The sequence below is a fragment of the Nicotiana tabacum genome, chromosome 23 (assembly GCF_000715075.1).
Source record: "Nicotiana tabacum cultivar K326 chromosome 23, ASM71507v2, whole genome shotgun sequence".
In the NCBI taxonomy this organism is placed as follows: domain Eukaryota; kingdom Viridiplantae; phylum Streptophyta; class Magnoliopsida; order Solanales; family Solanaceae; genus Nicotiana; species Nicotiana tabacum.
The window spans coordinates 109,849,281-109,921,369 of NC_134102.1; the positions used below are offsets into that span (position 1 = coordinate 109,849,281).

Sequence of the window (72,089 nt, forward strand, 5' to 3'; positions counted from 1 at the left end):
AAGTGTGAGAAACGGAAGTCGAGTAGTTGCTTAAAGGAGAGGGTTTGACAAAAGTGGGAGAGTAGCAAGGTAGCATATGGGTTACGGGGTAGGATAGCTACACGTCTTGAGGAAAGTTTGGAGTGATTGGGATTCATGGTGGACAGTGACTAGGTCTACGTGCTTAATTTGGAATATCGGCTGCTATATTGAGGAAGATTGGGTGTGACAGGAGAGGGTATCTTAATATGAATAAGGATACAACATGACTTTGGATTGGAATGTATTGTCGCACGTTTAGTTGATGCCAATGGGGAGTGAACGGGCTTGTACAACTGGTGGATGAGCACGGGCTCAGGATGGTTTGTTGGCTTCGTGGTAATTGTACTCAGTGCAGCGTTGTGGGAATATGTCGGCATGTAATTTCCACAGGTGGGTTATCTCCTGTGAGCAGGTTAGCGGTCGCGTGGTGTTGACGAAGCTTCTACGAAGAATTCTACTGACTACCCGGTAAGATATTGAATATGTAAATATGGCTAGTGGCTCGGAGTGTTCATTAAAGGTTAATAGAAGGATTTCAAGGAATTTGGCAGGTTGATTGTGCTGGATCATGTCGATGAAGGAGGAATCTTGGTGGGTTCCAGGTTTATGCAATAGTAGCTTCAAGCTAAGTGGGAGAGTCCCACCGCCTATAGTTGGATTGCATGGTCGTCTATTTGTAAGATGTTTTTGGGGTATCAGCATATTGATGGGTTGTTACGACTAAGGGAAGAGAACATCAGTGGTAATTTGAGCAAGCGATTGAGGAATGTGTACTATAGTTGGCCTTATCGATTCATGCTCAGGCTTTGGGAAGATTCAGGATTTATGCTTCGTGTAGAGGCGAGTTACAAGGAAGATGATTCGGCCAGGTGCTTCCTTGATAGGGTACTCATGTACTAGCGGAGCCTTGGAGTTGATTATATTCGGGACCAAGTCAGAGTGGGTGACTCTCAATAACGGTCCTAGTGGATTCAAAATCTAAGGCGTGGTGCCTAAGGATTTCGAGTCCATAGTATGGTTGAATATCGAGCTTTTGCAGCGGATTATGATAAAGGAGCTTGGAGTGTTTCGTGTTGTCTTCGGTCTACGGGGTATCATGAGAGGAATAGGAGCATGTAACTTTGGATTTATAGAAGAATTTTCAGAATGGGTGTATCAGTTGAAGGCGCGATTATGCGCACAGAGGAGGGTATGAGATGGCTCGTGGGATTTGAGATAGTGGGGTCTCGTGAAATAAGGTCACTCGGGATGAGTGTGAAATTAGGTTCATGATGTAATGATTGGAGCTATTATTATTTTTAAGTCAAGTTAAGAATAAATTGGGAAAGAACGGGTCGGCTAACAATGGTTGAATTGGCATGATGGTGGCAATGATCAGTTCCTTCAGCGTATTGAGTTATGCATGTGATTTGTAGTGGTACGTGTGAGGCTTGACGGCCTCCGTAATTGATTTTATTTGGAGGAATTCAAGTATTATGGCATGTTATGTATAGATGGATCCCATAAGAGTTATGGTGGTCTAGACCACTACTTGAGGTTGGTATTTTTTGTGGATACGAGAATTCAGTCACGTGTTGCAATGGTTCTCTTGAAATGAGTTAAGTAGAAGGTTTCTATATGATGAAATGTTTAACCTATTAGTGGTTCAGGAATTATGATGAAATTATTGTACTCTTGCGCATTGTCGTGATTTAGTGCATCAAGTAGCATGGGATTCGAAAGTTGAGGATTCGAGATTGCGATTCGGTGTTGACAAGGATATCATGAGCTCGGATGAGAAGAAAAAAGTATTTAGATGTTTAAAGTAAGATGGTATTATTTTCGGCGTCAACTAAGGTCGATGTCATATGTAAGAGGCCTTGTGTATTGATTTGTGGATCCTTGATTTGCTTTACAGCTTTAGTGCGGTCAGTGGTATGGATGTGCGGACTTGTTACCTGGTGCGGAAGGTCGTGGGAGCGTATCCCACGGGAAGAAGGTATAAGTGTGACGTGTAGTCGCTTGATTGAGTGAATATTGAAACCAAGTATGAAGATTGTGGAGATATCGCTAATTCGAGAATTTATGCCTGGAGGGCGCTCGGTTCATTTGGTTGTGGACTGTGGAAGTTTGTTCCGGTTATGATGGTTGTTCTTGTGTGTTATGGGAGAAAGGTTTACCCTGGATCCTTGAAAGGTTATTAGCCCAGTGTGGTACGGTCAGAATCGGGTTGAGGTCCGTGGATGGATCTAGATATAAATGTGGGCTCTATATCGGGCCGGATGTGTTCATTTCAACTTAGCACTCCTTGTGAAGGAGTATTCGGATGTTGGATGTTATTTCATCGTCGGCTATTTCATGTAATACTATATTCTATCGTATGGGTTGTGAAACGACTTGATAAATGTCCTATGTGTTGAGGTTCCGCGTAGCGATGGTGTTATGTGAGCGGGATGGCTATCGAGAACTCAGATCATATATCGCACCTTAGTTGTGCTTGAGTTTTATAGCGTATGGCGTTGTTTGTCCTCCCAGGGATGGTATTATGCACTTAGCGTGCTTGTGGCCGATATTCGGGTATTTTGTAATAATGAGCATTCTAGCTCGGTAAGTATCTCCTTATATAGATTTTATGTTCAGGTCGGGTTGCGCGCCGCAACAGTGTGATGTTGAGTACAGTCCCCTATATCTATTTTCATGTGTTTTGTTTTCCATTTTCTAAGGAAGGTTCGTAACACCTTTTCGGTTGTCTAGTTAGTCACGTGGGTTGAGTAGTCCTTTCCAGAGTTCGTTTTCTTTATGTATCACATTCGAGTTGGTAGCTTGTTGGCACATTGTGGCATCACATGAGACCTTTGATCGTGTCTGGGGTGGCTTATTGCTTGAGCAGCTTATAATGGTAGAGACGAGATTATTAGATTTGGGATCAGTGCGATCGGATTATATGCAGTCTATTAAAGAGCAAATACCATTATTTGGTTCATAATGAGGTGATGATTCTAGTCAAGATGGGAGATTCAATGGTTTGATGACTCGGCAGTTGATTATGAATTTTTACACATCTCTTCCGTTGTGGCGGTATTGCAAGAGTTGGAGCAAGACTTATATATGCCATGAGGTGCATTGTGAGCATCGAATTCGTGAAATTTTGGCTAATGTTATCCGGGGATGTTATTATGGTCATGTGAGTTAAGCAATGCATAGTGTAGATTCAGCAAAGGTATGCAGTCATGTATTGATGCGTCGCATAGAGGTTGATATATGGGTGTTTAACGGGCGGTCTGGACACAAAACAAATCAGCCCATCCATTTAACGTTGCGGGCTGTTAGCGGGCTGAGTTAGCGGGCTGTTAGCGGGCTGTACCTTTTCGGGTTTTTTTTGTCCGTCCAGGTTCAGGCTTAGCGGGTTGTTAGCGGGCCGTGGATTTTTTATTTTTATTTTTTAAAGTAAATTTTGTTTTTCTTATTCAATGTTATTGATACTTAAGTGTTTGCAAACTTTTAAGGCTTAGAATTAAACTTTGAAGTTTAAAATTTGAAATTTGAAATTTGAATTTTATAATGTTAAAATTAAAATTTGAAAGTAAGTGGCTACAAAAAATTATTTAATAAGACATATATGTAAGGATCAAGCTCCGAAGACTTTCATTTGATATTTTTATTGAATAATATATAATACTTCAAATTAAGTTGCAAGTTCTTTTTTGATTTTGTTATTTTTGAACTTGCAAATTAAAAGTTTACAACAATTATAAAAAACAAATAGTACATCATATGTTTTGCATCATTTTTGTAAGTTCATCCATGTCAACATGAGGTTCTTGGTTTCCGGCATTGGTTGAATCAGAACCATAAACCATTATATCTCCAATTTCTTGGTCATCCGCTTCATCTACCTCGTCACGTCCTTGATTTTGTCGTTCTGATCTTATCCAATCTCTGAAGCACACTAGAATTTCCAAAGCGTTGCTACCCAATGAATGACGGGTATCTCCTAGTTGCTGCCTTGCTTGGCTAAATGCGCTCTCTGATGCGACTGTTGAAATCGACACATTTAGCACGTCTCGAGACATGGCCGAAAGAACAAGAAATTGATTTGAGTTGCTCCTCCACCAACCCAGTGGTAGAAATTCCTTTGTGCGGGGCTCTGCTGACTTTTGCAAGTAGAATTGAAATTCATCAATATTCCTGCTACTGGTTTGTTGATGCTCCCCTATTGTAGACCAAATCAAATAATCTTCAACACCATCATTATCATCCAAAGCACCGGTCCTAGATGTTGAAACTGAACTTGAAGGAATATTTGCATCTACAACAGAAGAAGCATCAACAATGTTAGCATAATAATTATATAATATTTCTAAATATTTGTATAGATCAGAAATACAAGTATCAATATCAGGAGTTTCAGTTGGTCCAATATCCATATAAGAATATAAAGCAGTGAAATCGGCTTTATGCGCTCCTAGTTGCTGCCTTGCTTGGCTAAATGCGTTCTCTGATGCGACTGTTGAAATCGGCACATTTAGCACGTCTCGAGCCATGGACGAAAGAACAAAAAATTGATTTGAGTTGCTCCTCCACCAACCCAGTGGTAGAAATTCCTTTGTGCAGGGCTCTGCTGACTTTTGCAAGTAGAATTGAAATTCATCAATATTCCTGCTACTGGTTTGTTGATGCTCCCCTATTGTAGACCAAATCAAATAATCTTCAACACCATCATTATCATCCAAAGCACCGGTCCCGGATGATGAAACTGAACTTGAAGGAATATTTGCATCTATAGCAGAAGAAGCATCAACAATGTTAGCATAATAATTATATAATATTTATAAATGTTTGTGTAGATCAGAAATACAAGTGTCAATATCAGGAGTTTCAGTTGGTCCAATATCCATATAAGAATATAAAGCAGTAATTAATTGGCGACAAGTAGCCATTTTGATAGAAGGGTTTAAAATAGCACCAATTAGGTAAATAGGGGGAATTGGGTAAAAATATTTTTTAAACTTATCTAGCATAGATTCAACAACAGAAGTATATCATTCTTTCTTCTTCAAATTATGTAGTAAAAGAGAAATTTCAGCAATATGAACTAAACCATTTGCAATAGTAGGATAATAAGCTCCAGAAAACTCAAGTGTAGCCACATAAAATTTTTGTAAAAACTTTACAACATCTTCAATGACATCCCAAGTTCTAGATGTTAACAAACGGCTAGGATCGGTACAATGAGAATTAGCAACTTCAGTTATAGGCATTCTATATTTATAACAATATTTTAAGAATAAATAAGTATAATTCCACCTAGTAACTATTTCTTCAGGCATGAGTCTTGGTTTTAGTCCATAGTGTAGACATTTTTCTTTAAATGCATTTAATCTAGCACTTCTATTATTTCCTTGAATTACACCAACAACTCTTCTAACTAAAGTGATATCATCTCTAAATAATTCAAGGCCACTCTTCACAATCAAATTATAAATATGACATGCACATCTAACATGAAATATTTCAGGAAGTGGTGGGTGTAGATGCAATTTTAATATTGTAATAGCAGCATTGTTGTTAGAAGCATTATCAAATGACACACACAAAACTTTTTCTGCAAGATTATAAAATATAGCAACTTCATGGATAGTATTACTTATAAATGCACCAGTATGACTTTGATCTTCATCATATTTAAAAGCAATAATACGTTTTTGTATACAAAAATTACCATCTATCCAATGGCACGTAACAGTCAAATAATCATTACCATTTACAGCACGACCAATATCAGAAGTAAGAGAAATTCTACAAGAAAACTAGCGAACAAATAACGTATATATGTATGATATTGTCCAAAAAGCCTAAAGATACCAGCTCTACAAGTACTTCTAGGAATACCTTTAAACAAAGGGTTATAAATTCTTTGAATATAAGTAACAAGATATGGTGAAGCAACAAAACTAAAAGGTAAACAACCTAAAATAATTATTTTAACTAATTCTTCCCGATCTTTCTTAATATCATATTTACCCATTAACCCTCTAGTACCCGGGTTAAGTTTTTGTTGCCCATCTTCCTCATCTACTCCCCAATCAAGAGGGTGGTTGTCTACCATGTGCCTACGAAGTTGACCCGTTCCCCCTCCCTTACCGGTCTCATGTTTATAAATATCCTTACAAATTCTACATCTTACATAATTTTTATCTTCTTCTAGTATGTCAAAAAAATTCCAACACTTACTTCTTAATCTTCGATTCTTCTTAATAGGGAGGGGAGGCCTACTTGTATTACCACGACTTTCACCCCTAATATTTTGAGTTTGACTAGCATTACCAGGTGTAGCTGGTGGTGTTTCAAGATTATCAGGTGATGAAAATGGAATATCATCTAAATTATCATCTAAATCATCATCTATACCATAATTTTCTTGAAGTCCCTCATAATCTACATTTAAATTTTCACGTGAACTTTCAGAAATATGTGTAAAGCTACTAGAAGAACAAGCACCACCTCTTGATCTTTTGGAAGTTTTCTTACTACCACCTCTACTAGTGCACGCTTTTTTGGCTGCTCTAAATATATCCATTATGTAAATTAAATTAATAATTATAAATAATAAAATAAATGTACACCAAAAAAGAGAAAGATATAGAACGAGTGTACCGGGATTCCGGATACCGCACTAAATTTGATATCAAAAACCAAACTTCAATTGATAGATCGATACTTGATAGTTGATACCACACTTCACTTGAATACTTGATATTTGATAATAATAATTTTGTAATGGCTAAACTAAATATTTGATGAAACTTGAAATAATAACTAATTGAGAATTTAAGAACAATAATCAATAATATCAAGAGAGAATTAGAGTAGTAAAAGAGTGAATTGTGAGGGAAAATGAAGAAAAAGGGGGGCTATTTATAGTTTTTAAAAGGTTAAAATTATAATTTATCAAATACTAGGGGCGTGGGGGCTATTTTCTTAAGAGGGTAGGCCTAAATGGCCATTTCTGCAAAAAAAAAAGGTCGTTGGCCAACGGTCATATTTGAATTTGACCGTTGGCAACGGTAAAAAAAACGTTAAAAATTGGGCTGAACCGGGTTGTAGCCCGTTAACAATCCATTAACGGGTTAATAGGCTTAGCGGGTTCCGGTGCACCGGTATCAAAAAATTATTCGTTTGAAACCCGCTCCCCGCCCAACCCGTCCCAGCCCGCCCCCACGCTATAGTACCGGGCTGAACCGGGTTGTAAACGGGTCAGCCTGGCCCGATTAACAGGTATAGGTTGATACAGTGTTCATATGACGGAAACAGGCCTGGCAGGGAATTCCGGATGTTGGAATTGGGCTTTAAGGCCTATTTGGCTAAGAAAAAGGGAAAATCTTCATATTACCTCGAGCTAATGTGCTCAACTGAATTGTGATAGCACAAGTAGGTGCACGAGGTGTTAAACCGTGATTTCAGACAACTCCAGAGCAATTCTTAGCACGTTCGAGGACGGACGTATGTTTAAGTGGGAGAGAATATAACGATCCGACCGGTCGTTTTGAGCTCTAGCACGTTGTTCGGCAGTTTGAGGCCATGAGCAGCTTCACTTCAGGTATTTGACTTGTGCGTATGGTCAGAATTGAATTTCGAAAAGTACGGAGTTGATTTGGAGAGAAAATTCTAATTTCGGAAGCCTTAAGTTGGAGGAATTGGCTAAGGTGTAAATTTTGAGTAAACGAAATCAAAATCAGGATTTGAAGGTTCCGGCAGGTTCGTATGATGATTTCGGATTTGGGCGTATGTTCGGATCAGGTTTTGGATGCCCCGTGAGCGTTTCGGCACCTATTGTGGAAGTTAGCATTTTGGAAGAATTCTATAAATTTGGGTTGAAGTGCATTTCAATGTTATCAATGTCCATTTGAAATTCCGGGCCTGGGAATAGCTCCGTATGATGATTCTGGTGTTGGGAGCACGTCCGGAAGTGGATTTGGAGGTCCGTAGGTCATTTTGGGGTCATTTGGCATAAGTTGGAAATTTGGATAATTTTGAGAAGTTTGACCGGAAGTGAACCTTTTGATATCGGGGTCGGATTCCGATTCTGAAAGTTGGAGTAGGTCTGTAATGTCAATTATGACTTATGTACAAAATTTGAGGTCAATCGGACGTGATTTGATAGGTTTCGGCATCGAATGTAGAAGTTGAAATTTGAAATTTCGTTAAGCTTGGAATGGGGTGTGATTCATGAATTCGACGTTGTTTGATGTGATTTGAAGGCTCGACTAAGTTCGTAACGTGTTTTGGGACATGTTGATATATTTGGTTGAGGTCCCGAGGGCCTCGGGTGAATTCCGGAAGGTTAACAGATCGATTTTTGGACTTAAGAATTTCTGAAGCTTAATGCTTCTGGTGTAATCGCACCTGGGCGACTTTGGCCGCAGGTGCGAGATCGCGGGTGCAGCAAATTGCTCCCAGAAGCGAGAAGGGACTAGAGCTGGGGGAGCCACAGAAGCAGACTGGAGAAGCGCACTTGCGTATGCGCAAGCGCCAGGCAGTCACCGCTGGTGCGTAAAATTTGCGCAGATGCGCATAGCAGGTCGCACCTGCGAAGCTCGCAAAAGCGAAGAAACTTCTGCAGGTGCGAGGTCTTGGCTGAGCATTGAGGACCGAAGGAGCGGAATTTGGACCGCACCTGTGGAGCCGCAGGAGCGGCTATTGGACCGCATGTGCGAAGGTCGGGTTGGACAATGTGTTTCTTTAAAACAGGACTTCGCCCATTTTTTCTCCCATTTTCATTTGGATTGGGTGATTTTGAAGAGTTTCAAGGGGAGATTCTCAGCAAGCAACTCAAGGTAAGTGATCCCCACTTAGTATAAGTTAAATACATAGTTTGTATAAAAATTTAAACATGAAAATTAGTAAAAATTGTGGGAGGTTTGGTAGAAAACCTAGAATTTGGTATTTTAGATTTTGACCACGAATTTGGGCATTGAATTGAGAATAAATCATGTATTTGAGTTCATAAGGTTATGGGTAATGATTATCTTCAAAAAATTTCGGAATCCGGGTACGTGGGCCCGAGGGTGATTTTTATCGACTTTTCGATCGGGGTTAGAAATTATTATATATTGGATTATATTGAGTGTTTGAGTATATATTAATGGGTTTGCATAATCATTGGCTAGTTTTAGAGCATTGTGCATCGATTCAAGTTGATTGAATGGCTTGGGAGCCAGTTATAAAACTTCGGAGCGAGGTAAGTCTCCTTTATAACCTTGTAAGAGGGAATAAACCCACATAGGTGAATTAAATAAATGTTTGTACCTAATTGAGGGGGCTACGTACGTACGAGGTGACGAGAGTCCGTACGTAGCTACTATTATGCTATTGTCCGAGTAGTTTAGGACCCGTATCATGCTATACTTGGAATGTTTGTGCCCTTACTTGCTAATATAATCACCTAGTCATGATAGAAATTGATAAAAGAATTGTATAAGGTTAAATTCACTTACTTGAAGGTTTGTATGAGATACTTGACTGTAAATGAGAAACTTGTATTTTCTTGAAAATAATTGTTATTTGTGGATCGGGCCGAGCGCCTCGGTAGTAAATGGATGCATCTATGGTTCGCGCCATTTGACCGTCTGGCAGTACACAGTTTAAATATTTGTTGGATCGGGTCGTACGACCTCGGCATGATTTGCGCATGATTTAATTGATTGATTTGGAAATTATAATAATTGATATTGCCTTCTCGGCCTGAGATAAATTGTTAAATAATGGGAAATCAATTTGGAGAGTTCTTAATTAGAAAAGAACTGCTTACTTACTTCAGAATAATGGGCTTGCAACCGTATTAATTAATCCATGTCTAATTTAATGATATTATTCTATTTACTTATAGCCCATAGTAAGTGTCGAAGTCGACCCCTCGTCATTACTTCTTTGAGGTTAGGCGGGATACTTACTGGGTACGCGTTGATTTACGTACTCATACTATATTTGTTGTACATTTTGTACAGGTACACATATGACTAGTGGCATTGTGGGCGCAGAGGTACGGTTATTACGGGGATTTAGGTGAGCTGCATCTTATATACGATCCGCAGCCAGCAGAGTCTCCTTCAGAGTATTGTATTTTCTTTCTTGTTCAAATTTTTATTCCGGACAGTTATTGTATTTTATTTTAAACTCCTAGAAAATACTCATCCACTTGTGACACCGGGTTCTGGGATAATTATGGGATGTTCAGTATTGAAATTGGAAAATATTGTATTTATTCTGTAAATTCATCTTTTACTAGATAAATTGAAGTAAATTTACGATTTCAAAAATATTAAAATTGAGAATGTAATTAACTATTTAGTGTCTGCTTTCCTGACAGTGGTGTCCGGCGCCATCACGACCTTTAATGCATTTTGGGTCGTGACAGACTACATGGGTCTTATACTTCCTTTCCAAAATCTCAACTTACTTATGGCCCTCAAAATTTGGCTATCTTTACAAATTCTTAAAAATTTCGGCAGAGTTTCCCCTATAACTAGGACTATCCAAAAACTTTAACCTGTCCAGAACAAGCTCCCACATGGGCACCAATGACAATATCACTCATAAACCAATAATACACAATATAATGTACCATATTGACTCCACTCGGCCGTACATATACTATAAGTGCATCAAATGTAAATCTTTAAAAAAATTTACTTGTAACATATATGAATACCATTCAATATCAATAATTGCTACTATACATAGCTCTCGTATCATTATTATACATGCCTGCATTTTCTTTAGTCATGCATACGTCAAGTTGTACCTGAAAAGTATCTTCAAATAAATCAAAAATCTCTCTATGATTGGACTTCCTTAATAAACAATAACTTATTTTCATGCCCCCTTAATTTCTTAGCTTGCTCAAGGCAATATCTCATAGTTTATGAGATCGAAGTTATATTGCCCACTTGGTATCTGCAAAACTTGTTCATTACGACTCGTAGTCTTAGATTTTTTTTTTTCATAAACAGTACTTTCAAATAAATCTGTTGCCTTTCACGATTCTTGTTTCCATACATGATTTTTCCCACTTTGGACTCTTGATATTCTATAATTGATAAAATTATTCTGGCATGTTCTTATGTGCCTTCCAAACACTAATAAGATATTTGTCCTAGATTCATCCATCATATAGCAATTAATACCCCCACTTTCATTCATGATTTTTGGAGTTCCCAAAGATCCCAACTTGATAACTATTATTGCTTACAAGTTTGCTCTATTGAAAAAAAAATATTTATCCCAGTTTCATTCATTTTACGATACTACTTTGCCATCCATTCTTGAATACCACGGTTCAAGTTTTCATTCCTTAGCTTTAACCAACTCCTTAACTCTATTGAGTTCCTTGTGATGGTTCTCTAACAAAAAAATTGAGATTTTATCTACTTATGGGTGCACCATAGGTATACTACCATAGCCCGTAAGCTTCCAACACTCGCGTAACATTGCTATCACGATGGCACTTACACCTTTTAATATTAGTGCCCTTTCTTAAACTCATGCTTTTTACTGGCATACTTCGTTTTTGGTGTACAATAGTCATTTCTCATTCAGGAATGCACATTACATTACCCTTTTCTATTTCATTTCGTGCTAAGTGTGTACATATTAAAATACCCTCTTATTCCACTTAATCTCACGTACAATTCAAAGTACTTCCTTGTTCTCCACCAATACTTGAATTTAATTCAAATCGCACATGTCCCCAAAGTTGTAGGAATACATTTGAGTTGCCCATTAAATCTTTGACTATCAGACATAACTTTTAACATCCCTGATGCAGAACATTGTAACTATTGCTCGTAATGAGTTTGTAATTGTCATACAAGCACTTCATGAAAATTGTACCCTTCTGATCATAAAGGTTACTGATAATACCTCATTCGCCTTGTTTTTAGTAACTATAACCTTTTCCCCTTTTTTTTATAAACCATCACTTTAAAAGTGACATCTGCTTACTCGGACGCTCCCCCACTTAGGAGTAAATGAAATTTGAAACTCTTACCTACCACTCAAAGAGTTAACTGAAATTTCGGATAAATCTTCTCGGACCATTTACATGCTCACCTGCTTTTTCGGGCTATTTATCCCCCAATTAGAAATCTTTATTTTACCGCTTCAATTATTCATCGTACATTGTCTTTTGTTTCATCATTATACTGACATGCTTATTATTCTGGCAATATGATATATTGGTTATACTCGTAGGAACTTTATTTGTTCATTTTCGTATCCAAGTATCACGCCGCTACTAGCTGCAACATATATTGCTAAGGGCCATTATTTTACGCCCTTAAGACATCATTATAGTTAGCACTTCACTCTTTCATGTTCACTCTACCGTTGAAATTTTTTCTAACATTTCACCCTTCAATCCATGATCTAATACAGTTCTAGCAAGTACGACTACATTGCGCCTCTCATGCTTAAATAAGTTGAACGAGTGTGACTCCCTTAGGATAAATCCACATATCATTGTATAAATTTTCACAACATATACCATCTTCACAATGCTTAATGTAAGAAATACACAATGTATCCTTATGCCACCATCATGTCTTCATCATAATGCAAACTCTTTTGGCCATAGCTAATACCACATATTTACATCAACATGTTTCATATAAAAATAATATATACTTGCATATCTTCCCATTCTTCATGGTATCACTGACCTCGTCCATACATATCATGTTAGGAATTTGTGACACGGTATCATGTAGTCGTAGAATTCTTGTAACTTCTCAATCTCCAAATTTGTAATATAACCATTTTCAATTTTGTTTTTTAAGACTTACGCCTGTACACATTATATGTATAACTTTCCAACAACTTTAACTTTGCCCATGAGCCATTTCAATATTTATTCTTCTTGAATCATAAGGATTTGTTCACTCACAAGTTAACTGCTCTTTCAATATCGGGCACATATAGAGTTGCTTTGAGATAATTCTTGGAAATTCTCAAATTTTCATCATTTCAACAGAATAAAATAAGACATACCTCGACTAGAAAAACTCAAGATTATCATTCCACGTTATTTTTTTTTTCCTTCTCTAACAACCTATATTACTTCTTATAACCTCCAAGATTATGCATTTTGTGCATCTCATGCTTACCCATATATGTTCACATACTTTATCCTCGCTTACCTTGGTATGCATAATTTGAGCTTTTATCTGTATTGCATTCATCATCTGGAGGAACTCAAGGTTGTCACACCCATCTTTTACATATGGCATGCTTCGTCTATCCTCAACTCGTACTTACACATGGTACTTTATTTCTTGTGTGCCACTTCTATTACATATGACAATATCATGACGATAACCTACCATGATTAGGGGAAATCCGATGTCAAGTACAATTAAGGGTCATCTCTCTCATCTTGTAACATTCCATTTTCATATGATCAAGAAGTCCTTTTTTTTTTCTTTTTGGAAGGTGTCTTTGGTCATTATTGACACTGTCTTAAACATGCCATACTTCTTATGAATCATACTATGTTCGTCAAAAACTTAACTGATTCACATTCACTTATCAATTAGATCCATATCACCTCTATATATCTTGTCATGATAATTTAAGATGCAACATCTTCATTTACAATATTCTTTTTTTTGTACCTTTGCTAAACTCGTTAATGGTGATTACCATAGTAACAGTTGCTCCAACATCTTGACCAACAATCTTGAATTGAAATCTAGGGTCTAACATAGGTTCCCTTATTCGCATCCTTTAGTAAAATTCTTTATAAGTCAGGACACCATCCTGACAATACTAGCTGACATCATCACCTTATTTTCTTCCATAATTTATCAATATTCGACTGCTAATTCTTATTCACCAAATTCATACGTGTTGACTATATCAGTCCCAATCTATTCTCAACTTATCCTTCCATTTTGAACAAATCTGACATTTTCTGGCTATAAGCCCAAACATCTTGTATTATAACTTGAACCTTGAGCTTTATTCTCGTCACTTCAATATCTTCCTCACGGTTAATCAATACGATCGAGAAGTCGTACTCTCACTTCAGGCACAAACGCACGATATAGAGTATGAAAAAAAAGTGAAACTTCCTAGATGTCATTGTAGCCTCCTCGATATAAGTTAGGCCGGCAACACACCGATAAGAGGGACTCTACTTGACACGGCTCCATAAACTTCCTAGGACTCGACTTAGAACCTAGTGCTCTGATACTAAGTTTGTCACGATCCAAAACCACGTGACCGTCGCCCGGCACACTACCCGACCCGAGCGAACCAAACCATGTGATGCACCAAATCATATGTATGAAAATCAATTTAACTGCGGAAGCTCCTTGAAAATCATATACATTTTCAAGTTAAATGATAAAATATTTTCTAATTCAAAATCACACATGACATTTTTTATGATAATAACAATGAGACTAAGTAAAATAAAAATAATATCATGTATGTCGTGTACAACCCCGTTACTATAACCTTTCACAACTATTTATGAAGCCTCTATACCAAAGAATAGAACCAACGGTTGGAGTAATTCCAACAAAATAAAATAAGAAAGAATATGACAGCTACCACGAAATAAAAGTGGTGCTTCATAATACCTCAGAAAGAGAGTCATCCTAGCCTGACTGCATACCATGTTTCTTACATCACCCTGAAACATGTAAAGTACTCAATAAGTGTCATAGACTCTCTCTAACTTAAGTTCTTGGGACAAACTTTATAAAAATAATGCACCAATATTTGATATAAAACGATAAAAAAATTTATCAATTCATGACCATTGTTATTTTAAATAACAACCCAGTGAAATATAACCCACAATATAAACTTTAAAAATATTTACATCAATCCAAGATTTTGGATAAAATCATACAAAATTATTCCATTTGCTTTAAGTGATCGAAATCACTTTCGGCTCCTTAGGCCTAAACATAAGAAAATTATCCTTATCTTTCACTCGGAGTACTATACCATCACCGACATAAGAAGGTCAACTAGATTATTTATCTGGCGACAAGTATCATATACCCTACTTACTCAGGTCGTCTCATCGTAGTGTCGTACGAATCGACTCAACCATACTAATAATAGCACAAAATAGTACTCTCTCGAGGGAGAGCACTCTATCGTAGTCTATACCACAAAGTGGCCATCTACGTCTACACCGACATGTGTAGTTTCATTACAACGAATACAATATATCCAAAGTCAATCTCGGTGAACACAAGTAACTCCCGAATCATTGGATACTTTAAAAATAGATTCATAGCATAGTAGCTTCAAATGATCTATTTTTTATCAACTCATGGCATTTATAGAAAATCTAAATCATTTGAACAAAAATTAAATAAACAACCTTTTACATGCTAAAGCCTTTTGCAATTTAACATCAATCTTTAAAAGATACCACATGTGTTTTTCAGTTCGTCAATTTCCAAGAGAAATACTTTCCATGAAAACTTATCTTTAGCACTCAAATATGTTTACTCTTGTCAATACATAAGTTTTGATAAAAAATAATAACATTTATCTTGAGTGTCATTTTGCCAACAAGATTTAAAATAAAATTTTATAAAACGGCATGACACTACATATGCAACATATTATTCTAGTACATGGAGACATTCGTACTTGTTTGTCCCCACAAGCACGAAAGCACATTTGCAAACAACTTAAGTATTAACTCAAAACATGTTTTTAGAGAAAGTCCCTCAAGTAGAGTAAGTTTTAATCAACTTATCTCGCTTTTGCTTTATTAACATTCACATGCTTTCAATCCTCCTCCATCATTCCAATGTTGATTAAAATGCTCAACATCACCAACAAGTCGATATCTACAATTAGATATCCTAATTACATTAGAATATGACCTAAGATATTGATCAATATCCATATATGGCTCATAAGTTGGCTACAAGCCTCCAATAACTCAAATCGCTAAATAGTTTTACATGCTAGACCAATCAACTTCATTCTTATGATTTAATACCCATTCTAAGTCATTAATGATACTACATCAATTGTCCATTTCCACCAAGTTACTATTCATCGTCTTCCATAATCAACACTTGCAAAATATATAATTTGGGTGATTACTTAGTTGATCACATCCATCTTTTGCTAACAAATAATTTCATAGATTTATTGTATTCATAAATTTTATCGCCAAGATTACCATTCATCTTCTCTCTTATTTTCTCAAAAGTATTATTCATGCCATAAACTAGAGTTTTATAATCCAATCTTTAAACCATTAAAACTTGTAACAAATGCTTCAAATACTTCTAACTACTCGTAATAAATGAGTTTGAAGCATTGGAATTACCTCTAGTAGATCAATCTTGAAAAATCACAACTTTGGTGATTTTAGTGTTCTTGAGGATTTGACGATGAAATCTAGCATTTGGATGCACGAATGATGTTAGAACTTATGTATATTGACTAAGAATCAACCCAAAACATCATTAACAACTTTCATTAGTTGACTGAACTTGATTTGAGCTCAAAATCGCCCCTTCACCTCAAGAACCCTAACCCCCAAATACTCAAAATACTCTCCTCCCCCGACCTTGTATTTATAGGCCCAAATTTCTGGGTTTCAGATACAGCCTCGGATGCTTCGCATCCCCAGTTCACTCCTCTTCGAAGGTCGGATGCGGACCTGGATGCTATGGCAGCACTTCACTGCCAGTCTTTCTTTCGGACGCGGCCCCGAATGCTTCGCATCCGCAGACTCATCTGCCAACCTTTGGTAATTTGGTCATAACGTCTTGTAGGAATGTCCAAATGACAAACGGTTTGAAGCGTTAGAAACTAGACTCGAAGATCTTTTATTTGATAGATTTTCCATCACATAATGTTTTCTATATATGTAGATATACTCGTCAAAAGTTTGGTCTTGTGCGTACTCAATTGAAACTTTAGTCTATCATGTAATTTCCAACTTGACTTGGACTTAGGGCTATCCTTAGACCCCACATCACTTATAATATGCCTCGTATACTTATTATCATATCCAATTAATATCCATCATATTAATAATCTTCGTATGCACATAAAATAATATAATTAGTGCACATCAACTTTCTTAATAGCGCTTAAGTACATCGAAATGTTCCGGGGTGCTATAATACAGACCTTCAGAATACATAAATACATGCCAAAAAATAATATATTTATACAAAAAATACAATGTATTTGAGTGTATTTGTACATAATACAATGTATTTGTATCATTATATATATATATATATATATATATATATATATATATATATATATATATATATATATATATATATATATATATATATATATATATATATATATATATATATATATATATATATATATATATATATATATATATATATATATATATATATATATATATATATATATATATATATATATATATATATATATATATATATATATATATATATGGGTATCCATGGCCAGATCTGTTCGCCTAAGAGGATGAGCCAATAGTGGATAATGACGCCGATGATTCTGAAGTCGCCGACGATTCTGAAGACGACCAAGATGATGACGCCGACGATTTTGCTGATTTGAGGACTTATATGATCAAGAAAATTAAACTTTCCAAAGATATCGACAAATTTTAAGCTATATTTCTGTAATCGAAAGCTCGTCCTACTTTTTGTATATCGATTCCCTTTTCCCACAGAAGGATCAGATCTTCGCTTCATCACCGGTAATCGCGAAAGGAAAAGAGAAAAATGAAAACAAAATTAAAACAAAAATGGTTAAGTACTGTTATACTTGAAGAAAAGTTTGACAGTTTCAGGAGAAAAGAGAGGATTGAGAATCTTACTAATAGAGAGAGAGAGAAGGAAGAGAAAGAGAAAGAACATAATTGGTGTATTTCATATCCCAATGGTAGGAATAAGTAAGTACCTATTTTGTCATAAAATAGAAAAGGTAGCTATAAGTAATAATATTTTAAAATTGCTTTGGTTTATAATAAATAAGGTGTAATAGTTTGCTATAGGAGGTAAAAAGTTTCTACTACAAAACCCAAAAAAGGAGGAGAATATTTCATTCATTAAAATCAATACTCAAAACAAACAACTCAAAAATATTTTTAAGGTACTCGTGGCATATCCAACACTAACAAATCATCTTCATCAAGTACATCTAAATCTATAATTATATATTATACGCAATAATTAGTTGAACATTAAGGAATAACTAAAATTTTAAGAACAAAAAATATTTAAATTCACATAAAAAAATATTACCAATTTGAGATTGGACTACTCTTCTTGTTATTTTTAGTTTCCTATATTTTTTATATTAATTTTATTTTTAATTAAATACATTTATTAAGCCTACGGGCCGGCCCAACCTAGCCTCGGTCAAGCCTTATGAGCCACGGACTTACTTGGGTCGGGATTAAAAGTCTCATTTTTGAATTGGCTCAAAAATTCTTAGCCCAACCCTATTAAATCACAGACTAGGATGGGTTGGCCTATCAGGCCAAGCCCATATTGACGGTTCTATTCTACTTCTTTTGTTTTCGTTTTTTTTCCTATGTTTTTTTTTGTAATTCCTTTTTGGTGCAGTAAGGTGTGGTTATATAAGTGTGAATGAAGAGATGAATTGGTGAGTAAGAATAGGATATGAGGGAATATTCTTTGGATAAGGATGCTGAGCTAGGAAGGTGATAGGAAGGTCTATTTGAAGAATCCTATGTGTAGGTGGGTGCATTTGGGAGAGGTCACATGAGGGTGAAAGACTGATTATTTGTGGATAAAAAATAGAATTTTTGCCAAGTGGCAACGTTCCATTGGCTTCTACTTTTTTTCAAATTCTTTTCTTTTTAAAGGTAACCTAAACTTAAAATATTACACTACTAGAAAATTTTAAAAAACAACTAAAGAAAAATTACAACGTTACTAGCAAACGAAAGAAAATTGACCCAGTAACAACTGGTATCAGAGCATAGAACATGTGCTTTGCTTTAGACTTAGACACCCTTCTATTCAGCCAACGGTATTTAATTTCAGCTTCAACTGCCTTGTCTTTAATCCGACCTCCTATATTAATCCCTCTTGTGACAGAACCTTCAAGGTAAGCACGCAACCATTCTAAGTAAAAAGTGTCACATCCATCTAGGTACCTATATGGTGCACTTGTATCCTTGACCATAACTCTCTTTTGTTTCTCCACATCCTAAGAATTTTCTTTGCAAAAGAAAATTTATCAATATCATAGTCAATTCTATGGTGGTCCATGTTATCAACTTGCGATATGACTTGCTTTCTTCCGGCTTGTCTAATGGAGTATAAGGTTGAAGTACTCGAAGTCCGATGAAAACCAAATAAGGTAGCATTTTTCCGCGGATTACCAATTTCTCAAAAGGATACCAAGAAAACATCCATTGAATCGAGGTGTCAGTCAGCTTGCTAAGTAACTTGTCACAATCTTTAACACTATTTTGACGCTCGAATACAACCACTAGGACCATGTATGAAGTGATATGATTAGCATCATCTTTTTTGTAAAGATCTTGACTTCCATTGATCTTTTGGAGATGCTCCATAAACTACAACTGCAGCAATAAATTGTATCCCTCCCTGCGAAGGCCCAAAGCTCGGAACATATCTGCAACAACCATTGGTACTATGATGTATGGCTTGTCCCCAATGCCATTAAATAACGCATCAGTAATCATAACAAGTCGCGTGTGAATGTCCTTTTTTACTCATCAAGGAAATACTACAAGCCCAAGAAAATAAACTGCAAAAAGGAATATCCTCTTTCACTTTAAGAAGCATGTGAAGAGAACACCTCTCGATGTCGTAGAAAAACATCTGAATGACCAAAGATGTCGAACGAATAGTGAATAGGTACCTTGGATTCTTTCAAATTCTCTAGTCCAACTTCTTTCTCAAAACCAAACTTTTCAAGGAACTCTTTTGGTGATGGATTTTTTGAAATAATCATACCACCGCTCTACCAAGAATGTGTACCTTTCCATAATAAACTTACGTTCTCTATGAAGCCCAATTTCTTCTAACAATGGTGTCATCTCATTTTCCCCGAACCTGAATACGACTCTATCTTCATCCCAAAAGGTGACTGTTGCCTCAATTATTTTTCTACCTCCATAAGTAACGGTAGATGACCCAACTTTTTTTGTACTTTGAATTGTCTATTTTCTACTAAGTTTTCCTATCATACCTTCAATTGAAAATGGATGTTCAAAACCATGCCAATCTTTGGGTAAACAACATCTTAATTCATGATTTTCTGCATCACATAAAAAAGGTTAATCCTACTCGTTTTTTCCCTTTAGGAGTAAATGATCCACTTAATTAGTGTGTTTATCTTTCAAATAATGCACATAAAGTATGAATAGGCGCCACTCGGGGTTATAAACCCGCTTGGCATTTGGATAAGCTAACCAACGGACTTAATACACCTAGGGTATTAAGACTCCTACGTGTGATGCATGTCCCTACGAAGGATTTTGGTTTAGCTCTATCCTCGATGACTAAGAGTGGGTTTTTCTAGACTGGTCTTCACCCAAACGAATAACTTGAGAGTGGAAAGCCCGTGACGACTGCACCGCTTTTCAACTTACCCACAAACTTTTCCTTAATAGGTAATATTTTTTAAAAGTGCACGGCCGCAAATTACGTAACCGCTAGGTGTGTGCTTGGTATGAGTTTTCCAAAAGTGGAGAAAGTGAAAACAGAATGAAAGTTTATAAAAGATAGCAATTACAATTTATAAGAGGTAGTATATTATCACATCAGGCAATAAACAAAGAGAAACATTCACAAAAATACAAATCCATTTTTATTAACCTAAGTTTGTTATGGTTTAAAATCTAAATTCTCCAACGGAGTCGTCAAGCTGTTATACCCCATTTTAATACGAGTCAAATTAGAGTATAACCTATTGAAAACTCATAGGTTTAATTAATTTTAAAAGTGTCACCACCTAATTATTCTAAGGTGAATTAGGACACTTATTATTAAATTGCTTGAGTTAAACTCCATTTTATGGTCTTAACCTAAAGATTCTAAGTAAGGGTTTTAAATATTCTAAAATGAAAGTTTTTAAGACACTTGTTAAATCCGTTAATATGGTTAACCACATCAAACTCAGGTTAATAACTTCAGACTTATTAAAAAGTAGTAGTGTTTAATATATTTTAACTAAATATAACTTATAAATTAGTGGTTTATCCTTGAGAATATTACTACGTGAAAAAAGCTTATAACTAATACATATATAGATTTGGAGGATGTGGCCCTTTTGAGAAAAACTCATTACTAACTGTTTGTTTGTCTTCAAAATTTGTCAAGGGTCAAAGATCATTGAAACCTCATTATTTTTATTTTTAAAAAAAATAATCTGCCAAATCAATTTCAAAGTCACGTTTCAAGAAAAGGTAATCTAAGTTTCGTACTCGTCTTGACATGATTTAAAGAAAGGTTTTTCTCATAGGTCTAAAAATGCTATCTCCAACACACTAGGCAGTTATAATCTTTAAGGTACTTAGCACTTGACTATAATTCCACATGATACAAATTAATAATCAATCATAGTTCCAAACTAAGATAAAATTGATTCATATAAATAACTAAAATTTAGACAAAAAATAGTGAAGAATATCGACAACCGTCATATGCGATCCCAAGCAAGTTTTGCTTGTTTTTCTTGATGTCCAATGTAGCCTAAGACTCCGTGGTAATGACTCCATGCTAGTGCGAGGCGAGTCTTACATTAAGACTCATATTGCTCCAAGTGCTTTTTGTGGGCAGTGAACGAGGCGTGGATATTGTCGTCGCTAGTCGAACTTCCTCGCTCTGCTCAGCTTATTTTTTTTCACTTTATAATTAATTTTATTATGCTTCCATTATTCCAACAATTTACAATAAAATGCATTATATTTTATAGTGATAAAAATTAATAATTATTATATATGCATGCATTTATATAGATAGAAAATAAATTATAATTAACAAATAATCCTGTATTAATATTAGATGCATTAGTGCTGAATAACAAAATGATGATTAATTAACTAAAAGATGACGATATAATTATAATAAATATAATATGCTATATTATATTAAGACGACAAATTATATTTTTTATTTTTTAAAAAATCTTGAAATTAGAAAAATACGACAAATATTTTGAATAAAAATAGGTCAAATATATTTAATAAATTATTACGAATTAGGAAGCATAGAAAAAATGATTAGGAAAAATGAGGGTCAAAATTGGTCGTCAACAGTTTCAAGTCACCGATTTGTTTAATTCCTAATCAAGAAAATTTTTGACTCTATTTTTGGTCCGCGAACACAAAGATCGTGTAACAAATTCTATTGACCGGGGAAAGATATAAGACACTCCCCGAGTCTTGGATAAAATTAATTTTAGATATCTTTTGTCTTAAGAATTTTGTCTTTGTTCACTTTTAATTGCTTGATTTGGAATTAAAGAAATTATCATGAAACAAGTCAAGCAAGAAACTGAAATTTGGTGGTTGTTTTTTGGCTTATTTTCTTGGCAGTTTTAAAGCTATTTTAATGGAGTCTCAAACCAAAACAGGTGGAGCATTGGGGTGTTAACAATGTGAAAAATGGTGATGAGCTATTATTGTTTCATGGTGGATATGTTGTTCTCTTTTGACGAAGGTTGATGTATTTTTCTGCTACTAATTGGAGAAGACGAGAAACCCATATATCCTCTTAAAGGTTAAAAAAAAAGTCGTGATTGTTTATAATCTATTTTTGTCCTCTCATTGCTTTCTCTAATCCCTCTCTTGTTTTTATTTTTTCTCTCTATGGTTCTTTCTGGTAGTCTTTTTTTTTTTTTTGTGCTCTCTCGATCTAGATATTATATGAGTAATGCGTGATTATATAAGTGTGAATGAAGAGATGAATTGGTGAGCAAAAATAGGATATGAGAGAATATTCTTTGGATAAGGATGATGAGCTAGGAAGATGTTAAGGAAGGTGCTGAGAAGGTGTTAGGTCATCTCCAACCCTTGCCTCTATTTTCTCCTCCAAAATGGAGTAAAGTTACTCCAACCATTACTATAAAAGAGAATATTTTATTTATATTCTTCTCTCTCTTTAATATTATATTATTATCTTTTATTTAAATTTTATTTTCTTATTTCTATTAAAAAAATTATCTTTTTTTCTTTTTTTATATATTCATCACATATAATTTATATTCCTTTTTTATATAACCATTTAATATAAAATTATTTTATACCATAAATTTTTAAATAATATAATTTATAAGCAAATATTATAGATTATATACATTAACGAAAAATTCAAATCAAAGTGAAATCATTGAAATAAAAGATAATTAAATACATATTACAGATTAAATATTACATAAATATTTAACTTTCATAGGGATAAATTAAAAGAGTTAAATAATAAAAATAATAATAAAGTAATAGAAATATTAATGGAGGAGATGACCCCAAATTTGGAGTGATACTATTCATCCCTATTTTACAGTAAAAAGTGCAGGAGCGTTGGGGACCAATTACTCCAAAAATCACCTACATTGTAGCAAATGCAGTTGGCGTTGGAGATGCCCTTATGAAAGTTTATTTAAAGAATCTTATGTGTAAGAGGGTGTATTTGGAGGAGGTCACATGAGAGTGAAAGATTGATTATTTTTGGATAAAAATAGAATTTTTACCGAGTGACAACGTTCCATTGACTTTTATATTTTTTTCAAAATCTTTTCCTTTTAAAGGTTACTAGGAAATTTTAAAAATAACTAAAGAAAAAATTACAAAATTACTAGCAAACAAAAGAAAATTGACCCTGTACTAACTGGCATCAGAGCATAAAACATGTCGCTCCAACTTTATTAACCCAATTCGGATTTCTATTCAAACTTAAGGGACTAGATCGCATTTTCCAAAAGCTGTTAGGGGCTTCACTGCCTTTTCTCTTTTTACACTTCAGTCCACAGTTTTTCATCACTTTTTGTCCATTGGCTATTCCGTCTTTTATACCTGTCAACGATTCAACTCTATTTGTATCCCTTGCCCGAGCAGAAATTGATATTCCCAATGGCAGTGATGCATAAGTCGATGACAATGTTGCTTTCTCTAATCTCACTTCTTTCTTTATGCTCTCTACTTGCCTCCACACTCGCGATCGCATCCGGGTACTCTTTTTCACACATGTATTTTCATACAAAAACCCAGTTTTTATCTGTTTCAAATCTGGGTTTTTGGTTCGCTATCGGATCTTATAATATAATGATATAATCTATAAAGTTTTCTCAACTATATACTTCTAGGTGAAAAATATAAATATTGAATTGTTTTAAGCTTGGTCTTTTATTGTTGCTTTGATTGTGTTGGCAGGAGCAGTGATGGTTATACTATTAATGGTCGTGTCAAAATTCCTGGTATGTACTCATTTAATTTTGCCTTTTCCTCTTTTATTTAATTATATAGAAGAACCCAGTTGCAAAAAATTTATTTTTCTACTTGGTTTGTAGATTTACAAGGTTGTATTAGCGAAATAATTTACTTCTTATTTTTGGAAAAACTTGTTGGAGCTTAGCATTCTTATTGAGTTTGCGTGTACTCTGTAAAAGCTCTACTTTTGGTATTTACTTGAACAAGAAGGATGGTGTTTGACCATAGGATCTAACTTGTTTGTTGGAGGACAAGATTTGCCTTTTCTAGGAAGAGCATGGGCGTGGGGAATTGAGGATGAGGATGAGTCCACAAACTACTCAATTGCTTTTTCCAATACTTGAACTAGAACCATGAGGTCTCTGGTTCAAATATCAATAGAAACAAAACAACAGTACGTGATTTCTTTCCCGGGGACAGAGTTACCCACTATTTGTGCTTTATGCATTCGGTGGAATAGTTCGAGGTGTGCACAAGCTGACTCGGACACCAAACTAATAAAAATAAAGTACTGGTAATCCAAGAAACCGACACTTTATTTGGATAGAGGGATATGGTAATGGGTAGCCATAGGAGAACTAAAGAGGAGGACAGAGAGTTATTTCTTTCTTTTGGTTTACTCTTGTTAGACATTAGTTTGCTTTTTAGTAAGGAAGCAAAGTTGAAGGATAAGTGACAGTAGAGAGAGTTGACAGCTTGAAATTTGATAGAGATGAGGAGGTGAATGTCTTTTACTCTATTATCTTCTTTATCAAACAGTATGAGCGGAAGGATAAACTGATAGGGAAAATAGATTAGTGATTTCCCATCCTTACCATTTCGCTTTACTTCCTTGAACCAACCAAAGTAAATTCAAGAAGAGGATATGGATCCTAGCATATAGTGTAAAGATTATAGAAAGGGACAAGAGAAGGATAGCATAATAGTGGAAATAGTGAGGCTAATCTATATGGCTAAAGGGGCTAAATCTTTATATTCAATGATTTGGCTGCTGAATTGGATTATAAGAAGGGATAGATGATGTCCATGAAAAGTTTACTCGACCCAAGGGCACTCACTATGCGTTTGAAGCTTCAGTATCTTTTGGTTGATTGGAAAAGATATCCTCTTTTTATCATTTTTATGCATAAGCTAACTTAGACATCTGCCTTTTAGGTGGAATCTAAGTTGTGTCAGTGAAATTCTGGTTTTGGGACTATTTACTGGGATAGATAGTCAATAAACTAGAAATGCTGAGAGTTAAGTAGTGCGTAAAGCAGAAACTTGCTGTTTCTCAAAAATAAGACCAAAAATATCTGTATTCTTTTATTCTCAGATGGTGGCGAAGGAACAATATTGAGCGCTAGTTCTAATCCAGACCGTTGCTGCGGTTGATGTTGCTTGTCGCCCCTGTATCGTAGTGTTGCCTTAGTTTCATTTTGTTTGACCTAATTTGAGTGGCAAGAGAGTTGAAGTTATGTCTTGAGAGAAGTGGGCCAAAAGTATAATAAATGTTAACATTTGATAATTTGAGATTTTATAAAATTAAAATTGGATTGAGTTTTATTGTTTGAACCAGTATTATTCTCAGAATGTTGTTGATAGAGGAGAATATAGCGAATCGTGGAAGAGAGAATAGGATTGTGGTTTGGCCACAGTAAGAAGTAAGACGTCCGTTTGGCTTGAATGGAGTATATTTTTGGTGCCATGTTCCAATTTTTATTAGTTTTTCAATGTTTTGTTCTGTCATTTTAGATTACAGTGCTATAATTCTCGTTATGTTGTAGTGAACACCTTGCACTAAAGTGTGCTTCAAATCCTTTTCTTGATATGTTATAGCTGTTAACGTTTCTATCTTCTTTTGTGTGGTAGGCTTTAGCTTGAAAGGATCTGGTTTGGCCGCTAAAGCATCAAATGTCAAAGTCCTACTCAATGGTGGCCAAAGAGTTACTTTCCTGAGACCTGATGGATATTTCTCATTGTATCCTTCTTATATGTCCATGTATTTCTCAGCTTTGTTACGGAGGTCATTGTTGTTATTTTTGTTATTCCACTGATATTTAACTGATGCTCTATCTCCAAAAGAAAGGGGCTCCCCTATGCTGTGATTTTTACATTTGTTTGCCCACTATATGTTCTTTCTTTAGAGGTTTCTTGACATATATGAAATAATGGAATTAAGTTGTTTCTGTTTATGACAATCAACCCGAACCAGGTTGTACATCAAATTAATTGTTAAACTAGAATTTAATCTAATGTTCTTTATTTGCCTTCTTTCTGTTGTCTGTCATCTCATATAATTTCTCTGTTTCGTCTGTTGTTGGCCTGATATATACCTAATATAAGAGCAAGAACAAATTGGTGGTATTTGGCAAAGAACGATGTGTGGCTCTAATCGTGATAATAAGCTGACTTCACTTCCAAGCACTAGCTGTTGCAAACTTTACTGAAAAATGATTTCCTTCTGTCTTTCTACTCTGTATGATGAACCAAGAGAGCAAGGTAGCAAGGCTATGTAACTGGATTTCCCCTTAAATATAGTTTTACGAGATTACTTCTGCCTGGTATTTGGCTGTTTGATCAAGGAGATGATCAATGAAATAGACAAAGGTTCCTATTGAATGCTGGAAATTGGTGAAACCATTTTGCTGAGATCTGGAGCAAAAGGAGCCCATTGTTACAACTCAGAATTTGGGCTGTAATTTCGGCCAAGAACTGGTGAGAAAAGGTCCTTCTGATGGTCTGACGTAGAGTAGTCTACTCGGGCAACTTGGGCTTTTTAATTTTAAGCATATATAAGGGGGGTATAGGTGATGAAAGCTCCGACCTGCCTCCCCCATGCGTGCTGCCACCGAGCCGCATAGAACGAGCTGCCTTGGGGGCGAACCCCAAGGGCCTGCCTAGATGACTCAAGGGAGTGTCAAAGGTATCCATACGAGTTTGGGAACTCGTATGGGCTGCGCAACGCCTTAGGGCCTGCGTTGGGCATCAATAGGGCAGTGGAGGCTGCTATTGTGGAACGGCCAGCCCCGCGGGCTGCCGAGTGTTGGAAAGAGACCTCCACGCCGATTGGATACTTGACGCACCTGTCATAGGGGCATCATGTGTTGACTTGTGAGCATGGCTTTGGTTCAGCCATGCAAGCAAGGGTCCGTTGGCCTAAAGGTGCAGGTGTGGGCGACACTGCACTACTTCGGAATGGAAGCGTGCTGCAAAAGGGCTATGTATGGGCATGGCACGAAAGAGGCGCATGACAATGGCCAAGGACTAAAGGTTGCCTTACTCGGGCGAGGCACGAGCTAGTTGCGGATGCACTAGACGAGTGTAAGCTTGAGGATTGGGCTGTGCACGCAGGAGCGATGCTCAGTCTTGGGCTAAGGACAAGACATGTCCAAAGCCAAGTCCCCAGGGCGCGCATGGATTGTGATCCTAAGATGGAGCGCCACGACATGCCTAGGGCCAAGGGCCTAGGCATCTTACGGGCGGCACAGGTTGGAGCGAGCCTGAGGGCGAGCCCAACCGACAGGCACAGGATCGTGCTTGGGAAATCCTGGGACGGGATAGGAAGGCTGGCCCGCGGCCGGAATGGGGAGTCCGCGGGCGCCGCACGGGCGAGCAGGTGCCGCTACCCAATGTAAGGAAATGGGCCCGTGACACTTGGTATCAGAGCTGATTAAGGCCATACTATGCCATGGCACAACGTCAAGGCAAAGGGTGGATATGGCTAGTGCATTTTGGATGTCAGTGCCGAGATCACGTCAAAGCAGAGATTGATGTTCATATGCCAACAAAGATCGAGAACCAGATACTAATGGTCGACGAAGGAAATGGGTGATTCCATTGTCTTTCGTCAGTCTAAGGTGCTACTGAATGAGGTGATATGCCGATGAGTCGGATGGCCAAGAGAATGCCATGTTTGCCAGGTCGTGCAACCATATTACGAAAGAGTAGGCCATGGACTATAAACTTAGGCATGATCATAGCGGAGATCTTGCCAAGGATGCGTGCAACGCATCAAGCTGAGTGTCTTTCCTTCGGGAAAAGACTTTGGGTTGCCTGAGGGCATTGCCAAGGTGAGGAAAAGAATTTGAGGGTATAGCGAAGTTGCGGAATGGGACGAGTTCCCAAGTTTGGAAGGTGTCATCATTCTGGAAAGGGGTATGTCGAATGATCGGGGACCGAGAGTGTCCAAGTGCGTGGCACACCGAACCGGGAAGCCGTGCTAGCAGGACCAAGAGAGTACCTGTCTATAGGGCGAGTATTGAAGTACTACCGGGAGCATTGGCTACTTGCTGAGGAAGTGACGGCCGGAGAACAAAGAACTCTGTTCGGAAAGGCGGCGATGCTATGACTTTGGGAATGTAGTACTCACCGAAGGTCGTCTCAAGAGCTGGCCGAATGCCAAGTGAGACGACAGTGCTAAAATGTATCCTCCACATTGAGTGTGGGAGGATCCCGCCTATGCAAGAGGCATAAGGGCGAAGTCGTGGGTCTGGGAGCGAACACATCTTCAAGGTAGTGAAGGCAAAGAGAGCTGCGGGAGCGGAATGCTACGTGAGCTATGCCAGAGGCGTTTGAAGGCCAAGTGAGCGAGTGAGCTACTAGGGCCGCGCCAAAGAGGGCGTCTTAATGCTACGGGAGCGAAAGGCTACGGGAGCCATGCCAAAGGCATCTTAGGGCTACGCGAGCGAAAGGCTGCGGGAGCTATGCCAAAGAGGGCATCTTGAGGCTACGGAAGCGGATGGCTACGGGAGCGATGTCAAAAGAGCACATTGATGTGCTAACCTGTGAAGGAAAGCTTTAGACGGACATGAAGACCGTGAGGGTCATGGTGTGATTTGACTAGTGTGGGTCAATCACAAAGTTAGACACCAGAGGGTGCAAGTGCGGAGGCACTTTCCAAGTGAACACCGAATAGAGGTGAAGTGCAAGAGGCACGCTTGGAAGATACTTGGGAGGAGGAGTGCATGGGGCACGACTCCTTTTTGAGAAAGGACTTCGAGGAAGTCCAACCCACAGGACAAAGGGAGCTTGAATGGGCATACCTGAGGGGGCAGACTCCGGGATGTCTTAAGCCGTGATGTGTCATCGGGGCGATGACATTATGAGTGTGGGAGGATGTTACAACTCAGAATTTGGGTTGTAATTTCGGCCAAGAACTGGTGAGAAAAGGTCCTTCTGATGGTCTGACGTAGAGTAGTCTACTCGGGCAACTTGGGCTTTTTAATTTTAAGCATATATAAGGGGGGTATAGGTGATGAAAGCTCCGACCTGCCTCCCCCATGCGTGCTGCCACCGAGCCGCATAGAACGAGCTGCCTTGGGGGCGAACCCCAAGGGCCTGCCTAGATGACTCGAGGGAGTGTCAAAGGTATCCATGCGAGTTTGGGAACTCGTATGGGCTGCGCAACGCCTTAGGGCCTGCGTTGGGCATCAATAGGGCAGTGGAGGCTGCTATTGTGGAACGGCCAGCCCCGCGGGCTGCCGAGTGTTGGAAAGAGACCTCCACGCCGATTGGATACTTGACGCACCTGTCATAGGGGCATCATGTGTCGACTTGTGAGCATGGCTTTGGTTCAGCCATGCAAGCAAGGGTCCGTTGGCCTAAAGGTGCAGGTGTGGGCGACACTGCACTACTTCGGAATGGAAGCGTGCTGCAAGAGGGCTATGTATGGGCATGGCACGAAAGAGGCGCATGACAATGGCCAAGGACTAAAGGTTGCCTTACTCGGGCGAGGCACGAGCTAGTTGCGGATGCACTAGACGAGTGTAAGCTTGAGGATTGGGCTGTGCACGCAGGAGCGATGCTCAGTCTTGGGCTAAGGACAAGACATGTCCAAAGCCAAGTCCCCAGGGCGCGCATGGATTGTGATCCTAAGATGGAGCGCCACGACATGCCTAGGGCCTAGGCATCTTACGGGCGGCACAGATTGGAGCGAGCCTGAGGGCGAGCCCAACCGACAGGCACAGGATCGTGCTTGGGAAATCCTGGGACGGGATAGGAAGGCTGGCCCGCGGCCGGAATGGGGAGTCCGCGGGCGCCGCACGGGCGAGCAGGTGCCGCTACCCAATGTAAGGAAATGGGCCCGTGACACCATTCTTCTTTGGATATGTGGTGGAACTGAATGATCACTGAAATTAAGTCAGAGTACAATCAGGCTAAGGAGGGAAGAGTGAAACTCGAAGCATGCATTGCTATGCAGATGGATTAGCTATAGCACTAGATGCTAAGATTAATTATATTATTTGGTATACGGCTTGTATACAGGGTTAGTCCCCAATTGTTAATAAAATTATTTATCTTATCCAAAAAAAATAAAAAAATTATTTGGCAATAAGTTTCCTTGATTAATTCCATGAATAACATGTGATCCATAAATTGGTGTGTCATGTTGTTTGTCACATGCTTGCTGCTAGCCATATGTTTAAGCATTATCAGGTATTAGACCTTTTTATCTATTGTCTTTTATCGGCTCTCTTGTTATTATCCTATGATGTTCGAGCCTTTTGTTTTACTTCATATGTTGTCAATAAATAATATTCAGTACCTTGAGGCTAACTGTTGAAACTAGGTGTATGCAAAGAGCACGGGGAAGATTATGCTGTTATTTTAGTAATTCTTTGACTTTAGACTTCAAAAGCCATAATGTGCCAGCAGGGACGCATCTCATAGAAGTATCTGCGATTGGGTACTTCTTTTCTCCAGTAAGCTTCTCTTCCCATGATATTTGCCTAGTTCATCACCAATTCTTTGTCAAGGAGTTTTAGGATAATAACCTTCTTCTGGCCTTCAGGTCCGAGTTGATGTCAGTGCCAGAAACCCTGGAAAGGTTCAAGCTGCATTAACTGAGAATCGGAGGAGCCTGATTGAGCTGGTTTTGGAGCCACTGGGAGATGAGCAATATTATGAGGTCGAGCTTTTTTCGTATCTCTTTTTTTTCCATTTTCCTCCTTTCTATTAGATTCCCAATTACTATGTGAAAATTTCTTGCAGATAAGGGAACCCTTCTCCATTATGTCTCTGGTGAAAAGCCCAATGGGTCTGATGGTTGGATTCATGCTGGTTGTGATGTTTTTGATGCCAAAATTAGTAGAGAATATGGGTGAGTACTCTATGTTGTTATTTTACCATTGTCAAAATTAAATTGCATTGACATTCAGTAAGGTGAAGAGGAGCCTTGGTGCAACGGTAAAACGTGTGACCAGGAGGTCACCGGTTCAAGCCGCGGAAATAGCCTCTTGGAGAAATGCAAGGTAAGGCTGCGTACATAAGACCGAATATGGTCCCGCCCTTTCTCGGACCCACGCATAGTGGAGCTTAGTGCACCGGGCTGCCCTTTTTTGGGGACATCCAGTAGGGGGGCAAATCCACAAGTCACTTCCAGTTTTCCATCCGCAATGCTAGTTTGTTGTGTTTTTGGATGACTGCACCGTTATGTGGTTTCCTAGCGGTTGGCGTCCCACAGTGATTATGATGTAAATCCATCTATTTATCTACCGGCATCTGATCTTCTATTGAATTGGATTGTGAATCTAATGAAGCGTGAATCCCACTAATCCATTTTCAGTCATCTACTATAAACTTAGGATGGAGATCCAAATTTAAAACAGAAAGGGTGGCCATATTTCCCTTAAGAAACATCAGCTCTTCATCCCTTATACCGAACCAACCTGGACCCCCTCCGCCTCAGGACATTTTGCTCTGTTTCTCTTTCTGTCTCTGAAGTTTTTTTGGCTTACAATGACTTTCTAAATGCGTCAATTTACCTGCATTTGGATTTGTTTGTTTGCTCATATTACCAACTGCGTGTTGTTTATATATCTATCTAATAGGTAGCATGTGCCTGCTATGTATCTCTGGATACCTGTGTGTGTAGTATTTGTTTAAATCTGTGGCGTTTTGTATGCGTCTGATAGAATAACACATCTCAGCTGCATATTTCGCGAAAGAATTATATCCCTAGACTTATTTAAATCGTTATATAGCCAGACCCCTCCATAATTAGTGTTTTGTTGCTGGTTTACCCCAGCTCCAGATATCCCAAACCGTGGAATCCAGCAGCTATTGCTCAGTGAAGGAAAAAACTTTTTCTGATTATGTATATGCTTCAGTGTTCTGCTTGAAAAGTAGGCTCATTAAGGGTGACGGCATTGAGATATTCGTCTCTCTCTCTCTCTCTCTCTCTCTCTCTCTCTCTCTCTCTCACACACACACACACACACACACACATGTATAGTATGTTTTATCTTTTGGTTCTCCAGTAACTGATGGCTTTAAGGTTTTTCTAGTACGACTTCTGCTCAATATGAGATGTGACGAAACTAGAGTTTAGTATTGTGTGAACGGAACGAAATTAAAGGAACAAGGAGACATGTAGAAGGTGGTCATGGAGGCATGTAGACGGGAGATAAAGTAAAAAGCACTATACCTATTTCTTTTCGGTCAAATATTTTCTCAATTTAAAAATTTGTCCATCTATTATCATGCTTAAAAGGTGGATGAATTTTATTTATGCTCATAATTCATCTCTTTCGATCCAACTCTTTTAATCCTTTCTGATCAGTGGAAATCTATCAAATTGGTATGCACTGTTTGCAGTATATTGATGCACTAAGAGCTAGACGTTTCTTTTGGCGAACCTATAATGTCTTTCCTACTCACACTTTCGACCTTCTGAATCAGCAAAAAACTCATAGGTGTCGTTCAGCCACCAGTTGTCATTGTTACCATATCAAGGACTATAAATGACTGAATACTTCTTTTTTGCCAATCCACCACTAACTGTTGTATCATAGTTATACTTCTGCGCAGCCGAAAAAGTAGTGACTGATATGTGCAGGAAACATTTCCGGAAGCTGCTTTACGTTTTGATACTTGTGTAGTTTCCAATCCATTCTCAGAGAAGACTGACAACACGTAAAGTGTCTTTTGCGACTCTGCTGATTGCACTTGTTTTTATGTTGCAGATCCCGAAGAAATTAGAAAAGCACAAGAGGAAATGAGAAGCCAAGGAGTTCCCAGTCTTTCAAGCTTGTTACCTGGGGCCCAAAGGAGCAACTAGTGACTATATTAAGAACATTGAAGCTTTACATTGATAAGCGGAATACATCTGCTGCCATTTTATGGAAAAGTTGAAATGATGTAAAATTCTAGTTCCGACAATTCATCTCCTGCTGTCGAAAGTCTCTAATGACCATAATTAGTTCAACTGTTAATCTTAAAGACCCTTTGTTTCCTCTGGTTAGAAACCAATATTTTTTAGTCAGTGTTATTAGGCAATGATGTGGATTACCCGAGGAAGTTTTTAGTATTTGGTTGGTGTATGGTGTGTTTAAAACAGCCTTGGATTTAATACCATGTAATCAAGTCCTGAGTTCATTGTATGTTGAAGTATTAGTATCTTTATATATGCAGTATGCTTATGCTGCGCTCTAGCTTTCTAGTTGTGTTTGGCTGCAGTTTGGATACATGGTGGGCATAATAGATCTCAAGAAACTTGAGTTTTAAAGTAGATTGTTATGAACAATGTTGTAATATTTGGTGGGGCCTCGTACTTTTGTACCGGCGAGAGATAATAGGTATTCCGTGGAATAGTTAATGTGTACATAAGCTGATCCGCTGTACATAAGCTGATCCGCCATAAAAAGTCCGGCAAATGCAATTGGGGAGGGGCAATTGGGGAGGGGTAAGCCCTAGAGAAAAGGGGAAAAGTTTCAACTATCAAGCTAGAATTTCAGTTAGTTTGTGGAAAAGCTCTATAAAGTGAATGGAAAAAGACTTAAACTACTAGTTGATAAAATGTGTAGATTATATACATTATTCATCAAGGTTTCATTTCAAAAGTAAGTGATGATTATACAAAATAGGTTATGCCAATGCAAATATTGAATTTACCAAGTCTTTTTATTTTAGAATTTGGTTAAGGCACCATTGCCAACCTCGAGAACTACGTGAGAGAAAACGTGCATATTTGGAATATTATAAGATTGATAGACTACCATACTCTAAACTTAATAAGGGGTCGTTTGGTAGGGTGTATAAGAATTGTGCGGAATAATGTGTATTAGTAATGCATGGATTAGTAATGCATGTGTTAGTAATGCAAGTATTAGTTATGCAAATATTATTTCTTATCTATTGTTTGGTGTGATGTATTAAAACTATAATGCATTGCATAATTTTTAAGAAAAATAGTTGTTTGCAAAAATGCCCTCCATATTCTTAAGTTTTAAGGGACTTTAAGGATAATTTTGTCTTTAACCAACCTAATGCATGCATTAGTAGCCTTGGTATTACTAATGTCATGGTTTTCTATGCATTACTTATACATAGGATAATACCAAGTATGATGTATAATTAATACAAGTATTAGTTATACACAGGTTGAAAAAATATACCAAATAAGGTATTAGTAATGCATACAGCTAATGCTTGCATTATTTTTTTTAATACCTCCTACCAAACCACCCATAAATAACTAATGCTATACACTCTAATAGACAGGCTTCCAAGCTAACCTCTAGGTTTGACAAGTTTGAGAGATAGATTTTAGTCTATCTCTTGCTTCTTTCATGCGCAAAAGGAAGAAAAATAAATTATTAGTAATATCTTGTTAGGTTGTGAAATAAAAGTATAAAACAAACAAATTCCATATCTGCTGAACAATCACATTAAGAGATTCAGTGCGTTTTCAGTATCCCTTAGTATGAGCTAGGCTAAAGTTCTACTTGATAAATAACATTCATTTTATTGGATGCATGTAATGACTTTTAGTTTCAATTTAAGCTCAACCAACGATATATTGCCTTGATGCAACTCATAGCTTGATGTTTGTGAAAAAAAATACTATCCAACCTTTTAGATCCTTATCACAATGCTAAAGATTGTTTTTTATATATTTATACTTTTATTAAGTTTGGTATAAATAATTATCAAAAAAAGCAGTCTTAGTGATCAATTTGCAAATTTAATGTATAGAATTTCATATTCACTTATCGTTTGAATGAACAACTCTTAATTAGTTTCACATGTACCAGATTTAAAATATTTATACAAAAGAAAATATTTATATGTCAAATTTTTTTTAAAACAAAAAATCTCCTTATAGATCTGTTCCGCCCAAAATGGGAATGGACTAGGGTTATGAACTTATAATCTGATGATCGAGTCGATTTCATAATTATAAGTTTATTCCATACCGGACTAGGCCGGAATAGGGTTATATACATTCTCATTCTGAGAAGGGGTCATTCGGGTCTATCTAAATAGATACTATGTTTATATATGGATCCCACATCATTACATTCTATTTAGGATTAGGAATATGCGTAATCGGACCTGCTTTTTACATATCTCTATTGGGACCCTATTCACCTCTTTGAGTGAATCGAGAAATATGTTTGATTGTCCATCTTTTTTTTTTTATATATATATATGAGGCATTGCATTCTTCAGATAATTCAAATTGAAGCAATTGGATGTCCAACTCGGGCCTATATGACATGAACAAATTAAAAAGGCCAAATACCCAGACAACTACATAAACTTGGCTCCAATTTTCATTTTGTCATTTCAACTCATACTAGTACTAATTGAACACTCCAACTTCAATAAAAATATACCCATTATATACAAATACTGATGTGGCAAAACCAGTATTCTTCATCGCGCGTGAATGAGTTTCAAATTAGATTTTTTTCCTTTTCTTTTTCAAAAAGGCATATCTTTTTTTTCTTTTTATTCCTCATCTCTCATGCCACAAAATCAACCTTTCCTTTCTCCCTTCTCTCTTCTTACAATCACTGCTCCACTGGTACACCTTAAATAATTCACTAATCAATTATAATAATAGCAATAATTTTCTAATCTAACACAAAGAACATCAAATAAAATAGAAAAAAAATTGCTCCTGGCATTACCTGAACAGAATAACGTCAGCGCCCAAACTAGTGTTCGCCGGTAATGAGAATTCCGGTATGTTCCAAAGTTTAACTATCATGGCCAAGATCATCCTCTTTCCTTTTGCATTTCACTATTCTCATATTCTTTTTCAAAATTCTTATGGCCTTCTCCTCAAGATCTGGGTTTAGAGCTTATTTACTTACCAATTTTCAATTCATTCTTCATTTTTCTATTTATTCTTTTTGGTTAGATTAAAAAATAGTTGTCGATTATACTGATAGAAGGATCTAACAGTCATGTGAGGTGGGTGGGAGAAAGATAAAGGTGGGTCTGGCAAGAGGAAGACGTGGTTGTGATAGGGGGAGGTGGTGCAGCGAAGGCCGATAGAAAAAAGTTTGAAAATCGTGGGGGCTGGGAGCCATGGAAGGAAACAGGGTCTGAAAAAGAATGTTCTGGGGAATCTTAAAATTGTGAGGGTGGTAGAGATTGAAAGATTGGGGACATGATAGCGGCTGCAATGGAGTTACAGAAATTATTTTGCTATCTTGTTTTTCTTTTATTTTGTTTCCTTCTTTTTTTGGGTTTTCTCATAGCACTTTTTTTTTATCTTCAAAAGCCATATGGCATTTTTTGGTTCGTCCATTTTGCCACGTTGTTGTGCGTTCAGTTCACGCGACTGAATTTACTTAGGTATTTTACATGGGGTGTTTATTATGTATACATTATTGAAGTTGGAGTGTTCAATTGGAACTAGTGTGAGTTAAAGTGCCAAAATAGAAATTGAAGTCAAGTTTAAGTGATCGTCTAGATATTTGGCCAATTAAAAACCGCATGGAACTGTGAATCAACAACTGATTTTTGGAAAGTTCCTACATAAATTGAGAAGGAAAAAAAGCTCCTAAAGTAGGACCCATTTGTCCATGATTTTTTTTCTTTTTTCGATTTTAAAAAAAAAACGTGTTTGTCCATAAAATTTTGCAAGTTCTTGAAAAAAAAATTTGAAAATGAGTTTTTCAAAATTACTTTTTTTTAAAAGAAATCAGATATTTTTTTTCCCACTCATAAAACTGCAATATTTTTTCAAGTGAAATATATATCCAAATGTAATTTCAAATAATATTTTTCAACTTAACTCCAAAATCCAAATACTACCTTTTTTCTTCTAAAAATTACATTTTTTTTTAATGTTCAAACGCCTTAATCTAGCAAGGGGCAAAGTGAGTGAATATGAAAATAGACGGGCTAAAGTGAACCTTAAACACAAATTTTCTTTTACTTCCCTGTCCTTTGAAGTAACCGCTCTGCTGGAAAACTCCAAAACTCATTTTTCAAATCAATCAATCGATCGAAGTTTCAATTTCAAGGGAGATTTACCTTTGAGATCTCCGTTATTTACACTGATTACTTTCCGAATCATCCAGAATATTCCACAATCTACGAATGCTCTCAATTTGATCGAGCGTTTTCGCTAAGTTGTCTTCTCCAGTTTTGTTTTCACAGTACACAAATTGGGAAGACATGGAAAGCATCTTGCCAACGACGTCGTTTTCGTCGTCGTCAAAATCGGAAAGGCGGTCAAAATCAAAGTCTAGTCAAACATCTAAACCTTCTCTAGTAATGGCATTAATCTCTTGCTTCGCTTGGTTATATGTCGCCGGAAGGTCCGCTTTTATGTTTATTTTCTTGTTTTATTTTTAGGCATACTCTCTAATGTGTTAATTTTATTAATTTATGTTTTGATTAATTTTTTATATATATAAAGTTTTATGTGTTGGGATTATTGTTTTTAGGTTATGGCAAGATGCAGAGTACAGAATGGTATTAGGTAGTCTTTTGAAGAAGAACTCAGAGCAGGTTTTGTTCTTCTTTTCTATACATAGTTTTATTTTGCACTCGATGATTTGGATTACTCAGAGCAGGTTTTGTTCTTCTTTTCTATACATAGTTTTATTTTGCACTCGATGATTTGGATTACGAGGTTAAAACATCTAATTTCTGGTGAATTTTGGATATATTTCACTTGATTTGTGAAATAAAGTTTACATTTTTAGAAACTGCATTAAAATTACTGCGAATTACAATCTTTTGTTAACTAGAAAATTTTAGAAACTTCTTAAAAAATAAAACAAATGTTTGAAAACTGTAGTCGAAAAACTAACCATTTGACTCTCCAAATAGTAATAGTGTTATATAGATCAAGACATAAGTAGTTCTTTGTGCTACGAGAAATTTGGGAAAGGAAAGCCTGTGAACATTGTGAAATGTAAAGTGCTATTTAGATGTCCTAGTGAGAGATAATGCCCCATTGTTACTGAACTTGGAAATGCTCTGGAAATTACACGATGATTGATAAAGGGCAATGTTTCCTAGACGGGAGAAGTATTTCCTTACATGTTCATGAGATACTAATAATGGTCTAATCAGTGGCTCAAATATTGGATTATTGACTCAGTTATAATAGTGCCACGCCCACGAACAAGTCTATGCAGTAGTTTACTTGCAAAGTGTGACATGCTGGTTTTAAACTGCCTATGCTAATGCTGGTTCACAATTTCTAATGGAGTTGGCTTCAACACTTGTCTGAGGTTCAAAGCATCTGATATTACTTACTTTAGCTAGTTCTTTAACCCGGTTCTTTCTTCCTAAATCCTAATATTGCATTGGATACATATGGCAGAGACCAAAGATGCTGACAGTTGAAGACAAGCTAATGGTTTTAGGATGCAAGTACGTTTTTCAGATTCCTTTTTTCTTTTGTCTTAGCATAAGTGCATATACGAGCATGTGCGGACAATTGCAATTGAGCTAATCTAGATATTTCCAGGGAACTGGAGAGGAGAATAGTTGAAGTCGAAATGGAATTAACAGTGGCTAAGAGTCAAGGTTACCTCAAGAATCAGTTGAAGCATAGTGGTTCATCTTCGGGCAAACAACTTCTGGCTGTTATAGGAATCTATACGGGATTCGGAGGTAGATTGAGGAGAAATGTGATCAGAGGGTCTTGGTTGCCAAATGGTCCGTCTCTACTCATTTCGTTTGGGGCATGGATTTTCTATATTTCCTCAAATATATGTGTAATGATCTCTCATTGTTGTGTTATGATCTAACTTCTTAGGGATTAATGTAACTGTGAAGCTGCCACACTGAAAGTAAAAATACAGATTAGAACTTGTTAGCGGATTCAGTGTGTTCAAAATTTTCATAGCTTGTTATTGTGATATTAGTCCATTTTAGCTGGGCTTCCCGGAGAAGGAAGAGAAGACCCATCGCATGGGACGTTGCTCCCCTAGCTCTTATGTGGGTTATATGGAAGGAGAGAAATAGGATACCGTTTTAAGGGGTTGAGAATGACTATGTACATTTGAGGAATAGCCTCGTCTTAGTTTCTTTTTGGTTCATCCATGAGGTCCCTACTTGTATATATTATTGGGTTGGGTGACTTTTGTAGAGAACCATACTTTATTGTAGGTTCTCTACTTCTTGAATAACTGCCTTTATATAGGGATTTCCCCAACATCAATAAAATAGTCACCTTACCAAATTAGTGATATTAGTCTATTTGATGTCTATCTGTGCATTGTTTAAGTGGTGAAAATGTGCACAGTTCTATGCGTTCAGAACCTCCAATAAATGCCTTTTGATAAGTAATGGAAGATGGTTTGACTGGCCGGGCAAAGATGGAAATGTTCTTATTTCAAGTTTTCAAGTGTAGTTATCTTTGTTTCAATGACATGATATCATGATAGATCAGTGTTATTTAAAACCATTCCATCGCCTAAAGCATTGCAATGATATAAAGTGATGGGTAGTGTGCCCTTCAAACAATGACGCACAAAGTCGCTTCTTTGAATCTCAACTTTGAGGAGTTGGATTAACTTGGGCATTATTGTATATTGTATGCTGAAATTAGTCATTTTACATGAAGTGAAGTTCAATTTTTATTGTACTAAATTCATCAATGTTCTTCACAGAAGCGTATCCTTCACATCTCGCTTTTTGTTTCAAGCCCCACACGTTTTATTGCGCTCTTCGCTTTTAAAAATGCTGTGACGGATGGAGTTATTGGTCTAACTGACGCAAGTGGATTTTGAGCTAGAAACATTTGGATTGGCTGAAATTGGGCACTCTCTCTTTTGAAGCTGATGACAACAATTACTTCTTCCATTTCAATTTATATGACACACTTTCCTTATTAGTTCGTTCCAAAAGAATTACACATTTCTATGTTTGGAAACAATTTAACTTTAAACTTTGTATTTTACCTATTTTACCCTTGATGAGAAGCTTTATAGTCACACAGATGTTATGGTTCCAAAATGTTTTTACCCTTTATCCTTTAAAGATCACAAGTTTCAAAAGTCTTTTTTTTTCTAAACTCTGTGCCGAAACAAAGTGTGTCATATAAATTGAAACGGAGGGAGTAATAATTATGAAAATATCGTGGTTGTGTTTATTTTCTTTTACGATGAAACTTATCTTGGAGGCATGGGTTGGTTGCTCGCAAATTTCACATGTTACCGGATCAGTTATAGTTTGACTGTTAGTCTATTTGCTTTAAAACCGTTCTTGAAGTTTTCACCTGTTGATCAAAATATGATACAGAGCTTTCTGATGTTAGTTAGAAGTAATAAAACTTCCTTTTTTTTTTTGTTGAAAGATGTGTGTAGTTTCATGGTTACAAGTTCTGACCTGGCTGCCACAACCTTCGCAACATTGATCAGATTTTTTATTTTAAAAAGGGAAAAGGGCCAAATTTGTCTTGTACTACCTAAAATTGAGTAACTTTGTCTCTGTTAGACTTTTGGTCTACTATTACCCCCGCCATTAGGAAAAGTCTAGTTTATGACCTTGACGCATATCGGAGCTTCTATATGAGGGTACTTTTAAACCATAGTCAAAGGTTGAGAGGTGAATATTGACCTTTTTCCTATATGCACGGAGTCCACGCATCTCCCGCTGTACCTCTCTTAATGGCAAGGGGTATGAATGGACCAAAAGTGTAACAGAAGGCAAAATTGAGCAATTTCAGATAGTATAAAGGCAACTTTGGACATTTTCATTTTAAAATTCTGGTCTTGCTGGTGCATCTGATACATCTAATATTTTCTTTTCTATGACAGTTGATGCTTTGTCGAAACTTGAAGAAAGAGGAGTGGTTGTGCGATTTGTAATTGGTCGGAGGTTTGTGCTGCATACTAAAAAATGGAAATATAGATTTGAAATTTTAGTGGCTTTATTCATCTCTGGATTACTTGAACTTGGCAGTCCCAACCGTGGCGATAGCTTGGACCGCAATATTAATGAGGAGAACCGAGAAACAAAAGATTTCTTGATTCTAGTAAGTTTGGTTATCGTCATTTTTGTCTGACCTATCTGTATTTTTTTTGCGGCATAATTTGAGTTAGGCTCTATACAAACTGTTGCTGTATAGAGTATAGACATGTTGGTTGCAAAAATGCATATTAATAATAATGATCATATGTGTAAATAATCGTTAGAGCTTAGCCTGCACGCATTCTCCTAATTTTTTGTTTACTTTGTTTCAACTTGTTCCATATGCAGCTTACTTTTGCTTATCTATATTTTTCCAATTATTTAAAAGGAAAGTCATGAGGAAGCTCAGGAGGAGTTGCCCAAGAAAGCTAAATATTTCTTTAGTTCAGCAATACAAAATTGGGACGCAGAGTTTTATGTGAAAGTTGATGACAACATTGATGTTGACCTTGGTAAAATGCTTGCTTATCCGTCCTCTAGAATTATGATCTATGTGCCCCTAGATTTGAGCTTTTTTAACATTCTATTTATCTTTATTCTATCAGATGGGTTGATTGAGCTCCTTCAAAACCGCCATGGTCAAAATAGTTCTTACATTGGATGCATGAAATCTGGAGAAGTAGTTGCAGAAGAGTAAGATTTTCATTCATAGCAAAAATGAATGAAATTTAATGAAATTCATTAAATTTTTGCTATGCATCTTCTTGATGCCATTTAATGAAATTCCCTTCATAAAAAAAAAAATAAAAAAAATTCATTCAGATTTAACTCAGCTTAAGATCATGTATACAAGCATTAATATTTCACCTTTTCCCTTTTCCAGGGGAAGGGCATGGTATGAGCCAGAATGGTGGAAATTCGGAGATGAGAAATCGTAAGTATTACTGAGTCCTAAGAAAGTGATGCCTCCTTATTGCTGCATGAGGTACTCTGGCTTTTCTATAAGCTTATGTTTATATGTCCAAATGACTGTTAAGTCTATTTATCGGTAATAAACCAGGTCTATATTCTCTCACATCTAAAAGTATGCATAGTAATTTTAGTTGTAAGATGATTTGGTTAGAATGCTTTTCAGTTTTCACTTGGTTGACTTCGGTTGAATTAGGTCTTCAAGTGTCATGGATGCAGCTATCAAGCCTATGTACAAGGTTTTGCAGATATTGTTTTAGTAAATGTTATCGATCTATCTTACTATGAAGTGGCAGATCTGGAACTGCTTGTAAAAACCAACTCTGTCTGTCCCTATTTATGTGATGCACTTTCCTTTTTAGTCTGTATCAAAATGAATGATACCTTATTATATTTAGAAATAATTTAATTTTAAACCTACCATTTTACCCTTAATGAGATGATATATAGCCACACAAATATCTCTGACTTGTTTTAGACTACAAGTTTCAAAAGTCTTTCTTTCTTTCTTAAACTCCGTGCCTAGTCAAATTTCATCACATAAACTGGGATGGAGGAGTAATTTATTATATCTTACGTCTAGTTAGATTATTTAGTTGAAGAATTCCTCAATGAAAAGGGTTAACATTAATTCGCTAATGTTTGCAGCATGTTAAGTTGCTTTTTGCATTTTCTGTGCTTTTGGGTATTTTTGGTACGTGCGCATATGAGAGTGCTTGGATTTGTCTTTCCAAATGAAATTCTTAACTGATGGTTTGGGCCAAATTTTCAATTGTCCACGTTCTTGATGTACCTGGGTGAATTTCTTGGCCCGTCACTCCTCTCTACTCTAGAATGATATGGATTTCTTTTCAGGTACTTCCGGCATGCAGCTGGTTCGGTTCTGGTGCTTTCCAAAAATTTGGCTCAGTATATTAACATAAACAGGTTAGCTATTGTTATTTGAAAAAAAAGGTTAGCCATACATGTTTAACCTGTTCTGGTTTTGTCAGAAATAACTTGTTAGATGTACTATTTTAACCCTCTTACACCAACAGTGAAGGACATAAGATTTGCACCGGATCTCCAAACTATTGCTTTTTTCTCCCGTTTTAAAGGCCAATTTTATGGTAGTGGTTAGGTGGAGTTAACTGACATATATATGGCCTAGATAAGACTAATTCAACTTAAAAGGCGTATTTGACTTTAATTGAAGGTTCACTAGAATGTGGATGGAAATATTGGAATTACTCCACCAGCACAAGAAAAGTGAAAAATACCCTTATATTTAGCATTACTAACGGTCGATAACAGAAGACACCGGAAGAGGAATTTAAGGACTAAAATCGTAGAAGGCCTAGCTAAGACTCTGAATATTTAATCATGCCAAAACGATAGTGGAAGGGCTTTACCGAGACTTTTAAATAGCTTAAGAGCATTTGATATCATTTGCCTTATTGAAATTCTTGGATAAGTTGTTCTTCCTCTTTTTTGATGTATTGCGTTGAAGAAACTGACATCACTGATTCTGGTCTTGTATCTGTTTCTAAGTGTGTTATTTTTCCGTATGCAGTGCTTCCTTGAAGAGTTATGCGCATGAAGATACATCAATTGGATCATGGATGATGGGTCTTCAGACAACTTACATAGATGACAGCCGCCTATGCTGTAGCACCTCCGGACAAGGTAAACAGTTAGTCTTATTTGTGCTGATTTTAACCAGGTTAAGAAGTCCTTTGGCTTGTTTCACGTTCACTTTCTTTATTTGGTATGGCGATGATATGAGTTAAGCTTAAAGAAAGAAGTGAGGATTCGGACCTTGTTTGGGCGTAATTGTTGTTGTTGTTGTTAAGTCTTTTGGCTTGTGATCCCTGGAGAGTATTCTTGATCAATGTTTTTTGTTGACTGAGTGTGCATGAAACCCTAGATACAATTGAGGGAAATGGAGAAAAAATCACGAAAGCAGAAAGCGAGGAGCTCAACAACGACTATTTTTACTGTATAAGGGATAGTAAAAGGATCCTATGAGAAGAAAGGGCGGAAACCAAAATTACTCCTTTCCCCTTCTCTTTTGTATATATTCTCCTCTTTCTAAGTCAAGTGATTTTATGTTATTAAATGTTGACCTTTGTATTCAGTGTGCTAACATCTCGGAACTCTCTTTTTTCCAGACAAAGTGTGCTCATTGGCTTGAACAGGAAAGATGTCATTCTGTCTCGTCTTGCTAGGACAACTATTCCATTCGTTTTTATTGGAGCATACCATAACTCGAAAATGGAAACATCCTGTTTCATCCCCAGGTACCATTGACATTCTTGCTGACGTCAATCGGCTATTATATACGTGGAGTGAGCTAAATTCTTTTATAGGATGTGTACACTACTATTGGACTAGAGAATGTACCCCTCGGAGAACTTCAGTTTCTTGAAGATGGAGATATTTGTGGATAGCTTTGACTAACTGATTAGCGTGATTCATAATTAGTGGAACATATTTGTTTCTTTTTGTCCTTCCCGTGATCATGTTCTTATATTAAGCTAATAACTGGTCAACTGACCAAAAGTCACATGCTCCAAGTAGCATCCTTGCAGGAAAATTAGTTTCCTGAAAGATCTCTAAATACATAGAGACACATATTTACTAAGAATTTACCTACTACCAGAGAAAGGAAATAGAATATACAACATAGGTATATGCCATAGTTTGTATGCAAATAAGCCGATTAAAGAATTTGATATTGTGCTTCTAAGGGAGGTCCGCATCAATGTGCAACATTACGTGTAATGAACTTTAGAGTTTGGTAAAATCTAAAGTGGTAGCAGGTGACATGTTGAGAAAGAGGCTTCCCGTGGTTGGAAACATGGGCGTGATACATTGTAGTTGGAAACATGGGCGTGAAACGAACATCCATTGCCACAAAAATGATGCTTTCCACTTGAAAATCATCAGCAACTGTAATAATCCGGTTGGATCTAGTAAATGAAAACATCTGCATTTATTTCCATTTTGATGACACATACTCGCTGGCTTGGTGAAAAAGATGTTGCAATAGCATTCGTGGATGGAAGCAACGAAGTTTTGTACCAACTAAGTGCAACTTTTTTATTACAAAGTTGGGAATCAGTAACTTACTGGACAGATTCGCGAGAAATGCAACCCCAAGGTTTTAGCCTAATGCTAACAGCGTTGTACCTGATGTATCATGTATGGATTAGGCACACATTTCAGGATTTCTCGGTTATAGAAAAAACCGTAAAAAATGCATTAATAAGTTTTGATGGGTTATATTTACTGTTAAAATCCTTATTTATCAGACACTACGGTTTTTACTTTCTTAACATTCTTTCAAGTATAACCGATCGTTCTCTAGTCATAAATGGTTTCATATAGTAGAAAAAAATGGTATAAAGCTCCCGTCGTGTGTCCAATGGACCATTGAGAGGGAAAATCGTGGAAATCTGGTTTTAAAACAGATAAATTCCTAAAAAAAACTCAGTGCATAAATAAGCATTAGCAAGTAGTTAGATTGCTATGCGTCAAGTTAATAGAGGGAAGATATGTTGATTTCTTTTCTCACGTTTAGCTCTTTCAATACAAAATCAGCAACTCCTAATTATTAAGGGACCAAAAGTGCCAAGTTTACTTTCAACAATGCAGTATAATCACACGTGGGACGTGGGGTATGAAAGAGTATTGTGTACATGGACCTTACTCGGCTGTTCCGAAAAACACTCGGCACAAGGAGATGAAAAATAGACGACCTTCGGCCAAGTTTACTTTCAAAAAAGAAAAAACCAGCAAGATAATAGATTCCGGCTATAAAATCTACTGTGAAAATAAGAGGGAGGAAGTAGTCTGAAGCAGAAGCTAAGACAGAGGCAGAGTTTAAATGTTAAAGAAGATAAGGGAAAGCACACGTTCTATAGAACCCATGCCCCCACATAATGGTCCTTCCACCAGAGCAAAATAGTGTTGTACCATATGCTAAATCAGTTGTACTTCAAATACAAATTGTTACAACATTGTGCATCCCGCTTTCCAAATCCCAAACTGCATACACATCAATCATAAATAAAAAGACCCATAAGAAATACCCAGCACGATCTCAAGAGTAAAACCTTAGATTTATTCGTAATTGCACAAAAGTCACAAGTTAATTTTGTCTATTACACAAACAGACCCATGAGCCATCCTAAGGAAACCCTATATTTATTCATAATAGCACAAAAACCCCAGATCCCCAAACCCACTTCATTTATTAGATTAATAAATAACAGTGCCAACGATTGGGTACTTAGCTTCGAATTTCTTCTCCCAATCGTTGAGAACCCCCATTTCTTTCTCAGAAAGGCCATCGAGCGAGGGGGTAACGTCCTCTTCGTTCTTACTCATCTTTGCGAGTGCTCTGCTTGCATCTTTTCCGGCGAACATACAGTAGGCGCCGCCGGGACCATAGAAGGAATTGCCGGCGGTGACGTCAAAGATGCGACCTTTGATTGCCACGTAGATTGGCTTTGACGGATCTGTACCGTCGTATGCCTTCAGCTGCTGTGCTGTTAGCTCCATGCTTTTTTCGATGATTTTTGGAAATTTGGAAATTAATGGGTAGATGTGGTGGAGTGGGAGTGATGTGATTGTTGTCCTTTCCGCTTGTTCGGTTTGGCTTTTGCCATATATAATGGGAGAAAAAATGGGAATCGGTTAAATATCTTTGTATATAATAAAATATAACTCAAAGTACCAATATACAACAAAGAAAAATAAGATAAGAGATAAATAGAGAGAAAGAGAATAGAGTTTCTTATTTCTTCTTTAAATATGTGTATTTTTTTATCTATTACAAGTCCTTTATATAGGCATGAAAAGTGAAGAAAAATATATCATTGAATATGTCATTAAGTATAGAAATATGTCATTGAATATGTCATTAAGCATTTGAGAAGATCACGAAGAAAGAGTAGACATCCATCATAATTTGATTTTTCTTATAACACTCCCCCTTGGATGTCCATAGATAATGTGCCTCGTTAAAACCTTTTAGGAAAAAACCCTATGGGATAAAAAATTCTAGTGAAGGAAAAAGAGTAAACATGTTTAGAAATACACCTTTTGATTGCCTCGTTAAAAAACTTGCAAGAAAAACCCAGTGGGACAAAACCTTGTAAGAAAAAAAGAGTACAACGCGTATTAACTCCCCTGATGAGAGCATCAATTCACATCCTTGAGCCTTCGCATCCCAATCTTGTACACTAGTTTCTTGAAGGTTGACATCGGTAGAGATTTGGTGAATAAATCAGCCATATTATCACTTGAACAGATCTGTTGCACACTGATATCACCATTCTTTTGAAGATCATGTGTGAAGAATAACTTTGGTGAAATGTGTTTTGTTCTATCTCCTTTTATGAATCCTCCCTTCAATTGGGCTATGCATGCTACATTGTCTTCATACAAAATTGTGGGTGATTTGTCACACTTCAAACCACATTTGTCTTGAATAAGGTGTATTATAGATCTCAACCATACACATTCTCGACTTGCTTCATGAATAACAATTATCTCAGCATGATTAGATGAAGTAGCCCCGATTGATTGCTTAGTCGATCGCCAAGATATGGCAGTGCCTCCATATGTAAACACATAGCCTGTTTGAGATCGAGCCTTGTGTGGGTCAGATAAATACCCAGCATCGGCATAACTAACAAGATCGGGATTGCAATCATTTCCATACAATAATCCCATATTGGTAGTCCCTTTTAGATACCGCAATATGTGTTTGATTCCATTCCAATGTCTCCTTGTAGGAGCAGAGCTATATCTTGTTAAGACATTAACTGAAAAAGTTATGTCGGACCTTGTAATGTTAGAAGATACATTAGTGCACCAATTGCACTAAGATATGGTACTTCGAGACCAAGAAGCTCTTCATTATTTTCATGAGGTCGGAATGGATCTTTATTTATATCGAGTGATCTCTGTCACGACCCAAAATTCCACCACAGGCGTCGTGATGACACTTAATCTCTAAGACTAGGTAAGTCGATTAAAATTACATTTCAAGCTATTTTTTTGAATATGAATTAAATAGGTAATCAAAACCAACAGTGGAAACAATTATGAAAACCTCCCTAGACTGGTGATACTGAGTCACGAACTCTAACTGAATACATAGAATGATCACGAGGACTGAATATACAATACTGTTCGAATAAGAAATTAACAATACAATAGAAATAGAAGGGCTCCAAGGGATTGCGACGATCAAGCATCTCTACCTTAAGTCCTTGAGATCACCCTTTAACTTCGTCCGAGTCCGATATCTTCAATACCTGGCTCTGCACAAAAATATACAAAAGTGTAGTATGAGTACACCACAGTCGGTACCCAGTAAGTATCAAGACTAACCTCAGTGGAGTAGTGATGAGGTACAATCAAGACACTCACTAGTCTAATAACCTGTGCAATATAGTATACAAAATAATAAGAAACAAATAACAATAAGGGCAACACAAATCAACCAGTGATATGCACAGCAGGGCAACAAGAATATCATTAATATCGCTCTACAAATAATAAATACAAGTACACCCAATTAAATCAAGTTCTTCAAATAAATATCTTTCACATATAACTCTATCAATAAATCTCTTTCAAATTTAATTTCTTCAAATAAATATCCTTCAAATATAATTCTTTCAAATATAATTTTCTCAAATAAATATCCTTCAAATATAATCCTTTCAAATAATACTTTTTGAATAAAAATTCTTTCAAATAAATATTTTGAATATAATTCTTTCAATTAAAAGTCACCATGTGACACCCCATTTCATAATCATAAAAATACGGGTCTCAGCCCATTTTTATATTTTTCGTAAATACGGGTCTCAGCCCACTTTCATATTTTCACAGCACTTCGTGCCCATAATTAAATCATCATTTTTTTCCGGCACTTCGTGCCCACTTTTCATATCACAGCTGCACGGACAGTTCATGTGCCAATAATAAAACCATCATATTTTTTCCGGCACCTCGTGTCCACGTTTCATATCCGTTGCGGCGTGCAACCCGATCCCATATAATATTACCTGCCCGACAATAGCTACAGGCTCACAATTTCAACATAAATCAGGTTATTATCAAGTGTACCGAAATAACAAGATAAGTTGCACAAGATATAAAAATAAACACAAAGAATACCCCAACATCACATGAAAATTACCAACACAATAACTCCACATCATCACATATCATCCATGACAATAGCCATCCTTATCTCTCCTATAGCCACCCTTATCACTCCTATAATAGCCTCCCTTATCCCTCCACCCTCACAATATCAATAGCCACCCTTATCGCTCATATAGCCACCCTTATCGCTCCGCTCAGACAATATCCCAACACACATAACAACAGTGAAATGTCACCCTTATACCCACATAATATCAACAATGAAATGCCACCCTTATACCCACATAGTATCAACAGTGAAATGCCACCCTTATATCCTCAAAATAATAACTCAAATAACACAACAATTTACACGAAATAGTATCACGACAACATAACAAAATCAATTCATATCACTATTTGCCCAATGGCCACAATCAATTCCAAAGATATAATAAAATTAATTAATTTCACAATAAATAGCCCAAGGCTCCACACAATGTGTATAACACCTCAAAATAACAATAAAGATGGAAAATACTCAGTATAGGGCAACACCTTCATTAATCCAAATTCTTGATAATTATATAACGCCTCATTTTAAACTTATTTCATTAATTATTTGCAGATGAAAAATCCATAATATAATTATTTCCAGGAAATATCAAATCACCAAACTCACGGAATTTACATAAATATTCAAGTAACATTAACATCAAATTGTCATATAAAAATAAATTCAACAAACAAGGATTGAGGCATGGTAAATAGATGATTTAATAAATGCCAACAATTATCTAATTTACTACACAATAATGTCTAAGATTTTAACCCAATAAAATTTGTACATATAAGCCCGAGTACGTACTCGTCACCTCGCGTACACATCTTTTCACATTTCACAAATGGCACATAAGACTCGATGCCTAAGAGATAATTCCCTCACTCAAGGCTAGACAAGATACTTACCTTTTTGGAGTTATGCCGATATTCCAAAATCACCTTCTTTCTTGAATTTACCTCCGGATAGCTCAAATCTATCCAAATTAATTGTACAACTTTATTAAAATTCATCGAAAATAATTTCGGATAATAATACGTCGACTTAAAAATTTATTCCAAAATGTCAACGCGGGGCCCACCTCTCGGAACCCGACATAATTTTCACAAAATCCGAACATCTATTTCGATACGAGTTCAACCATACCAATTTTATCCAATTCCAACAACAAATCGTCCTCCAAATCTGGAATTTTCGTTTTTGGAAGATTTTTCAAAAATCTTGATTTCTTTCATTTAAATCCGAATTAAACGATGAATATAACCATAGATTCATGAAATACAATCACTTTAGGATATAGAACACTTATCCCAGTCGAAGTCGTGAAGAAATCCTCAAAATTGCCCAAAAACCGAGCTCCAAAAATCCCAATCGAAAATGAAGAAATGACAGATTTTCAATCCTTAAGTTTCTGCCCAGGTTCGCATTTGTGGACAAAAACTTCGTATTTGCGAATGAACAATACCTCCCATGAACAGTGTTTTTGCAATTGCCATAAATGGTTTGCAATTGCGAATGAACAGTGTTTTCGCAATTGTCATAAATAGTTCGCAATTATGAATGAACAGTGTTTTTGCAATTGCCATAAATGGTTTACAATTGCGAATGAACAGTACCTCACCAGAAACCAGCAAACTCAAACTTCTCCGAAATAATCCGAAACCACCCTGAAACTCATCCGGAACCTTCCGGACACAAACCACGTATGAATTTCAATCATAAAACATGTTACGGACCTGCTCGCACACTCAAAACACTGAAAGGAAGCAGTCTTGACCCGATATTGACCATTGTCAAACTCCCAAATTTCTTAACTTTACTAGTCTCTAAACCAATGATCCAAAAATACACCCAAGTCCCTCGGAACCCGTCAAATCATACCAACAAGTCTTAAAATATCATACGAACTTAGTCGAAACTTCAAATTACATCAAACAATGCTAGAACCACAAATCATACCCCAATTCAAGCTTAATGAAACTAAGAAATTCCAACTTCTATATTAAATGCCGAAACCTATCAAATCACGTCCGATTGACCTCAAATTTTTTCAAACAATTCATAAATGACATAACGGACATATACAAATTTTCAGAATTGGATTCTGATCCCGATATCAAAAAGTCAACTTCCCGGTCAAACTTCCCAAAAATTTAATTTTTGCCATTTCAAGCCAAATTCCACTACGGACTTCCAAATAATTTTCCGGATACGCTCCTAAGTCTAAAATCACTATACGGAATTATTGGAATCATCAAAACTCCATTCCGGAGTCGTTTACACATAAGTCAACATCCGATTACTATTTTAACTTAAGCTTTAAACCTTGGAACTAAGTGTTCCAATTCATTCCAAAACCTCACCGGACCCGAACCAATCACCTCAGCGAGTCACATAACAACCGTAAAGTATAAATCGAGCAGTAAGTGTGGAAACATGATTGTTATACTCAAAACAAATGAGTGGGTCATTACAATCTCATAACTATCGAGGTACTCAATGGATGTGCTTTATCCATATAGAATCGCTTTAAAATCTTTTTAGTGTATGCTGATTGATGGACAAAAATTTCATCTTTCATATACTCAATTTGTAGACCAAGACAAAATTTTGTCTTTCCAAGATCTTTCATTTCAAATTCTTTCTTTAAATAGTCTACTACTTTAGGAAGCTCCCTAGGAGTTCCAATGATATTTAAATCATCAACATACACGGCGATTATAACAAATTTAGATCCAGATCTTTTTATAAAGACACAAGGATAAATTGAATCATTCTTGTACCCTTCTTTCAACAGGTACTCACTCAGGATTTTCAATCCGTATAAGGATTTTGAAGCTTTATTTAATAAATTTCTTGAAAACCTTAATATGCTTCAGAACAATTTAAATCCTTCAATGATTTCCATTATACGCATATCACATTTTTCTTGTATTGCCAGATTAAAATCTGAAATGACGACATCCACCACAGGAGAACATGTCTCTATATAATCAATGCTAGGATATTTACAAATCTTCTTGTGACACAAGTCGTCTTTATGTCTATCGACTTAACTTTTTTTTTCGTGCAAGAACACATTTATACCTCCATTGTCTTTATACTTTCAGGTGTTGGGACTATCCGTCCAACTACATATTTTTCAGGTGAAATCAATTTTCATTGCGTATTTTTTATTTGGCCAATCATTTATCTGTCCAAATTTCATGACAGATTTGAACTCAAGATCATTGTCAATATTAATAATATTGAGCTCTATATTATATTAACAATATCGTCGACGATCATTTTATATCGGTTCTACTATTACCCAATAAAGACATAACTGTAACGACCTGACTTTTCGTTTTAAGAAGTAACGCCCCATTCAATGACTTAAGGTCTCGAGCAGCTTTGTAATATGTATTATGACCCGCGGGTATGGTCGAGTTTGATTTTCGGAAGATTCGAAATTAATTTGAAAGAACAATTCCTATTTAGAAGTTTAAATGAAAAGAATTGACCGGAGATTTGACTTATGTGTAAACGACCTCGGATTCGAATTCTGATGATTCCAATAGCTCTGTATGGTGATTTTGGACGTAGGAGCATATCAGAAAAATTATTTGGAAGTCCGTAGTGGAACTTGGCTTGAAATGGCAAAAACTGAATTTTTGGGAAGTTTGACCGGGGAGTTGATTTTTGATATCGGGGTCGGAATCTAGTTCTGAAATTTTTCATAGCTCCATTATGTCATTTATGACTTGTGTGCAAAATTTGAGGTCAATCGGACTTGATTTGATAGGTTTCAGCATCGAATATAGAAGTTGGAAACTTTTAAGTTTCATTAAGCTTGAATTGGGGTGTGATTTGTGATTTTAGCGTTATTTGATGTGATTTGAGGTTTCGACTAAGTTCGTATGATATTTTCGGACTTGTTGGTGTATTTGGTCGAGGTCCCGAGGGCCTCGGGTGAGTTTAAGATGGTTAACAGATCAATTTTGTATTTAGCATTCCACCTCAAGAATGTTGGTTTTCTGTCATTGGTTTCCTTCTACGCGATCGCATGAGAATGTCCGCGATCGCATAGGCTTGTTTGAGGCAGTGATGATTTTGTTCTTCGCGATCGCTTGAAGAAGGCCACAATTGCGTAGCTGTGGGAGTTTGTTATTCGCGAACGCATGAAGAAGGTCGCGTTCGCGTAGAGTAAGTGGAGCAGAAGTAGAGGTCACGCATTTTGTGCTTCGTGATCGCATGGACGAGTCCGCGCTTGCGTAGGCCTGTGAGTTTGAGCTTCACGATCGCGTTGAAAAGTCCGCGATCGCATAGGGTTAATTTGGACAGTGGGAGAATTGTGCTTCGCGATCGCGTGGACAAGTCTGCGATCGCGTAGAGCAAATGTCCGGGTAGAGAGTTTAAGTTCCATTTTTGACGAATTGGAGCTCGGGGAGAGGAGTTTTTCAGGAGATTTTCAAGGAAAACATTGGGGTAAGTGTTCTTAACTCAATTTTGGTTAGATTACCCAAATCCATCGTTGTTCTTAACATTTACCTGGAGATTTAAGTTGGAAAAATTTAAAAACAAATTTGAGTATTTGAGGGTCAAATTGTTATCGAAATTTAGTCATTTTGGTGTGGTTGAACTCGTATCGGAATGGGTGTTCGGATTTCATGAAAATTATGTCGGGTTCCGAGAGGCGAGCCCCGCATTGACTTTTAAAATAAATTTTTTTAAGTCAACGTTTTATTATCCGAAATTATTTCCGATGAATTTTAATGAAGTTATACAATTAATTTAGATAGATTCGAGCGGTTCGGAGGTCAATTCAAGCAAGAAGGCGATTTTGGAATATCGACATAACTTCAAAAAGGTAAGTATCTTGCCTAACCTTGAGTGGGGGGAATTACCCCTTAGGCATTGAGTCTTATGTGAAAATTGTGTGATTAGAAGCCGTGTACGCGAGGTGACGAGTACATACTCGGGCTTATATGTGAAAATTTTATTGGCTTAAAGTTTTAGGCATTTTTATGTATTAAATTTTAGTAAATCCTTGAAATATTACGCCTCATTCCTTATTTGTCAAGTTTGTATTTTATATAATAATTTGGTGTTATTATCACTTGGATTTTATGTGAATTCCGTGTGTTTGTTGATTTGATATTTTTCTTGGAATTAAATTCATGATGGAATCCTTATCTGCAAATATTTATTAAATAAGTTTAAATTGAGGAGTTAATATAATTATTAAGAATTTGGATTAATGAAAGTGTTGCCCTATACTGAGAATTTTTCACCTCTGTTGATTGTTTTGAGGTTTTATTTACGTTGTGTGGAGCCTTGGGTTATTTGTTGAGAAATTTATTGATTCTGCTACATATTTGGAATTTGGTTGTGGTCAGTGGCAAATTCTGATATGAATTGCTGTATTGTGTTGTGGTTTAAACACTCTCCTTGATGTTATTTATGCTTCCTACCTTGCTTGTTAATGATATGCATGTGCTTGGTAAGGAAGAATGTAAAGCACGAAGGGTGATGCTGTGCTATTTGAGAGTGTAAAGCACGAAGGGTGATGCCGTACCATTTGAATTATATTATCATGTGAGGGAGAGTGTAAAGCACGAAGGGTGATGCCGTTCCATTTGAGAGTGTAAAGTACGAAGGGTGATGTCGTGCCATTTGAGAGTGTAAAGCACAAAGGGTGATTCCGTGCCATTGAGAGTGTAAAAGCACGGAGGGTGATGCCCTGCCATTTCATTTATATTATCAGGTGAGGATGAGAGTAAAAGCACGAAGGGTGATGTCGTGCCATTATTTTTATATTATCATATATTCATGGCACGAAGGTTGTTTCCGTGCAGGCGAGGACGAGAGACATATATTATATTGTGATATCGTTTTGTTGTGTATACATTCATGCCTTTATCTTAAGATGTTATTGTGCACTTAGGTTTTCTATGTGACTTGTAGTCATTATTGCTTATTGTGTGCCTTCCACTTTATTTTTTTTATTGTTATTGACTTTTCTCCCACCTAGTTGGTATTGTTATATGTATGCACGGTGAGAAAGAGAAAAATACACGAAGGGTGTTTCCGTGCCAATTGATTTGATCTATGTTGAAATTGGGAGCACGTGGCTATTATATATATATATATATATATATATATATATTGGGTGAGAATGAGACAAGTGCACGAAGGTATTGCCGTGCTGTGTTGAATATATTTCTCACGCCATGAAAGTTAAATGAGGCGTCACATGGTGACTTTTATTTGAAAGAATTATATTTGAAAGATATTTACTTGAAAGAATTATATTGAAAAGATATTTACTTGAAAGAATTATATTCGGAAGATATTTATTTGAAAGAATTATAATGGAAAGATATTTCTTTGAAGGAATTATATTCGAAATATATTTATTGGAAATGATTATATTCTAGAAACTTTTATTGAAAAACTTATAGATAAAAGATGTATATTTTGGAGGACTTAATTAATCGGCTGTACCTTTATTTATTATTCGTTTGAACAATATTTATGGTGTTCCTGTTGCCTTGCTGTTTAAATCACTAGTTGATTGGTATTGCTATCACTGCTATTTATTTTATATTATTTTGTATGTTATATTGCACATATTATTTGACTAGTGAGTGTCTTGACTGTACCTCGTCACTACTCCACTGAGGTTAGTCTTGATACTTACTGGATACCGACTGTGGTGTACTCATACTATACTTCTGCACATTTTTGTGCAGAGCCAGGTATTGGAGATATTGGACTTGGACAGAGTTAGAGTGTGATCGCAAGGATTCAAGGTAGAACTTCTTGGTCATCGCAACCCCCTGGAATCTTTCTATTTTATTATACTGTTAATTATTAATCAAACAGTATTGAGTATTTGATCCTTGAGATCATTTCATGTATTCAGTTAGAGTTTGTGACTCAGTATTACTGGTCTTGGGAGGTTGTTTGTAATTATTTTTGCTGTTGATTTCGATTATCTATTTATTTATTTATTTTTGGCTTGAATTGTAATTATAATCGGCTTACTTAGTCTTAGAGACTAAGTGCCATCACGTCGCATGTGGTGGGATTTTGGATCGTGACAAATTAGTATCAGAGCTCTATGTTCATAAGTTCTACGAGTCACGAACGAGTCTAGTAGAGTCTTGCGGATCAGTACGGAGACGTCTGTACTTATCTTCGAGAGGCTACAGAACTGTTAGGAAATTTCCACTTCTTTCATTCATGTCGTGCAGAACTTGTTGATTTTAGAATTTGTTGATTTTGGAATTTGAGCCTTTGTATCTCTATTCTCTCACAAATGGTGAAGACACGTGCTACCGGGTCAGCTGAGCAAACACCCGCACATACTGCTAGAGCCGCAAGAGGCCGGGGCCGAGGTAGAAGCCGAGGAAGGGCATGTGTCGCAGCTAGAGCACCTGTTATAGTAACAATTGAGGAGCTGCCAATAGCTCCGGTTGGGGGACAGGTACCGAAAGCACCTGTTGTTACCCCCGGACTTCAGGAGACTTTAGCACAGTTCCTGAACATGTTTGGTACATTAACTCAAGCAAGGTTTATCTATGTTGCACCAAATATTTCACAGATTGGGGGAGGAGCTCAGACTCCTACCGCCCGTACTCCAGAGAAGCAGGTTCATATTGGTCAGGTTCCGAGTATAGTACCGGTACAACCTGTTATTTCGGTTCAGCCTGAGTTCAAGCCAGAGACGTCAGAAGAAGAACAAAAGAGACTTGATAGATTTAAGAGGTATAGTCCACCTACCTTCAGTGGCATAGCTATTGAGAATGCCCAGGGATTTCTAGAAAAGTGTCACAGTATTCTCCGCACTATGGGTATTATGGAAGTGAGCGGAGTTTTCTTTACTACATTCTAGCTGTCAGGAGCAGTGTATCAATGGTGGCAAGTTTATGAAGAGGATAGACCAGTCGATGCAACACTACCAACTTGGACTCAATTTTTGGAAATGTTTTTGAAAGAATTTGTTCCCCAAACTCTCCGGGATATGTGGCGCACAGATTTGAATGCTTGCGTCAGGGTACCCTGACGGTGTCAGGATATGATATCGGGTTCAGTGAGTTAGCCCGTCATGCACCTATCTTGGTTCCTACAGTTAGAGAGTGAGTTCGCATATTCATTGAAAGGCTCGATTATGGTTTTAAAATATGTATGGATCGAGAGTTGTAGACTGAAATTCCATTTCAGCAAGTAGTAGAGATTGCTAGGATGTTAGAACATGTTCGAAGTGAGGAGAAGGAGTCTAAGGAGGCCAAAAGGTCTCATAACTCTGGAGGATTTAGTAGATTATACTCTGCAGTTATGGCTCATCATGGCGGAGGCTCGGGCAGTCGGTCAGCCTAGTCCGCAGTTCAGAGTACTCGTAGTTCTCCAGTTAATACTTTTAGTGCACCACCGGCACAAGATTCTTACATTGGTTATTCCAGTTATCCAACACATACTCAGTACGAGTAGTCGCGACCTCAGATGGGTTGTTATGAGTGTGGTGATACTAGGCACATTATGAGAGATTGTCCCAGACTTGGGAGGAGTGGAATTTATCAGAACACTCAGGCTCTGGGCCCCAATGCAGTTACTACTCCACGTGCACAGCCAGTTAGAGGTGGGAGGACTGGCGGGTAGAGGGCGCCCTAAAGGGGGAGGCCCAGCCCGTTGATATAATTGTTATGGTGTGGCTGAGGCCACTACACCAGGTGGTATCATTACAGGTATGATCCTGATCTGTTATAAAAGGATATATTCCTTAATTTGATTCAGTTCTGAATTTTGAGGTGAGTCCTCCTATTATGCTCCACTTATGGATGAGCTTCGTAACTTTGTGACCCACTTATATGTTATCTTTGTTGGGGAGATTTGATGATGTTAGCCCGTGTCTATCATTTTTATTTTGTGTACCATTGAGGGCTATAAGTTCAAAAGTAATTTTATTATTCACTACAGTGGGTTTCGATGTGATTTCGGAATAGTTGATTTCAATTTTATGAATTATATGCCCTACCGGGATGAGGTTTCATTATGTGTTATGAAAACTGTTTACGAAATATATTGAAAAGAAGAAAGAAAGAAAATTGAAAATTTCAGTTGGCACAATGTGCAAAATACTTGTGATTCGAAGTTGCGGACGAGATCCTCATTTTTTATATGATGTGAAATGTTTAAACCGGGCTAGAAGCCGCGGTGGAAGTTGTATAAGGACGAGGTCCTTATGGTGAAAATTTTTATGAGTTTAAATTCTCCCTTTGTGAAATTTAAATTTGTACTACAGTATTAATAGGGAGTCATGACTGATGGGCTTATTTGATAATTCTTGTATACCTTTCTGTGCATATTTAGCCATAATTATGCTGTAATTATTGAGTTTTAACCTACGAGGTGAGTGCCCGGGTGGCGTTAAATGTGACTCATTAATTCGGGTAAATAATTATGAGATATTCATGCCTCGCGTGTTGCTGTCAGTGTTACGAAAAGTTGAAATGAGATTTTGGTGAATATGAGATTAATTGAGGATGCTGAAATTAATTATAAACAACTATTATGACCAGAGATGTGGTTATGGACATGCGTGTGATGTGTGCGTAGGAACGAATTGCTACAATCGGTTGGGACTAATACCGTGTGTTGATGTAAGGAATTTGAAATTTATTTGGAGTGTAAGGAATTGGCTTAAAGGCTTATAAGTGTGAATAAAAGAAATAATCTCCACTCAGATGATGTTGTCGGACCCCTGCTAAATTTACGGTGACGTAGAAGCACCCGTGAGTATGTGCGAAATAATGCACTCAGTAATCTAATGTCATTGGAATAGTTCTTGGCACGTTCGAGGATGAACGTATGTTTAAGAGGGGGAGAATGTAATGACCTGACTTGTCGTATTAAGAATTAATGCCCCGTTCAGTGACTTAAGGTCTCGAGCAGTTTCGTAATAGGTATTATGACCCGCGGGTGTGGTCGAGTTTGATTTTCGGAAGATTCCGAATTAAATTAAAAGAACAATTCCTATTTAGAAGCTTAAATGAAAAGAATTGATCGGAGATTTGACTTATATGTAAACGACCTCGAATTTGAATTTTGATGATTTCAATAGCTCCATATGGTGATTTTGGACGTCGGAGCATGTCCGGAAAATTATTTGAAAGTCCGTAGTGGAACTTGGCTTGAAATGGCGAAAATTGAATTTCCGGAAAGTTTGACCGGGGAGTTGATATTTTGATATCGGGGTCGGAATCCAGTTCCAAAATTTTTCATAGCTCCGTTATGTCATTTATGACTTGTGTGCAAAATTTGAGGTCCATCGGACTTGATTTGATAGGTTTCGGCATCGAATGTAAAAGTTGGAAATTCTCAAGTTTCATTAAGCTTGAATTGGGGTGTGATTTGTGATTTTAGCATTATTTGGTGTGATTTGAGGCTTCGACTATGTGCGTATGATATTTTAGGACTTGTTGGTGTATTTGGTTGAGGTCCCGAGGGCCTCGGGTAAGTTTCGGATGGTTAACAGATTAATTTTTGGACTTGGCATTCTAGTTGAAGAATGCTGGTTTTCTGTCACTAGTTTCCTCTACGCGATCGCATGAGAATGTCCGCGATCGCGTAGGCTTGTTTAAGGCAGTGATGATTTTGTTATTCGCGATCGCTTGAAGAGGACCACGATCGCGTAGCTGTGGGAGTTTGTTATTCGCGAACGCATGAAGAAGGCCGCGTTCGCGTAGAGTAAGTGGAGCATAAGTAGAGGTCATGCGTTTTGTGCTTCGCGATCGCGTGGACGAGTCCGCGCTCGCGTGGACGAGTCCGCGCTCGCGTGGATGAGTCCGCGCTCGCGTAGGCCTGTGAGTTTGAGCTTCGCGATCGCGTGGAAATGTCCGCGATCACATAGGGTTAATTTGGGCAGTGGGAGAATTGTGCTTCGCGATCGCGTGGACAAGTCCGCGATCGCGTAGAGCAAATGTCTGGGCAGAGAGTTTAAGTTCTAAAAATGGGACTTTGTCCCATTTTCTATCTTTGACGAATTGGAGCTCGGGGAGAGGCGATTTTCGGGAGATTTTAAAGGAAAACATTGGGGTAAGTGTTCTTAACTCAATTTTGGTTACATTACCCGAATCCATCGTTGTACTTAACATTTAATTGGTGATTTAAGTTGGAAAAATTTGAAAACCCTCTTGGATAGATTTGAGGATTTGAGGGTCGAATTGTTATCGGAATTTAGTCATTTTGGTATGGTTGAACTCGTATCGGAATGAGTGTTCGGATTTCATGGAAATTATGTCGGGTTCTAAGAGGCGAGCCCCGCGTTGACTTTTGTTGAATTTTAGAATAAATTTTTTAAGTCGACATTTTATTATCCAGAATTATTTTTGATGAATTTTAATGAAGTTATACAATTAATTTGGATAGATTCGAGCGGTTCGGAGGTCAATTCAAGCAAGAAAGCAATTTTAGAATATCGGCATAATTTTAAAAATGTAAGTATCTTGCCTAACCTTGAGTGGGGGAATTACCCCTTAGGCATTGAGTCTTATGTGAAAATTATGTGATTGGAAGCCGTGTACGCGAGGTGATGAGTACGTACTCGGGCTTATATGTGTAAATTTTATTGGTTTAAAGTTTTAGGGATTTTTATGTATTAAATTGGATAATTGTTGGCATTTAGCAAATCATTGAATTATCACGCCTCATTCTTTATTTGTCAAGTTTGTATTTTATATAATAATTTGGTGTTATTGTCACTTGGATTTTATGTGAATTCCGTGTGTTTTTTGATTTGATATCTTTCTTGGAATTAAATTCATGATGGAATCCTTATCTGCAAATATTTATTAAATAAGTTTAAATTGAGGAGTTAATATAATTATCAAAAATTTGGATTAATGAAGGCGTTGCCCTATACTGAGAATTTTTCACCTCTGTTGATTATTTTGAGGTTTTATATACGTTGTGTGGAGCCTTGGGCTATTTGTTGAGTAATTTATTGATTCTGCTACATATTTGGAATTTGGTTGTGGTCAGTGGCAAATTATGATATGAATTGTTGTATTGTATTGTGGTTTAAACACTCTCCTTGATGTTATTTATGTTTCCTACCTTGCTAGTTATTGATATACATGTGCTTGGTAAAGGAGAGTGTAAAGCACTAAGGGTGATGCCATGCCATTTGAGAGTGTAAAGCACGAAGGGTGATGCCGTGCAATTTGAATTATATTATCATGTGAGGGAGAGTGTAAAGCACGAAGGGTGATGCCGTGCCATTTGAGAGTGTAAAGCACGAAGGGTGATGCCGTGCCATTGAGAGTGTAAAAGCACGAAGGGTGATGTCATGCTATTTCATTTATATTATCAGGTGAGTATGAGAGTAAAAGCACGAAGGGTGATGCCGTACCATTATTTTTATATTATAAAATATATTCATGGCACGAAGGGTATTTCCGTGCAGGCGAGGACGAGAGACATATATTATATTGTAATATCGTTTTGTTGTGTATATATTTATGCCTTTATCTTGAGATGTTATTGTGCACCTATATTTTCTATGTGACTTGTAGTCGTTGTTGCTTACTGTGTGCCTCCCACTTTATTTCTTTTATTGTTATTGACTTTTCTCCCACCTAGTTGGTATTGTTATATGTATGCACGGTGAGAAAGAGATAAATGCACGAAGGGTGTTGCCGTGCCAATTGATTTGATCTACATATATACATTGGGTGAGAATGAGACAAGTGCACGAAGATATTGTCGTGCCATTTGATGTGATATATTGAATATATTTCTCATACCAGGAAAGTTAAATGAGGTGTCGCATGGTGACTTTTACTTGAGGCGTCACATAGTGACTTTTATTTGAAAGAATTATATTTGAAGGATATTTACTTGAAATAATTATATTGGAAAGATATATACTTGAAAGAATTATATTCGAAAGATATTTATTTGAAAGAATTATAATGGAAAGATATTTATTTGAAGGAAGTATATTCGAAATATATTTATTGGAAAGGATTATATTCTAGAGACTTTTATTGAAAAACTTATAGATAAAAGATGTATATTTTGGAGGACTTGATTAATCGGCTGTACCTGTGTTTATTATTCGTTTGAACAATATTTATGGTGTTCCTGTTGCCTTGCTGTTTAAATCACTAGTTGATTGGTGTTGCTATCACTACTATTTATTTTCTATTATTTTGTATGTTATATTGCACATGTTACTTGACTAGTGAGTGTCTTGACTGTACATCATTACTACTCCACTAAAGTTAGTCTTGATACTTACTGGGTACCGACTGTGGTGTACTCATACTATACTTCTGCACATTTTTGTACAGAGCCAGGTATTGGAGATATCGGACTCGGACAGAGTTAGAGTGTGATCACAAGGATTCAATGTAGAGCTATTTGGAGTCTTTCTATTTTATTGTACTGTTAATTATTAATCAAACAGTATTGAGTATTCGATCCTTGAGATCATTTCATGTATTCAGTTAGAGTTCGTGACTCCGTATTACCAGTCTTGGGAGGTTGTTTGTAATTATTTCCGTTGCTGGTTTCGATTATCTATTTTAAAAAAATGTTTTGGCTTGAATTGTAATAATAATCGGCTTACTTATTCTTAGAGACTAAGTGCCATCACGCTGCCTGTGGTAGGATTTTGGGTCGTGACAATAACTTATTGAGATCTCTTTATCTTATTATTTTCCGGTACCTGTGCTTCTCCCATGAGGTCTTATGAAATGTTATGTCGTGGTGCTATTCTAGAGCACTTGCCTCCTTATTATGACCATCTTGAATACTTGCTCCTCTCCTTCTTCAAGGAGTTTTAGCTTTGGAACCGATTAGTCTATTATGCTTCATGCATGCCATAGCAGCTGAATATGACATCTAGCTTTGGCTCAGCAAATAAGCATGAAAATATTTTGCAAATGAATTATCATTTGAACTTCAAGTTCACATTTTCTCGTACGAGGATCTTGATGTACTCATAATAATTCATTACATGCATTACTTTTTCAGCTGCCCATTTTCTCCCCCTATTGTTGGAATCACCAACACATATCCCTTGCCTTATTTGGGGATCCATCTTTGTGCATTGTGGTGGAACAATTAAATCATATAGCACATTTATATTTCTAGATGGAAATTATTTGGTTCTTGACCCTGAATCGATTGTGATAGGGAGAACTTATCATAACTTGGCTAGATGTATACAAGTGCTGTTGTATATTAAATAATACATCACATACCAAATTTTATTTTGGTAGTTTTGTTCTCATAACCAATGGTTTAGATATAATTGGAGGCATACAATTTCTGCTAAACCAACTTGGATTTAAACCAGTATTATCAAGATAAATCATCATAATTTATATTCTGGAACTGTGCTCTAATAATTTGAGCAATCAATCTTGCAAAAGCCAAACTGCAAATTGATAACAAAACACATGTGACCATAAAATAGACGCATCTATTAAAATCATATAATAGTAAACGGTCCACATGGCAGGTGACTGGACCCATATATTTATCACCTTTTATTTGTTCTAGAAATCAAGGGATTCAATCTCAACCTTAACTGGTATATCATGAGAATAAGCAGCACACGAGAATTCTTCAAGAATCTTCTATTTCTTCAATATATACCAATGTAATTGTCAATTAATTTTTCGCATCATAATTGAACCGGGATGGTCAACCGGTCATTCCAACTAATATTTATTTCTAGTAAACCTCTAGTTTACTTGTGACATATGATTCCATCATCATGCTTATATTGACATATGATTCCATCATCATGCTTATATTTACCCGTTATGATTATAGAAATATGAAGATATTTAATATTCCTTTCATTTATAGTCTCAATATGCCAACCACTTTGACTTATACATTTGAAACTCAAAAAGTTTCTTTTGAGACTTTACAATATCAATGTTGCGAATAATTTTATTCATCCGGGTAGTAACAAATTAATTTTTTCGGAGATCTTAATAACTTTTGTACTACAAGATCTTTTTTCACACCATTCATATAGTAAATGTCTCCTTCACGGAGAAAATTATCGCAGGTGCGGAGAAACCATCGCACCTGCGACCCCTGCTGGTCTCCACCCTTTCCGTACCTGCGCTCAACCTGCCGCACATGCGGCATTGCATCTGCGGTCTTCTCTCCGCAGGTGCGGTCACACCAACAACTTTCAGACTTCAGCAGCTTCTCAAATCACATTCCAAGTCCGTTAACCACCCGAAATCAATCCGAGGCCCCCTGAAACCTCAACCAAACATACCAACAAGTCTTATAACATCATACGAACTTAGTCGAATCTTCAAATCACCTTCAACAATATCGAAAACACGAATTACATACGGATTCAAGCCTAAGCAATTTCGAAATTTCCAAATTCTCCAAACGACGCCGAAACTTATCAAATCACGTCCGATTGACCTCAAATTTTGCACACAAATCATAAATGACCCCACGAACCTACTGCAACTTCCGAAATCGGAATCCGACCCCGATATCAAAAAGTCAACCCCCGGTCAAACTTTCCAAAAATTCGACTTTCATCATTTCAAGTCTAATCCCACTATGGACCTCCAAATAATTTTCCACACATGCTCCTAAGTTCAAAATCACCATACAGAGCTAGTGGAATCATCATAATTTGAATTCGGGGTCGTTTACACATAGATCAACATCCGGTCGACTTTTCCAACTTAAGCTTTCCATTTAAGAGACTAAGTGTCTCATTTCACACTGAATTCACTCCGGACTCGAACCAACTAACTCGATAAGTCATATAATAACTATAAAGCATAAATGGAGTAGTAAATGGGGGAACATGTCTACAACTCTCGAAACGACTGGCCGGGTCGTTACATCCTCCCCCTTTTAAACAAACGTTCATCCTCGAACGGGTCTAGAAACATACCTGGAGTCTCAAATAGGCGAGGATAACTGCTCCGCATCTCCCGCTCGGTCTCCTAAGTAGCCTCCTCTACGGGCTGACCTCTCCATTGCACCTTGACTGAAGCTATATCCTTTGACCTCAACTTCCGAACCTGCCGATCCAAAATGGCCACCGGATCCACATCATAAGTCAAATTACCATCCAACTGAACCGTACTGAAATTGAAAATATGAGACGGATCGCCGATATACTTCCGGAGCATATAAATATGAAATACTGGATGCACACTCGACAAGCTAGGTGGCAAGGCAAGCTTGTAAGCCACCTCCCTAATCCTCTGAAGTACCTCAAAAGGCCCAATGAATCGAGCGCTCAACTTGCCCTTCTTCCCGAACCTCATAACACCCTTCATGGGTGAAACCTTTAGCAGAACCTTCTCCCCAACCATGTAAGACACATCACAGACTTTCCTGTCAGCGTAGCTCTTCTGTCTGGACTGCGTCGTGCGAAGCCGCTCTTGAATCAATTTAACCTTGTCCAATGCATCCTGAACCAAGTCTGTACCCAAAAGTCTAGCCTCACCGGGCTCAAACCAACCCACCAGAGATCTACAACGCCTCCCATACAAAGCCTCATATGGGGCCATCTGAATGCTCGACTGATAAATATTGTTGTAAGCAAACTCCGCGAGTGGCAGAAACTGATCCCAAGAACCCCCAAAATCTTTGACACAAGCGCGTAGCATGTCCTCCAATATCTAAATAGTGTGCTCGGGCTGTCCGTCCGTCTGAGGGTGAAATGATGTGCTCAACTCAACCTGGGTGCCCAACTCTCGCTGCACGACTCTCCAAAACTACAATGTAAACTGCGTGCCTCTATCTGAAATGATGGAAATTGGTACACTGTGAAGGCGAACAATCTCTCGGATGTAAATCTTAGCCAACCGCTCCGAATAATAGGTAGTACCAACTGGAATGAAGTGCGTGGACTTAGTCAGCTGATCCATAATCACCCAAATAGCATCGAACTTCCTCGAAGTCCGTGGGAGTTCAACTACAAAATCCATGGTGATCCGCTCCCATTTCCACTCTGGAATCTCTAACCTCTGAAGCAATCCACCCGGTCTCTGATGCTCATACTTCACCTGCTGACAGTTAAGGCACCGAGCTACAAACCCTACTACATCCTTCTTTATTCTCCTCCACCAATAGTGCTGCCTCAAGTCCTGATACATCTTCGCGGCACCCGGATGAATAGAATACCGCTAACTGTGGGCCTCCTCAAGAATCAACTCACGTAGCCCATCCACATTTGGCACACAAATCCGACCCTGCATCCTTAATACTCTATCATCTTCAATAGTCACATCTCTGGCATCACCTTGCTGAACCGTGTCCTTAATGACAAGCAAATGGGGTTCATCATACTAGCACTCTCTGATGCGATCATATAAGGAAGACCGAGAAACCACACAAGCTAGAATCCGACTGGGATCCGAAATATCCAATCTTACGAACTGGTTGGCCAAAGCCTGAATATCAACTGCAAGAGGTCTCTCCCCAACGGGAATGAATGCAAGACTACCCATACTTACCACTTTTCTACTCAGGGAATTAGCTACCATATTAGCCTTCCCCGGATGATACAAAATGGTGATATCATAGTCTTTTAGCAGCTCCAACCATCTCCGCTATCTCAAATTTAGACCCTTTTGTTTGAACAAGTGTTGGAGGCTACGATGATCAGTAAATACCTCACAAGACACACCATAGAGATAGTGCCTCCAAATCTTCAATGCATGAACAATGGTAGCCAACTCCAAATCATGAACAGGGTAGTTCTTCTCATGAGGCTTCAACTGGCGCGAAGCATAAGCAATTATTCTACCTTCCTGCATCAATATCAAGCTGACGGCAAAAGTAGAACTGGAGCTGTGGTCAAGGCAGTCTTGAGCTTTTGAAATCTCTCCTCACACTCATCCGACCACCTGAATGGAGCACCCTTTTGGGTCAATTTGGTCAAGGGCGATGCTACTGGCCAAGCCGAGAAAGCTCCGAATCTCCGCAGTTGAGGACGGTCTAGGCCAACTCTGAACCGCCTCTATATTCTTTGGATCCACTCGAATACCCTCACTGGACACCATTTGTCCCAAGAATGTCACTGAACTAAGCCAAAATTCACACTTGGAGAACTTGGCATAAAACTTCTCCTCCCTTAGCCGTTGCAACACAATCCTCAAATGCTAGGCATGATCCTCCTGGCTACGAGAGTACACCAGGATGTCATCAATGTATACAATAACAAACGAGTCGAGATACAGCTGAAATACATTATTCATCAGATGCATGAATGCTGATGGGGCATTGGTCAGCCCAAAATACATCACAAGAAACTCATAATGACCATAACGGGTCCTGAATGCTGTCTGTAGAATATCCGAGTCCCGAATCTTCAACTGGTGATACCCAGACCTCAAATCAATTTTGGAGAGCACCCTCACTCCCTGAAGCTGGTCAAACAGATCATCAATACGCGGCAAAGGATACTTGTTCTTGATTGTAACTTTGTTCAACTGCCTATAATCTATGCACATTCTCATGGTACCATCCTTCTTCTTCACAAACAACACTGGCGTACCCCAAGGTGACACACTAGGCCTAATAAAACCATTATCAAGGAATTCCTGAAGCTGCTCCTTCAATTCCTTCAACTCAGCTGGTGCCATGCGATATGGTGGAATAGAAATATACTTAGTGCCCGGCACCAAGTCAATACCGAAGTCAATATCCCTGTCGGGTGGCATGCCCGGCAAGTCTGCAGGAAACACATTCGGAAATTCCCACACTACTGGAACAAAATCAATAGTAGGAGCATCAACACTAACATCCTTCACAAAGGCCAAATAAGATAAACAACCCTTCCCAACCATCCACTGGGCCTTTAAATATGAAATCACTCTACTGGGAACATAGTCTGGAGAACCTCTCCACTCAATCCTCGGCAACCCCGACATCGCCAACGTCATAGTCTTAGCGTGATAATCTAGAACAACATGACATGGAGACAACCAATCCATACCCAAGATCACATCAAAATCAACCATGATAAGGAACAAGAGATCAAATCTAGTATCCAGACTCCCAATGGTCACTATACACTGTCGCGCCCCTTTTTTTCTCGCGAAATCGGGCTTTGACATGTGACAACTCTTTTAAAGGAGGTATTAAAAGAGGAGAGTTGCCACCTAAGGATTTTAAGGTGCGTTAGGGCACCTATTTGCAAATAACCCTATTTTAACTAGTCAACGCCACCAAAGATCGGGTAAGGGCTCAAGTTACCTCAAAGAGAAGGTGCTAGGCACTCCTCGAGGTCCACAACTGTGGGTCCCCGCCAAACTTAAATTATATGGATTAGTCTATGTGATCAAGTAAGCAAAGAGAGTACAAAATCTAGGAATTTTATTACAAAGAGATCTTGAATAGGGAGGTGGAGCTATTTTTCCATTCTAATAGAAAAGAAAAAGGGGGGGGGGAGTCCTAAGTTTTACCCTTAAGGATCACCCCGTGCAACATAAATAATATTTTGTAACTCCCTTGAGATAGGGTGTTACTCATATTATCCAGCGGGCACAGACTATCATCTCCTGCTACCCAATTATTATGTTAAAGTGGTTACCTAAAAGCGTTCTAATTCAATTCTAAGTCGTACCCTATGCGTGCACTATCCGTCTCATACCTATGGTCCAGGAGGCTTTGGACCTCTATTTAGGTAGTTCTAGACCTTATATAGGCTGCTCAAAAATGTAAAACTAGGCGACAAACAAAACACATATTGGACTTCAAATATGGCAGTTAAGGGCTCAAGTTTGCCTCCACACTTAAGCAACAAATGCACGCAAGACAAACTTCCTATTAAGAAATTTAGAATTAAGAAACTTAAATACCTATAGACATGATTTCTACGTGACTATTCACTAAAACATACAAAAGGTTTCAAAGGCTAGGCGCTGCTCATAGACAGGATTATACGATTTGCATGCTGATTAATGAAATTGTAGATTTTCGGTTATTAATCCTGCTGTGTTTAGGTGACTAGTGCAGTAAGGAATAATAAAAGGACCATTGGGGAGATCCCAGAAGTGCATAATAAACCATATTGAGAGGTGCAACATTGACTCTTATTAAGACGAAACAGTGTTGTCCTATAGACATGATCTCTAATGTTTAGCACTTGGAGCTGATTTTATCATTACACTCAACCCTATAGACATGTTTTCTAGGTGAACAGTGCGATGCAGTAATGAATGAGATGATTAAACTCCTATAGGCATGGTTTCTAGTGAACAGTACGTGATAATAGCAAATGAGGTGATCAAAATCCTATAGGCATGATTTCTAATGAATATACTGAAATGAATTGAAATCAATGACATTTATTCCTATAGGCAGGTTTTCTCATAGCACGTAGCAATAATTTCTAGCAGACCGTGTGTGTGTGTGTATGTTTCCCCTAATGGCATGATTTCTATAGTGCACATAGTGATGGAATAGCATATATATAACAAGTAAATTATTGAGTCCTATATGCATATTATCTACCCATTTGGTATGCAAATATTAGAAATCTACCCATTCCCAACTTCACTAACACCCCAATCATTTATACAAAGTTATTACAGGCCCATTAATGAGTAAGATACAAATATTATACAAATAATGACAATAGGCCCATAGCAGACCTAAAATGAAATACCCAGCACTGTCTAGGCCTTCAGCAATTCTCACACAACATACCTAGACTTCTAACAAGGATCCGTATTCATCAACACAACCCTAGAATCCATAGAGGAGCCCAAAGTCAATTCATATAACCATATTGCCAAGCATTGCATCATTTAAACCAAACGACTTAGATGTACAACAGATAATAGGAAGAAAGGGGTTGAATGGGGGTAGTTTAAGTTTCAGGGAATGACTAAGGACCCAAATCCTAGTGTGTCAGAGTTCACAAGGGCCTCAAATGGACCCCGAACAGTGCTCACACTAGGAGGTCAGCAGTAAAACCTAGGTAGCCTTGGCTTTCAGCCGGCTAAGAATAAGAAGTTCAAAATAGCATAAGTAGCAAATGAGGAGAATGGACAATGGATGAGGGACAAAACTGGGGGTACACTTATAACCTAAAGTAGACATAGCCAAGTTGAGCGTATAGAGCAACTCATCAAGAAGGCCATTAGGTTCAGCAGGATTTCCATACATAGCAAAGTATCACACAGACAGCCACATTTTGAATGAGTTGGGGAAGAAATAGGTTTGCATGGGTATACAGAGATTATCATGTACAAATGCATGATACTAAACCAGTTGAGACCTAAAAGGTCCAAATTAAACTAAGTATGCATCCTAGTATCATAAGATAAACATATTAACTCTCATCAGGAAACAGGACTGCATTGAGACATGATAGGGAGAACACATTATGACAAAACCACACGTGGGAAGAGTCAGGGGAGAAACAAGTTTGCAGTCACAGATGCACAATACAAACAAGTTAAAACCTAAGAGATTATGCTAGACATACATCCTAGTGTCATGCTAATTAGTATTTAGACATGATGGGGGATGCTCATTGTGACAAGCCAAATAATCACTGAAAGAACATGATATCAAATGAACCATAGACATACTGGGGAACATATTAGCACAAAAGCAAGATCATAGAGAATGGTCTTAATACAAATTGAAACACATTGCACATGCAAGACAACTATTGTAGAGATTTAGAGCAGTGTGAGATAGCAAGTTCATACCAAATAGCACATGTAGGGATTCTGGGATTGACACAATAGCCTAATTAACTAAAGAAGATCTAAGTTATGCCATAAAACAAAACGGTTCAAACAGGGCAAGGAAAACAAGTTGAGGTAACTGTTAAGATCTCAGTCAATCACTAATGGGGTATGGGGATCATGCTGAGTGACACAATAGCAGGGGAACATGTCATAATTAACACAGGAAGTTCAAGAACAAGTGTGAAGCATTCATTATAGAGATTAAGGACAAAGCAAATAAGCATGTTTTAGGGAACATTCAGGCACCAATACACTGGCTAAACGAACTTAAGAGGGTCAAATTATCCAAGTTAGACTTAGGCAATCTCAGAACTAGCAGCATTAGGAGGAAGTTAAATGCTAAAGAGACTTAGAACAAAGTAGAATTAACATAATCGTGCACAAAAGTAATCCAGAAAAGATATTAAGCCATGGATTTCAGAGGTGAGAAAACATGTAAATCAAAGACACATAGGGATGAAATTGCAAAAGTCAAGTGCCTTACCAGTTAACGGACAACAATAAAGAACAAAAGATCCACAAGAACCCAGAAACCTCGATGCGTCAAAGTTCCTAAGAG

General features: G+C 37.4%; 3 protein-coding genes across 5 annotated transcripts; 2 read left to right on the forward strand and 1 right to left on the reverse strand.

Annotated features, from left to right (window-relative positions):
- The first annotated feature begins 24,051 nt into the window (after positions 1-24,051).
- LOC107801123 (ER membrane protein complex subunit 7 homolog) lies at positions 24,052-33,916 on the forward strand. Of its 2 annotated transcripts, none has more exons than XM_016624406.2 (7): positions 24,052-24,234; positions 24,437-24,480; positions 26,345-26,453; positions 31,113-31,176; positions 31,266-31,382; positions 31,466-31,574; positions 33,439-33,916. In XM_016624406.2, the coding sequence occupies exons 1-7, from the start codon at positions 24,137-24,139 to the stop codon at positions 33,531-33,533; spliced, it is 636 nt and encodes a 211-aa protein (XP_016479892.1). In that variant the 5' UTR covers positions 24,052-24,136; the 3' UTR covers positions 33,534-33,916. The 2 variants fall into 2 exon arrangements, with proteins under 2 accessions (XP_016479892.1, XP_016479891.1); XM_016624405.2 differs by having other exon boundaries at positions 24,058-24,234; positions 26,345-26,474; positions 31,044-31,176.
- Positions 33,917-37,695: 3,779 nt separating this feature from the next.
- LOC107801121 (hydroxyproline O-galactosyltransferase HPGT3) lies at positions 37,696-45,046 on the forward strand. 2 transcript variants are annotated; one of them, XM_016624401.2, is made up of 12 exons: positions 37,696-38,034; positions 38,164-38,227; positions 39,051-39,100; positions 39,198-39,388; positions 41,494-41,554; positions 41,639-41,711; positions 41,976-42,099; positions 42,193-42,280; positions 42,471-42,521; positions 43,412-43,483; positions 44,109-44,221; positions 44,707-45,046. In XM_016624401.2, exons 1-12 carry the CDS (start codon positions 37,892-37,894, stop codon positions 44,727-44,729), a joined length of 1,053 nt encoding a protein of 350 aa, XP_016479887.1. In that variant the 5' UTR covers positions 37,696-37,891; the 3' UTR covers positions 44,730-45,046. The 2 variants fall into 2 exon arrangements, with proteins under 2 accessions (XP_016479887.1, XP_075101515.1); XM_075245414.1 differs by lacking the exons at positions 37,696-38,034; positions 38,164-38,227 and adding an exon at positions 38,820-38,958.
- Positions 45,047-46,798: 1,752 nt separating this feature from the next.
- On the reverse strand, positions 46,799-47,101 carry LOC107801122 (putative steroid-binding protein 3). The gene has a single exon (XM_016624404.2). It carries the CDS (start codon positions 47,099-47,101, stop codon positions 46,799-46,801), a length of 303 nt encoding a protein of 100 aa, XP_016479890.1.
- Positions 47,102-72,089: the final 24,988 nt, after the last annotated feature.

Coding starts and splice junctions, on each gene's coding strand:
- LOC107801122 (XM_016624404.2), bottom strand. CDS start 47,101: ATGGAGCTAACAGCACAGCAGCTGAAGGCATACGACGGTACAGATCCG.
- LOC107801121 (XM_016624401.2), top strand. CDS start 37,892: ATGGAAAGCATCTTGCCAACGACGTCGTTTTCGTCGTCGTCAAAATCG. Junction 38,228..39,050: donor TGAAGAAGAACTCAGAGCAG/GTTTTGTTCTTC, acceptor TACATATGGCAG/AGACCAAAGATGCTGACAGT. Junction 41,712..41,975: donor CAAAAGATTTCTTGATTCTA/GTAAGTTTGGTT, acceptor ATTATTTAAAAG/GAAAGTCATGAGGAAGCTCA.
- LOC107801123 (XM_016624405.2), top strand. CDS start 24,137: ATGGCAGTGATGCATAAGTCGATGACAATGTTGCTTTCTCTAATCTCA. Junction 31,177..31,265: donor TTGGGTACTTCTTTTCTCCA/GTAAGCTTCTCT, acceptor TCTGGCCTTCAG/GTCCGAGTTGATGTCAGTGC. Junction 31,575..33,438: donor AAAATTAGTAGAGAATATGG/GTGAGTACTCTA, acceptor TTTATGTTGCAG/ATCCCGAAGAAATTAGAAAA.